At 38.8% G+C, this 72089-nt stretch overlaps 1 protein-coding gene across 1 annotated transcript; it reads left to right on the top strand.

The window, feature by feature from the left end:
* The first annotated feature begins 31705 nt into the window (after positions 1-31705).
* On the top strand, positions 31706-64172 carry BTLA (B and T lymphocyte associated). The gene is made up of 6 exons (XM_004436584.3): positions 31706-32008; positions 47059-47382; positions 53902-53937; positions 55085-55225; positions 56736-56782; positions 59797-64172. The coding sequence occupies exons 1-6, from the start codon at positions 31921-31923 to the stop codon at positions 60070-60072; spliced, it is 912 nt and encodes a 303-aa protein (XP_004436641.2). The 5' UTR covers positions 31706-31920; the 3' UTR covers positions 60073-64172.
* The last annotated feature ends 7917 nt before the right edge of the window (positions 64173-72089 follow it).

Genomic DNA, 72089 nt, shown 5'->3' with positions numbered 1-72089 from the left:
GTTCTTCTGTATCCTCCACTCTGCTTTTGAGTCCCTCTAGTGAATTTTTCATTTCCGGTATTGTATTCTTCATTTCTGATTGACTCTTTTTTATATCTTCCATTTCTTTGTTGACATTCTCACTGAGTTCATCCATTCTTCTCCCCAGATCAGTGAGCATCCTTAACACTCTTAGTTTGAACTCTCTGTCGGGTAGGTTGCTCATTTCTATTTCACTTAGTTCCTTTTCTGGGGTTTTGTCCTGTTCCCTTACTTGGAATGTATTCCTTTGCCTCTTCATTTTGCCTCTTTCCCTGGGCTTGTGTCTATGTATTAGGTAGGTCAGCTACTCTCCTGCTCTTGGATAGATGACCTTATATAAGTAATGCCGTATGAGGCCTACAGTGTGCTTCCCTCAGTTCTTAATGTTTCAGGAGTGACCCTTCTGTGGGCTACATGTGTCCTTCTGTTGTGGCATGTTTGCTCTCCCTGTAGGTGCCCAGAAAGGCTGAGCTATGTTCCTGGCCAGCTGTTATAATGCTAAGCTGCTTGTAGTTGTTGTGGGGCCCTCAGTCTCTTTACCGGGTGTGTGGAGCCCCAGCACAGTTGGATGCAAGGTCTAATAGCACATTCCTATTGCTGTATTTCTATTAAGTGAGTAGGCCCCCAGCGTGACAGGTTGTTAGGCTCAGGGGCTTACAATTGCTATGGCCTCCAGCCTTTTGGTCTCTTGTCAGCTCTCTGATGATTGCAGCTGGGTAGGGCTGGCCTCAGGTTCAGGAGTACCCAATTTTTTCAGGCTTTGGAAGGTGGGGCAAACCCCCTATGTGGGTCTTTGAGAAGCACAAGTCTTCTGCAGTTAACAAGCCCCGCTGCCCACAGGTCTACACACACAGCCAACACAGTCCTGCCCTGTGTGTGTGCCCTGACCTCCTGAAGTGGACCCAGTCTCTCCACGGCAGGAGCCCCACACACTCCAACACTGCCCCACACTCTCCACCCGCTCCTTGTGCACGCCATGCCCCACTGAAGTGGGCCCAGTCACCAGGCTGCAGAGAATCCAGTCACCAATCTATGCAGGCCCACAGGTTGCCTGAAGGCTTGTTGTTGGGTGGGGCCAGTCCCTAGGGTGGGCTGCCTGCCCTGGCTCAGCTCACTTAAATTGGTGCTCTAGTGTGTGGGGCAGACCCTGGGCTAGCAGGCCCCAGGGAGAACTCCAATGGCATCTGCCAGTGTCTGTGTCAGCACGCCCACACCAGGCCACAACAATGGCCACCGCCAATGTCCCAGTCCCTGAAGAGGTCTCACCTCTCACTGAGATGCACTCAGAGCCTATCAGGTGAGTCTCTTTTCCCCAAGGGCTGTGCACCTTTCTTTCTGGTGATTTTAGGTTGCTTTCTGAAATGGGTGAATTTGTGTGTGGGCCCTTTAAAAGCCAGTTTTAATTTCTTTGTGAACCAGCTTTTCTGGGGGTACTCTCCAATGTTTTAGCAGCAGGCAAAGTCAGATATTATGCCACTCATCTCGATTGTGCTGGATCCACAAAATGCCTACAGCAGGAGCGCTCCCCGGCTCAGGGCCCCGCTCCTCCAGGGAGGGCTGCCTACCTTTGGGCTGCTCCTGGGCAGCCATGAAACTGGCGGCTTGTGAAGGCAGCGTTTTTTCTCTCCAGAATGGAATTTCTCCCTCTTCTACCTAAATTAGGATTGTCATTTGTTGCAGGAGTTCCTCTTATCCAGTTTTCAGTTCTCTCTCAGGGGTAATTTTTCCACGAGTAATTGCAGTTGTAAATTGGCTGTGTCCGCGGGAGGAGGTGAGTTCAGAATCTGCTTACACTGCTATCTTGACTTCTCTTTCCTGATCTTGACCCCAAAAATTACTTCTCCCACTTTCTGATATTTTTTATTGTAATGGGGGAAGGAGACAGATAACATTGGAGAGCATTTTTTCTGTTGAGATTCTCACCCCTCCATTTATTGAAGAACAATGATGCATCCTGTTTACTCATTGTTCACATGTAATTATTTGCAGTTTCAATCTCCTAACACCACTCTTAGCTTTCTAAAATGAGGGAAGTGGACTAAAACATTTTTTGTTTTATTGAGGTATAATTGATCAAATTGTAATGGATTTAAAGTGTACAGTGTGATGATATGGTTTATGACTACCTTGTAAAAGGTTTCTCACAGTGGAGTTAACACACCCGTCACCTCACATATTTACTCTTGTGTCTGTGTGTGTGTGTGTGTGTGTGGTGAGAAGGCTTAAGATCTATTCTCTTACCTAAATTTCAATTGTACAATACACTATTATCAACTATAGTCACCATGCTATACGTTAGTTCCTCATACCTTATCTTATAGCTGAAAGTTGATATATACCCTTTCACCAACATCTCCCCATTTCTCCTGGCCCCTGGCAACCACCATTCTACTCTCTATTTCTACGAGCTTGACTTTTTTTTTTTTTAAACATTCTAAACAAGTGATAACATATGGTATTTTTTTTCTTCTATCTGGCTTATTTCACTTGGTGAAATGCTCTATAGATTCATCCGTATTGTCACAAATGACAAGATTTCCTTCTTTTTAAAGGCTGAATAATATTCCATTGTATATATATATATGCGCCACATTTTCTTTATCCATTCATCCTTTGAAGGGTGCTTAGATTGTTTCTGTATCTTGGTTATTGTGAATAATGCTGCAATGAACATGGGAATACAGATACCTGCTTGAGATAATGACTTCATTTCCTTTGGATATATACCCAGAAGTGGGGTTGCTAGATTATTTGGTAGTTCTATTTTTAGTTTCTTGAGGAACCTCCATACTGTTTTCCATAGGGGCTGCACCAGTTTACATTCCCAGCAACCATACACAAGGGTTTCCTTTTCTCCTTATCCTCATCAGCATTTGTTATCTCTTGTCTTTTTGACAATAGTCATCTCAACAGGTGTGAGGTGAAATCTCCTTACGGTTTTGATTTGCGTTTCCCTGATTATTATTGATGTTGAGCACCTTTTCATGTACCTGTTAACCGTTTGGATGTCTTTTTTGGAAAAATGTCTATCCAAGTCATTTGCCCACTTTTTAATTGGATTATGTAGGGTTTTTGCTGTTGAGTTGTATGAGTTCCTTGTGTATTAATCTCTTATTAGATATGTAGTTTGCAAATATTTTCTCCCATTTATAGGTTGCCTTTTAATTTTGTTGATAGTTTCCTTTGCTGTGCAGAAGCTTTTTAATTTGATGTAGTCCCACTTGTTTTTGTGTGTGTGTGTGTGTGTGAGGAAGATCAGCCTTGAGCTAACATCCCTGATAATCCTCCTCTTTTTGCTGAGGAAGACCGGCTCTGAGCTAACATCTATTGCCAATCCTCCTCCGTTTTTGTTCTCCAAAGCCCCAGTAGATAGTTGTATGTCATAGTTGCACATCCTTCTAGTTGCTGTATGTGGGACATGGTCTCAGCATGGCCAGAGAAGCGATGTGTTGGTGAGTGCCTGGGATCCGAACCTGGGCCACCAGTAGCGTAGCATGCGCACTTAACCACTAAACCACAGGGCTGGCCCAGTCCCACTTGGTTATTTTTGCTTTTGTTGCCTTTGCTTTTGGTTCAAATCTAAAAAATTATTGCCAAACCAACATCAGGGACCTTACCTGCTATGTTTTCCTCTAGGTGTTTTATGATTTCAGGTCTTTTGTGCAAGTCTTTAATCCATTTTAGGTGATTTTTCCTTACGGTGTAAGATAGGGGTCCAGTATCATTCTTTTGCAGGTGGATATCCAGTTTCCCCAACACCATTTATTGAGGAGACTATCCTTTCCCCATTGTTTATTCTTGACAATTTTGTCAAAAATTAATTGACCATGTATGCATGGGTTTATTTCTCGGCTCTCTTTTCTGTTCCATTGGTCTGTATGTCTGTTTTTATGGCAATACCATAAATATCATACTATTTTGATTACTATAGCTTTATCATGCAGTTTGAAATCAGGAAGTGCGATGTCTCCAGTTTTGTTCTTCTTGCTCAAGATTGCTTTGGCTATTCAGAGTCTTTTGTGGTTCCATGTGAATTTTTGGATTGTTTTTCCTATTTCTGTGAAAAATGCCATTGGAATTTTGATAGGGATTGCATTGAATCTGTAGATCACTTTGGGTAGCATGGACATTTAAAAAATCTCCTTCTAATCCATGAACATGGAATATATTTTCATTTATTTGTGTCTTTTTCAATTTCTTTCATCAATATTTTATAGTTTTTATGGGTACAGATTTTTCACCTCGTTGGTTAACTTTATTCCTAAATATTTTATTGTTTTTGATGCTATTGTAAATGGAATTGTTTTCTTAATTTCTTTTTCAGATAGTTTATTGTTAGTATATAGAAGAACAACTGGTTTTTGTATATTGATTTTGTATCCTGAAACTTCACTGAATTCGTTTATTCTAGTATATCTAATAGTTTTTTGGTGGAATCTAGGGTTTTCTATATATAATGTGCTATCAGCAAACAGACAATTTAACTTGTTCCTTTACTATTTCCATGCTTTTTTTCTTTTTCTTGCCTAATTACTCTGGCTAGGATTTCCACTACTATGTTGAATAGAAGTGGCAAGAGTGGGCATCCTTGTCTTGCTCCTTATCTTAGAGGAAAAGCTTTCAGCTTTTTTTTTTATTATGATGTTAGCTGTGGGCTTGTCATATATGCTTTTATTATGCTGAGTTACATTCCATCTACACCTAATTTGTTGAGAATTTTTATCATGAAAGGATGTTGAATTTTGTCAATTGCTTTTTCTGCATATATTGGGATGATCATATGATTTTTATCGTTCCTTTTGTTAATGTGCTATGACATATTTATTGATTTGTGTATCTTGAACCATCCTTGCATCCCAGGAATAAATCCCACTTGATCATATTGTCTGATTCTTTTAACGTACTGTTGAATTTTGTTTGTTAATATGTTTTTGAGAATTTTTGCATCTATGTTCATCAGGGATATTGACCTGTAATTTTCCTTTCTTGTAGTGTCCTTGTCTGGCTTTAATATCAGGGTATTGCTGGCCTTGTAAAATGAGTTTGGACGTGTTCCCTTCTCTTCAATTTTTTGGAAGACTGAGCAGGGTTGGTATTAATTCTTCTTTGAATGTGTGGTAGAATTCACTAGTGAAGCCAGATAGCCCTGATTTTTCTTTGTTGGGAGATTTTTGATTACTGACTCAATCTCCTTACTCATTATTGGTCTGTTCACATTTTCTATTTCTTCCTGATTCAGTCTTGGTAGGTTGTATGATTCTAGTAATTTATCTATTTCTTCTAGTTTATCTGATTTGTTGGCACCTAATTGTTCATAGTAGTCTCCTATGATCCTTAGAATTTCTGGGTTATCAGTTGTAATGTTTCCTCTTTTATATCTGATTTTCAGTCTTCTCTCTTTTTTTTTGTCAGTCTAGCTAACAGTTTTTCAATTTTGTTTATAATTTTAGTTTCATTGATCTTTACTGTTGTCTTTCTAGTGTCTATTTCCTTTTTTTTGTGTGTGTGTGTGCTCTGATCTTTGTTATTTCCTTCCTTCTGCTAACTTTGGCGTTAGTTTGTTCTTCTTTTTCTAATTGTTTGAGATGTAAAGTTAGGTTGTTTACTTGTGATCTTATTTCTTTTTTAATGTAGCCATTTATCACTAAAAACTTCCTTCTTGTTACTGCTTCTTCTGCATCTTATAGGTTTTGATATGTTGTGTTTTCATTTTTGTTTGTCTCAAGATACTTTTTAAATTTTGTTCTGATTTCCCTTTGACCCAGTAGTTGTTCAAGAATGTGTTGTTTAATTTCCATGTATTTGTGAATTTTCCAGTTTTCTTGATGTTTATAGATCTAGTTTCATTCCAGGTGGTTGTAAAAGATACTTGGAATGGTTTCAATCTTCTTAAATTTGTTGACTTGTGTTGTTACCTAACATGTGATCTTTCCTGGGGAGTGTGTTCCATGTGCACTTGAGAAGAATGTGTGTTCTTCTGCTGTTGTCTGGAAAGTTCTGTATAAGTCAGTTGGGTCTATTTGGTCTATAGAGTTCAAGTCAGCTGTTTCTTTATTGATTTTCTGGGTGGATGTTCTATCCATTATTGTAAGAAGGACATTGAAGTCCCCTACTATTATTGTATTGCTGTCAATTTCTGCCTTCAGATCTGTCAATGTTTGATTTGCATATTTAGGTGTTCTGATGTTGTGTGTGTTAGGTATTTATAATTTTTATATCTTCCAGTTGAATTGGCCCCTTTATTATTATATAATGACCCTTGTCTCTAGAGACAGTTTTAGACTTAAAGAGTATTTTTTCTGATATCAGTATAGCTACCCCTGCTTTCTTCTGGTTGCCGTTAGCATGAAATATCTTTTTTCATTCCTTCACTTTCAGCCTATGTGTATCTTTAATTCAAAAGTGAATCTCTTATAGACAGTATATTGATGGATATTGTTTGTTTATTCATTTAGCTACTCTGAGCCCTTTTTTGGTGAGTTTAATCCATTTATATTTTAAGTTAATTATTGACTTACATTGCCATTTGTTGTTTTCTGTTTTCTTTCAGTTGTGTTCCTCTCTTCCTCTCTTGCTCTATTCCTTTGTTATTTGATGATTTTTTTTATAGTGATTTGCTTTGTTTTTCCCCTCTTCATCTTTTGTGTATCTATTATAGGTTTTCTTGTTGGTCAGCTTGAGGCTTGCATAAAATATCTTGTAGGTATAACCTTCTATTTTAAATAGATAACTTCACTTTCATACAAAACACTTCTTTTACTCTTCCCACCCTAACACTTTTATACTTGTAGATAGTTAGCTTCCTTTTATATTGTGTATCCATGAACAAATTTTTATCTATTAAGTTTTATATTAGGGTTAAAAATAATTCACACACCGTCTTCACTGTGTTAATCTGTAGATGTCTATATATTTACCTTTATCTGTGAGATTTATGCTTTCACATGCGTTTGTGTTGTTGTTTACCATGTTTTCATTTCATTTGAGCAAGTCATAGCTGAGAGGATACCTCTTGGTGAAGGTCCAGCGTGCATGCACACTTGCTGCAGCAGTGGTGCCAGTGTCTAAGGGGCAGATTCGTGTGCAGTGGTTGCAGAGATAGGGCCTGGGGTGTGTGCATGGTTGCAGAGGAGGGGCATGAGCTCTGGCACTGGGGGCCAGATGATCCAGCAGTGTGCATACATAGCTCTGATTCTGGGGAGGGGTGAGCACTGTGCAGAGGCAGCTCTGGCCCTTGGGGCGAGCATGCAGCTGCTGCTTGAGGCCCAGCAGGGCGTGGGGTAGGAGCAGTGGCTCCTCCAGGAGAGGCAAAGCAGTGTGGACTCCAGGCATCTCCATCAGCTGGTTTCAGCATAGCTGTAGATTGGGGGGTCCTCGGTGGCAAAAGTTTTGGGTGTCCACAGCAGTAATGAGGGCTGCTGAGGTCCTCCTGTTCTCCTTTTCCCCCATAAGGGGTGGTCACACTCATCCCTCTTGGCAATAAGCTGTGCCAGACTAGAGGATGAAGTGACACAGGTACAGTTCCTGGCTTTTCTATGAAATCATCCTTGGTTTTTGTGCTCCACAGGGTTTCTGCAGCTATTTGTCATACTCTGGAGCTCTCCCAGAACTATTTTCATCAGTATGTAGTTGTTTATTCGTTGTTTTTTGGGGGGAGTGGGGGACAAACACTGGATCCTCTTAGTCACCATCCTACTGATGTTACTTGTTTTTATATCTTTTGAGTAAATACTTAGGGGTAGAATTGTTTGGTCATAAGGTAGGTGTATGGATAATTTTATTTAAAACCAGAAAACAGAAAGCCTGCCAGATCTTTTTCTAACATGGTATACTATGTTACTTTCCCACCAAGAGTGCATGAGTGACCTAGTTGCTCCAAAACCTCACCAACATTTAATATTGTCAATCTTTAATTTTAGCCATTCTGGTGGTTGTGGTGTCGATCTTAAGGTTTTAATTTGCATTTCCCTGATGACTAATAATATTGAATATTTTTTCTACATGCTTACTGACCATATATATGTCTTTTTTGCAAAGTGTCTGTTTAGATATTTTGCCTATTTTTATTGGACTGCTTGTTTTTTAATTTTTCGTTTGTAATTCTTCATAGATCCTGTGTACTGGACTTTCACATATATATGTTTTGCAAATATTTGCTTCTAGTCTGTGGCTTGCCTATTCATTTTCTTAAATGTGCCTTTGAGAAATAGACATTTTTAGTTTTGGTGATGTCTAATTTTTCAATTTCTTCTTTTCTGTTGCATTCTGTATCCTGTCAAAGAAACCTTTCTACTCTTAAATCATGAACCTATTTGCTGTTTTACCTCTAAAGGCTTTATATTTTTAGCTATTGTGTTTATGTTTAGGTTTATGTATATGGATGAGATACTGGTCCATGTTCAGTCTCCCCCACCATGCCCAATTTGTTTAAAAGACTTTCCCTTCTCCATTGGATTGCTTTGCTATTTTTGTTGAATATCAAACGATCATAAAAGTGTAGGTCTACTTCTGAACTTTCCCTTCTGTTCCTTCAATCTACTTGTCAATCCATATGCCAACATACCTGATCTTGACTGGTATAGCTTTATAGGAAGACTTGAAATCAGGTAGAGTATGTCCTCCAAATTTTTTCTTCTTCTTCCTAGATTGCTTTGGATATTCTAGGTCCTTTGAGTTTTCATACAAAATTATAAATGAGTTTGTCAATTTATACACAAAAAAATCCTGTTGGAATTTTTATTGGAACTGTTAAATCTATAGTAAATTTGGAGAGAATTTACATCTTAACAAGATTGAGTATTCTAATCCATGAATATGGCATATCTCTTCATTTATTTAGGTCTTCTTCTAGTTATCTCAGCAATATTTTGTAGTTTCCAGTGCAGATGTTTTAAACATGTGAAATTTATTCCTAGACATTTTGATTTTTACACAATTGTAAATGATATTCTTCTATTTCATTATTTGATTGCTGCTAGTATGTAAGAATACAATTGATTTTTTATATTAACCATATTATAATATACCCTTGCTAAATTGACTCATTTCTAGTAGCTATTTGTTGGTTCCTTAGGATTTTCCATGTAAACAATTATGTCATCTGCATATAGAGATAGTTTTACTTTTTCTTTTTAAACATTATGCTTTTATTTCTTTTTCTTCTTTTATTGCAATGACTAGGACCTTCAGTAAAATGTTGAATCGAGATGATATGACTGTGCATCCTTTCCTTGCTCCTGATCTTGTGGCACAAGCATTCAATATTTATCATCAGTTATGTTAGCTATAGGATATATGTAGCCTGTTGGGAGACAGTTCTTCGTGAGTCTCTCATGTTGCTATACATCTTGCAAGAAGATGTACTAACGACCCTGTCGTTTTGGACTTCCTTTTCAAGGATATTTTTATAGCAAAAAGTCTTGGAATATATAGTATCTCCCTCCAGAGCAAAGGGTGGGTTTGTTTACTGTCCAGTATAATAAGGATAATGTCTCCCTCTGGGGCAAAGGTTGAGCAGGTTTGCTTGCAGCCCATTACATTTGTATTTGCTAGGCTCTAGGTTCCTCTTCTGTAATGCAAACCACTGTGTGTACAGGTGACACCTGGCCCTCATTGTGTCACCCTTTGAGAATTGGGGCTTGGGAAAATGGCACAAGAAAATGTTAATATTCTGGCTACTGCTATTGTTATGGGAAATAAACTGTTCTTTATAGCTGACCCAGGAGTCTTGTGTCTTCTGCCAGCACCCATTAAACTATGCCAGGCTGATTTGTTAACTTGCAAGTAGAGTAAAATCTCAACTCTTTACAACTCTTGACAATGACCTTAATCAGATTGTGGAAAGTCCCTTCTCTTCATAATTTGATGAGTTTGTTTTCCAGATCTGATTCTCAGGACTCTCTTCCTCTCCTAAATTGCAAACCATTTAACATAATAAACTTAGAATTTTCAGTGTAAGCAGCGCCATGCTTGTTGCCTCTCTGAATGATGATTACAAATGTACCACCACCACATTAACATATACAAATTCAAATAACTTACTCTTCTTGGCACTGAAAGGACTCTGAAAATAAAAAATATATATACTCCAAGTAGGCTTTGCCTTCTCCAGAAAATAATCTCAGACATTTTTTAAATCATGAATGAGCGTTGAATTTTGTTAAATGTTTTATTTTTTATCTATTGAAATTATCATATACTTTTTCTCCTTTATTTTAATTTTTTGTGAATTACACTGATTTTTATTGTTAAACTAATCTTAATACATCATATTTGGTTATAACGTATTATCCATTTTATATATTGCTGGATTTGATTTACTAGTATTTTGTTAAAGGATATTTTGCATCTATGTTCCTGAGGTATATTGATCTGTAATTTTTCCTCTCTCTCCCCCCTTCTTCCTTTCTCTCTCTCTCTCTGTTTCTTTCTCTCTCTCCTTTCTCTGTATTTTGTAATATTTTTGTCAAGTTTTGATATTCTGGGCACACTGTCCTCATAAAACTAGTTGGGAAAACTTCCTTTCTCTGTTATGTCTGATAGGATTTATGTAAGATTGGTCTTATCTTTTTCCTTAAATATATGGCAGAATCCACTATGCAACCATCTGGGTCTGTACTCTTCTTTCTGGGAAGATTTTGATAACAGATATAATTTCTTTAATATATATAAGCCTATTCAAATTTTCTGTTTCATTTTTTACCTGTGTTAGTTGGTTGTATTTTTCAAAGAATTTGTCCATTCATCTGAGATGTCAAATTTGTTTATATAAAGCTATTCATTATATTTTCTTTATTATCCTTTTAATGTATGTGGCCTCTATGTGGATAACTTCTTTTTCATTTCTTATGTTGGAAATTTGTATTCTTTCTAGCTAGAACTTTATCAATTTTGTTGATCTTTTCAAAGAACGAACTTTTGGTTTTGATAACTTTCTCTGTTGTTTGCTTGGTTTATTTCCTGTATTTCTGCTCTTTATTATTTTCTTCCTTCTACTACTTTGGCTTACTTTGCTCTCCTTTTGTTAGTTTTTGAGCTCCAAACTTAGCCCATTAATTTTGACCTTTCTTCTTTTCTAAAATAGGCATTTAAAACTATAAATTTCTCTCTAAGCATTGCTTTAGCTGCATTCACAAATTTTGGTATGTTATATTTTCATTATCATTCTATTCAAAATAGTTTCTAATTTCTTCTGTGATTTCTTCTTTGACTCATTGACTATTGAAAAGTCTGTGTTTAATTTGCAAATTAGAGAGTTTTTCCAAATATCTTATTGATTTCTAATTCAATTCAATTGTAGTCAAAGTACATACTCTGTATAATTTCAGTCATTTTAAATTGATTGAGGCTTGTTGTATTCCAGCATTTGGACCATCTTAGTGAACACACTATGTGCACTTGAAAAGAATATGTATTCTGCAGTTTCAAGATATACTGCTCTATAAAAATCAAGCAGGTCAAAGTGGTTGATAGTGTTATACAGATCTATCTTTATTAACAATTCAAGTACATAACAAAAATGTCATCATTTCAGACTATGTAGTGTGTATGAAAAGGAAGGAAAAGATGGGAAAAAAAGCACTTTTGTCTGTGAGTTTGAGACTCTAGAACTCTAACTTTTTAAATTTTATTTATTTATTTATTTTTCCTCCCAAAGCCCCAATAGATAGTTGTATGTCATAGCTGCACATCCTTCTAGTTGCTGTACGTGGGACGCGGCCTCAGCATGGCCAGAGAAGCGGTGCGTCGGTGCGCGCCCGGGATCTGAACCCGGGCCGCCAGCAGCGGAGCACGTGCACTTAACCGCTAAGCCACGGGGCCGGCCCTAGAACTCTAACTTTATTATAATTTTACATTAAAGTTGTCTCTGTATAGTTACTAATTATTAGAGCTAATGGTTGGGATAATTATGATTAATTAGCCATGTTTGCTAATAGAAACAACAAAAACTCCATCTTAAAAATTACATAAAGGGAAGGAGTTGTTGCTGACCCAGTGGGAGGAAAATTAGTTAAATTAGGAAAATTAGTTAAAAACAGGAAGAATTAGATCAGATTTGTGGTAGTTTGAGATGCGACTTGATCCGCTGTTCAGTGAGTCTATTGTGTTATGGTAAGTTTGCCAGGCAACCCGTTTTCTAGAGAAGAAAACGAATCTGCCATCACTGAGCTCCCATTGTATGAAAAGCATAGTGCAATTATCTTTACACATGTAGCTTCATTTTCATTGTGCAAGAAACCCTATTAGGTAGACAAAATTATCTCCATTTTTCGAATGAGGAAACTAAGAATAAAGTTGATTAAATTGTAGTTCATGAAATTAGAGAGTGTGGCAGAGACAATGCTTTGTGTTTATCAACATTTAGTTTGATGTTTTTCCTTCCTGGGTATGAGAAATTTACTTCCCATCTCCCTTGTATTTAAGTGGGGCCGTGTGATGGTTCTTATCAATGAGCTACGATATGAAGCAGTGACAAGGCCCTGCACGTGTCTTCAGTCTCTCTCTGCCCCTCATACTGAGATGATGGAACTACAAATAGAAAAAGCCTGAATTGTTGAGTCACTGCTGAATGAGTGTTCCCTGCAGTTGCCTGGATGTCAAGCAGACACTTGAAAAGTGAGGAATCAACTTGTTTTGTTAAACCACTGAGATTTGAAATTTGTTTGTTATTGTATCAAAGCCTAGTCTATTCTGATTAAAATAGAAGAAGCTGGAATTTGAACCCAGATTTGTTAAACTCTGAAAGCCATGGTTTTTGTGCTACCACTTCTGTGTCCCAAAGGCACAGGAATCAGGGTAGATATAGAAGGAGGCATGGCCATCTTTCATTAGCCAGAGTGGTTGGGCTGGATATATATATTAAGAACCTAGTGAGCATTAGTTGACCATATTTGAGACTACACAAAATTGAGCTCTTTATCTTCTCTGTATACTTCTAATGACCAACCACACATCAACTGTACACTGAAAAAAAAATCCATTCTTGCATAGGTCTTTGTTTTTAATACAGATCACCTGACTTGAGTGCATATTGCTGTCAATTTGTTACCTGACCCCCCCGCCCCACATACTGGTTTGCAAAATTTTGAATGTAAATACATATGTGCATTTTTAGGAGCCTAGAAACTATAGGGTTGTGGTGTACAATATGGTAGCCACAGGTGACTATTTAAATTTAAATTTAAATGAATTAAAATTAAACAAATTAAAAATTCAGTTCCTCAGTTACACTAGCCACATTTCAGAGGCTTGGTAGTTGGCTTCTGGCTAGTAGCTTCTGTATTGGACAACGCAGATTAGAGGACATTTCCATTGCTTCAGAAAGTTCAGTTGAACAGTGCTGCAATAGCGCTTTCATCAGTTTTCAAATGAGTCTGACTACAAAAAGGTTAAAAACCATTGAATTTAGTATGGGTGGTTGCCTCAAAGTATATAAAAATAGCTTTGTCCCTAAGAAGTGGGCTAATCCTGTGTTACTGATGACTGTGATGGGTCTGGGGCATGAAATATAAGGATGCAAAGCATAATACCCTGATCCATCAGGTTGTGGTAAAGGGAAGTTAGAGGCTTTCTACTTGGGGGACCTCAGGCACTTTTTTTTGGATGTGTACATGAGAGAAATCAGGGAAGGGCATTGTGTTAGTCTGCTTGGGCTGCCACAATAAAATACCACAGACTGGGTGGTTTAAACAACAGAAATTTAGTTTCTCACAGTCCATGATTAAGATAGTGGCAAATTCTATTTTTGGTGATGAGTCTCTTGTTGGCTTGCAGATGGCTACCTCCTCACTGTGTCCTCACATGAACTTTCCTCTGTGGTGTGCAAGGAGAGTGGGAGAGAGGGGAAGAGAAATCTCTTCCTCTATTTATAAGGACACCAGCCCTATCAGATTAAGGCCTCATCCTTATGACTTCACTTAACCTTTATTACTTCCTTATAGGTCCTATCACCAAATAGAGCCACACTGAGGGTTAGGCCTTTAATGTATGAATTTTGGGAGGGAGGGAGATGCAGTTCAGTCCAAACAGGCATTTTCCAGAGATGTGAATCAATTCCCATAGCAGATGACAGAAAGCTGGCAATTTCTTCATAGAATAAGTTCTAGGGGGTACTGAATACAGAAAAACTTAGTAGTGTCAGCCTGGGATGTTGAAGGCTTTCAAAGGAAATGAGTCATTCTCATTTATTCATTGATTTATTGGAGAAAGTCACTGAGTTTCTACCATATGTGCAGCATTGTGTTTGGCATTAGGAGCATGAAACATTAACAGTCAATGATAAGTACCATTGACCACCTCAAAGTCAGCTGGCAGATATGGAAATGCACACAGACTCAGGTCTGTGCAAGGTGCTGTTTCCGTGGAATGTTGAACTAGTGAGTCATGGATCCTGTTGGGTAAGCTGGAGTCTGTGATTCAGTTAACGTTTTTGTTTTAGATTTCCTGTGGTTTTTGTGTGCTGTGATTAGAGATAATCGGAGATTACTTCAGGATAGTTTTGGAGAAAATCTGGCTCCCTAAAGGCGTGCTTTTCCCTGACTAGCCTTCCAGCCTCAAAACACAGCAATACACCCTTGAAATATTAGAGAGGAGGGGGAAAAGGCTTCCAGGAGAAGAAAACAGTTCTCACTTATGGAAAGAACGATAATTTAGTCAGCCCTTTCAGTGTCAACTAATATTTAAGCACAAAACAATCTAGACTTTCAGGGCAAATTTAATTCCCTTACTTTACAAACAAGGGCATTAAGCCCGGAGAAGTTAAAAGTCGCTCAGACACAGCTCTCATGACAACAGCCAGGAATAGTATCTTGTCTTGGGGTCAGTTCCTCTTAGTGCTACTCAAGCATGTTGGTGTTTACTTTATATCTACCATCAATTATTTCAGAAACTGAAAGTAAGCTCGCAGAAAATTTGACAGCAATTTGATATTGCCACAACCACCAAGCACTTGATCATTTTTTCTAGTAATTAACTTTTACTGGTTTTACAAAAGTATTGATCACAACAAATTGGAAAGAGAAACCTGGCCTTTCGCCACAGTCAGGTTGTGGAGCACCACTCTACGGTGTGCTGTCTCAAATGGTAGCTGGGGAATGGTCAGGTTGATTTCATCCACACCTGCAGGGCAACCTAAGAACTGGGAGACTGGTATGCAGGAGGACAGCGGTAGGGCTCTGCTCTTCTCTCCATCCATTCCTCCTGCCGGCACCAAATGTGAGTCTCTCCCAAGGTCCTGCCATTGGTTCCCTTTTTCTTCTCTACACTCCCTTGAGTTCTCATTTACTCTCACAGAGGCAAACTTATAGACCTGTCACACAAAACTCTCTTTCCAGCCCCGGCCCCTCTCTGTTTCCAGTCTCTCATTTCAATTGTCCTTCTTCTCCTACTCACATTACTTCAAGTTTATAAAGCACAGAATTCCCTCCTCCCCAGTCATAGCTCTTTCCAATCACTCAGGCTCAGCCCCTCAAGTATCCTTACCCTCTTCTATTTTCTCAACTCTCTATCTGATCATTTATCATCATCTTTCATCAAAAGTCCATTTTGATTTTTCCTTCAAAGTATTTCTGGCACCTGTCTCTTCCTTTCTATCCCCACTGCCACCATGGCAGTTCAGTTCTTTAATGATTGCAGTGGTCTTCTCACTGGTCTCTTTGCTTCCATGTGCTCTGCCTTTTAACATATCCTTCACACATCCTAAAATGCTACTTTAGTTGGTAGGACTTTCTCCCATTTAAAAACCTTCAGGAAGTCTCTATTGCAAGATAAATTCCAAACCTTCACTCTAATGATAAAGGCCTCATCCAATGTCCTGGTCCCCATCCGTCTTTCAAGCCTTGTCTCTCACACCTCCATCACATATGTTCTGCTCCAGACAACCGGAATTTCCTATTGCGTTTTAATATGCTCCCTATACTTTCCTATGCTGCATTTCTGTTGAAACTATTTCTTCAAATAACATGTCCTCCTCCTCCTCTCTGCCCACTAAATGCCACTCATCCCTTAAAGACCAGCTCAGAGCTTACTCTTCTCTCTCGCCATCGTCAGAAGTGATATTTCTGCCTACTGATCTACAGAATTTTGATTGTCCCTCCATTGTGGCACTTCTTTCTTATGATTTTGTGTTATAGCTATTTGTACACATGTAAAATCTTTCCTAGGTTATCTGCTTCCTGGGGACAGATCCATCATATTTTATGCATGTAACTAGTATGTTGAATAAAAATGACACATGGGTTACAATAAAAACATAACTTTATTTTTATTCTCCACAATTGCTTCAAACTTGATTCAGTAGCAGTAATCTTCCCCCTGACTCTGGGTAAAGGCTCTGGCAGGACCATGGCTGTTCTGATCTTCCTTGAGTAATAGATTGTCCTAGAATCATCTTGGCAAACACAGTCATAATTCAGTAATCACTATGCTCAATCCAATGCAGAAGACAAAACTCTAGAATTGACATTAAGCTTTCTCTCTTGGCCTTGCTGGGATGGGAAGCCTGCTTTCTTTTCTCTTCCTGCTTGCTTCTTTCCTCATATTTGATGAGTTTTAATAAATTGCAATTATCCATGTAAATGCTCAATCGTCCCATATTTGGCCAATGGGAGCCTTTTCAAGTTGGCTCTGAATCCATTTGATATAAGCCTAGTAATCTATCACAGACTCCTTGCTCTCTTTCTGACAAGATGTTCCGGGTTTACCTTGTATATTTCCTGCCCAGAGTCAAGCGTTTTTCCAAGCAGCCCTGGTTTTTGGTTGTTGTTTTTGTTTGTTTTGTTTTAAGTGGGGAAATGGTGTGTCACGACCACAATTCGAGTGCTAGAGATAGATGCTCATTGCTACTGGGTTGTTGGTTGTTTCTAGGGCCCTTCAGTGGACAGAACCAGGAAAGATCTCCCTCCCTCCCCCTCTCCCTTCCTTCTTCTTGCTGTTCTTCCCTTTTCCCTTCCTTCCCTTTTTTCTTTTCTTTTTTTCTATCCATCTATCTCTCAGCTCTGTGCTTATGTATATACATATCTTAGAATGAAATACTTAATACCTCCAATTAAAATTTGGGAATGCTACAGAGTCTTTGACCTCTATATTGCATCTATACCTCCTTTCTTTCACAGAGACTCAGAGTTCGCAGAGACATAGGGATTGGTAAATTTATATTATCCTGAAATTACTTATTTATTTTATCCCACATTATGCACATAATAGTCTTAGTATAACAATATTTTTTATTTCAGGAAAATTTTTAAATTATATTTATTGTATTTTTCTCTTGCTTTGTTTTCTTCACCAGAGATTTATATTAACTGTGTATTGGATCTTCTTTGCCCACTTTCAATATTGTTACTTTCTCTCAAATCATTTTTACCTGTTCATTTCTTTTGAATTTAAAAACTTATCTCATTTTCACCTTCTATTTTATTAAGGCATTATCTGTTGTGCTGCTTCACTCTTGTGTTCCTTCTTATTTAGTTTTTGTTTCTGAAATATGTTTCTTTATTTTTTTCTAATTCTTTTCTGAATTGTCACCTTATTTAGAGTTTTTCTGATCTAAATTAAGTTGTTCTTTCACATCTTGTGTTATTTAATTTCTTTTAGCTCTTTTAAAATCCGTTCTGTGAACACATCTTTCTGACATGCTTTCATTTTTTGTAGGGAATTTATTCTGTTCTTTATTCTCTTTTCTTATAATAACTTGGTATAGGATTTGACTTCAATACTTTCCTGTTTCTTCATTAGTTTTTCCAAATTTTTAGGAGGCTTTTCAGGAATGATTCAGGGTAGCTTTATGACTTCAGAGAGCACTATTTTCTGATTTTTTTTTCTTTTTATATAATTCAAAAATATTGTGGCTTGCTTTTTGAACTCTCTCTCCCTCCCTCACCTTTATATGAACTTTTGCTTCTTCTTTATCATCCCCATCCTATTCTACTCTGATGCCACTCCTAGTAGTTACTACTCAGTATAGGGCCCTGTCCTGGGAGGGGGCTGTGATGGCTCAGTTTGGAAAGTTCATGGGCCTAGTCTTCTCCTGCCCTCCCACAGCAGGCTCCCTGGATTACCTGCTAATGGGGTGGGCACCTCCCCTCCCAGTTTCAGCTACTATTTCCCATTTGGCCCACTTTGTGCTCCAGTAAGTTCCCTTAGCTATTCTGGGGTTCTCCTATTCTCAGGTCTATCAGATACCCTGTTGCATCCCTCTGCTTCCTTCTGCTCACAGCTGATACCATGCAGATTTACGCCTGTTGTAGTTTGTCCTCATCTGTGATCTGGGGCCAGTTTGTTACCTGGGGGTTTTCATTTATTTGTTTGTTTTGGTATCTTTGTAAATATTATTTACGAGTTTTTGGTGTTGCTATATAGTTGCTCTGTTTTGATGTGGGGATTTGGAAAGACTCAAAAACCGTGCCACTGCCACCCCCATCTTCCCAAAACAAACAATGAACTCTCAAATCATCTTAAGAATATAAAATTTTCTAAAATTTATTGTTTCTCTTACTAAATCTCTTTCAAAGAGAGGAGGTTCCTTTGATTCTTCCAAATTCTCTTTCTGTTTTTTTTAAGTGTTCAAAAATATGGTGGCTTGCTTTTTGAACTCTGTGTCCCTCCTCCACTTTTATATAAACTTTTCTTAAATATAAACAATATCTTTACATGGATATCCTATGATTTTTATCCTCTCTCACCCCCTCCCTTCCTTCCTTCCTTCCTTCCTTCCTATCTTAAACCAAAGTAAAAAATAATGAAAGGGTTCTCTGTGCTTTTAAGTCACTGACTTACAGCCAAGAGGAATTGCAGCAAGAGTGTCTGGGCCCCACCTGTCTCCCTCACTCTCACCACTTGGTGCGCACTGCCCAGCTTCCCGTTGCTGGCACCTGCACTTCTTTGCTGACAGACTTTCCCTGGCCCCCAGAGCCTGCTTGGTTTACCTGAGCACTAGGCTAGAAGTACTAATGCCTCTCTTGGGAGCAGTCTTCAGCTAATGACTGATGAGAGTAGATGTGGAGAGTAGAAAAATGGCCCACCCAAAGATGTGCACGTCCTAATCCCCCAAATCTATGAACGTGTTACCTTACATGGTAAAATTTATTCTTCAGATGTGACTAACTTAATGATCATGAGATGGAAGATTATCATAGATTATTCAGGAGAGCCCAATCTTATCACACCTGTACTTAAAAACGGAAGAAGGAGGTCACAGTCAGAGAGAAACTTGAAAATGCTATGCTGCTGGCTTTGAAGACAGAGGAAGGGGACGCCAGCCAAGAAATGCAGGTGGCCTCTAGAAGCTGAAAAGGCAAGGAAACACATTCTCCCTGAGAGCCTCTGGATACAGCCCTGCTGTCACCTTGATTTTAGCCCAGTATGACCCATTATGGACTCCTGACCTACAGAGCTGTAAGATAATAAATTAGTGTTATTTTAAGCCACTGTGTTTGTGGCAATTTGTTACAGGAGCAATAGGAAACTAATGAAATGGTTTAAAACCCGTCTTCCTCAGTCCTTGAGTGGATGACTCTGAGGCACTTGTTCAATGTTGGCTCTCAGAGTTCCCAGAATGGGGAGAAGGTGCCTTATCTACAAGAGCAACTTCCTAGAAAACAAATCACTTATTAGCTTCCTTCCCTTTCCTGTCTAACTTTTTCACTCCCCTACTGTGTTGGGAACACCTCCAAATAAACTGCTTGCACTCGAGTCTTTGAATTGGGATTCGCTTCAGGGGGAACCAAATCTAAAACAGAAGTTGAAACGGCTTTGGTGAGAGACTGATGTAGGTAGTTGTTCAAATTCTTCAAGTTTGGATTGCAGGAGAAGAGAGTTTTATATTTATCATAAATTTTTATCAGTTACAAGATGCAGTGATGCAGGGGCCTCGGGAAGTGGAGTGGAAGCCTGACACTCAGGTGGTCACAAAACATTGTCGCCATCTTTGTTACAGAGCCTTTTTTGGGGGATATGTTCATTTGTGGTTCTTCGGTACTTAGAGTAAGACTCTGCATTGTGAGTGTCCAGAAGTGACTCCTAGGGCTTCCACTGCCACCAGGGACTGTGAATCTGAGCAGGAAGTTTGAGGCAGACACTGCAGGTTGGCTCACTCTACACTAGGGTTTCTCAACCTTGGCACCATTGACATTTTGGGCTGGATAATTCTGTGTTGTGAAGTGTGTCCTGTGCATTGTAGGATATTTAGCAGCATCCTTGGCATCTACCCACTAGATGCTATTATTATTCCCACCCCAGTTGTGATGACCAAACATGTCTCCAGACATTGTCAAATATCCCTAAGGGGCAAAGTCACTCCTCAGTGAGATCCACTCCTCTATGTATCTCTGACTCCCTTTTATCCTGCTTTCCAGTACTCTGGAGGTAGGCAAGCTGAAGACCACATTCCCCAGACTCCTTTGTAGTGAGAATTCTGCGTGTGAGACTTGGAACGTGGAAGTGAACATCATGAGGCAGCGCCCATGTGACTCTTCTAACAAGTACTATCATGGAGGTTTTTGTTTTGCTTAGTTTCTAGAACAGTAGTGGCAAAGTTCTGGTCTCTGGCTTCACAGATATTGAGCACAGTGGCAACAGTGTGATTTCGTTATAACAACCCTACTGGATAACTGGATATTTCTCCTTGCTGTATTTCTTCTCACTACGTAGCACCTGAGTTGATTTCCTGATGCTTCAAGACATTTGAAATGAATCCTTTTCTAATTAAACTAGCTCTAGATGAATCTGTTATCTGCAATGCAGTCATTTTTACCAGGACTGTGTGCAAGGAGTGTTACAACCTAAATTGTGGCTTTGGCTTCATGAAGGAAGTAGGGAGGAAGATACTAAGGATTTAGATTTTGTAGACTGAAAAGCTCGTGATCCTAGTTGTATGATGTCAAGCAATCCTCTGAGGGCAGACCCATGCCGGCTAAGCCTGTAACATTAACCCAAATGTTAGGAAAATTTCAAAATGTTAGTGTGTGTCTGCAGATTCTCACTGCTTTCAGCAAAGTCCTGCAAGATACAGATCAATTCAAATTAGATGTGGAAGGAAATAGTACTTGGCTAAGAGAAGCCGTGGCCTGTGGCCTGTGGCCTGCAATTTAAGCAGACTGAGCCTTCAGCAATTTGGAATCTTGCAGAGTTAAAAAATTCAACTGTGGTATTTACCCAAATGGGTTGAAAACTTATGCCCACAGAAAAACCTGCACATTGATGTTTATAGCAGCTTTATTCATAATTTCCAAAACGTGGAAGTAGCTAAGATATCCTTCAGTAGGTGAATGGATAAATGAAACTGGGGTACATTCCAGTAATAATGGAATATTATTCAACGTTAAAAAGAAATGAGTGGGGCTGGCCCAGTGGCATAGAGGTTAAGCTTGTGCACCCTTCTTCGGCGGCCCAGGGTTCACAGGTATGGATCCTGGGCGCAGACCGACACACCACTTGTCAAGTCATGCTGTGGTGGCATCCCATATAAAGTAGAGGAAGATGGAACCCAGGGCCAGTCTTCCTCAGCGAAAAAGAGGAGGATTGGCAACGGATGTTAGCTGAGGACAAATCTTCCTCACAAAATAAAAAAGAAATGAGCAATCAAGCCATGGAAATATGTGGAGGACCTTAAATGCATGTTAGACTAAATGAAAGAAGCCAGTCTGAAAAGGCTACATAGTGTATGATTCCAGCTATATGACATTCTGGAAAAGGCAAAATTATGGCCACAGTGGTTGCCAGGGGTTAGAGGGGAGGGAGGGAGGGAGGGATGCATACACATGGGCCATGAAACTACTCTGTATGATACTATAACAGTGAATAAATGTCGTTATACATTTGTCAAAACCCATAGAAGGTACAAGACAAAGAGTGAACCTTAATGTAAACTATGGACTTTTCATGATAATGATCTGTCAATGTTGGTGCATCTATTGTTACAAAGGTACTACTCTGGTGTAGGATGTTGACGGTGAGAGAGGCTGTGCTTGTATGGGGGAAGGGAGTATATGGGAACTCTCTGTACTTTCCACTCCATTTTGCTGTGAACTCTAAAACTGCTCTAAAAAATAAAGTCTATTTTGAAAAATCAACTGCTTCCTTACCCCAACAGTGGTGACTGTAAAACTGTAGCCTTAGAAAGAGATAAGGATCTGACCTCAAGTTTTTTCAAACAAATCCCTTAACAGTTCTTTGCCTGATAGTGGGAGCTAGCTAAGTGATAAAGATCAGATTAAGAATAATCTTCCCATCCAATCCTCTTTCAAATAGTCTTGGGATAGCTCTCATTAAATGGGAGCTGGAGGATGGGCACAGCATCGTGGCCACTAGTTAAGTCTTCTGGCTTAAAAAATCCATCACTATACAAGCTCCTTAACTGTAGTTATTTGTGCAGGAAACTTACTGAAAAATAATAGAAAAAAATTCTACTAGATTTTTGAGGGAACCTCAATACTAGCTTATAATAGCCTGTGACTGTTAAACACCAACATTGTACCTGGACCCCAACTTGCACAAACAGGAAGTAAAATATGAAGCTGTGCATCCCCCTAAGTCATTCTCTCCAATTCCCACCTCAACTGTGGTCATAAAGGAAAAAGGACCAGTGTAGTAAAAGCTATGGTGCACCATCCAGATCCCCTTCAGGACTGAAGGACTTATTTCTCCAGCTGGCGGGAGTGTCTCTGGCTAAGGGTCCTCAGCTGTCAGTCTTGTCTGGAAATTGCTGAAGAGAAGTACTTCACCGAAGGACATACCACCTTGAGACAGCCTACATCCAATGACCGGTCAATACGCGGACGTAAAGTCCCAATCTTCTTAGCCAAACTTGAAACTACTCTAAGAGGACAACCCAGTTTCAGACCTCCCTGTGGTTGGCTGAGGCCTTTGCTGAGACTGCATCGCAGCTGGTGTCTCCCTCTGCTCAATCCTGCTTGCTTCTCTGCCTCTAAACTCAATGATCCCTAGAGCACTCTCTCATAAATTTCCTACATGCTAATCTCTGCCTCAGAGTCTGCTTCCATGGGAATTTAATCTTCATAAAGTAGGAAGAAACTGCAGAGAGCAAAGGCTGGGGCAGTTGCATTAATGAAGGCACTTGTCCGCTGTTGCAGCAGGGCACCCTCATTCTCGACCAGTGGCTACTTATATTTTCTTTATATCCTTCTCTGAATAGAAAGTGTGTGTGTGTGTGTGTGTGTGCCTCTTTTTCCTAAAAATTGGAAAGAAATCATGTCGACATTTTTGTCCTTGGCTTAAAGTAGCCTTCTATATAATATGGAGCATTGATGCACCATGGCCTAGAAAAGATATGCAGAAATTTATGCTATTTTTATCAAAATGGACCAAATATTATCCAATTAAAATTGATTACTGTCACAAAATAATTTGAACTATGAATACTATGTTCTTTCTTCATTTTGAGAGACCACTTGTTCTAAAAGTGGAACTCTTTTATGTTATGTTTTATTGTTGCAAGTAACACTTAACTCAACAATCAAAAATTGCTTCTGAAATTTTTTTAAACACTATTATGGACATGTTGGGAGCATATAGCATGCCTTTTAGTTAATAGTTCATGGAACCATGAGGAGTTACGTGCAAATCTGATGGGGGAGGATATGTGTCTTCCAAATATCTTGACTTTGCTAGCAAGGTGAGACCATGGTATTGTCCCATTTGGAGAGGAGAGTGTGTTCTTCATGGATATTTAGGTGGCCAAAGTGGTGGATGTGGTAGAGACAGCTTTGGCCCTTCTTTGATAGTAATGGAACCTACAAATTTAGTTGGGTATTTTTTCTACCTGAATAGAAGATTTTATTTCCAGTCTTCCTTGCAGGAAGGTGTGCTCATATGACAAAGTCATGGTTAGTGTGTTGTTAGTAAAAGTTTGGTGTTGGATTTCCAGAAGGTCTCCTTAAAGAGTCTCACTCATCCCCAAGGGCTGCCCCTTTTGCCCTTCTGCCTCTGTCTTCAAGCCTACAACTCAGACATGATGACTGGAGCTGACATCATCTATCCTGGACTGTGGATCCAGATGATGGATGTCAGAATTAAAATAGTGAAGCAAAAAGACAGAAGGAGACAGGGTTGCTCCTGAATGAGGAGCCACAATATCAGCCTTCTCTTTCCTATCTCTAAACTTCTTTTGCATGTAAAAGAAATAATCTTCTATTTTATTTAAGCCATCACTATTTTGGATTTTTCCACTATACACAGCTGAATTTAATCCAAACGGATATAGAATTCAAGGGACATACTTCTAAAATAGCCCTTTGATCTGTCATCATTCTTCCAAGGGAAGGTTAAGAATGTGCTGCCTGGTATTCTCCATCGTTACCACGTACACTGAGCTTCACAGGAGATTAATTAGGCCAGAGAACTTCACAACTTCTTGTGGTCCAGCCTCGTCCACACTATTTCTTTCTTTTTGTGTGTGTGTGAGGAAGACTAGCCCTGAGCTAACATCCAATGCCAATCCTCCTCTTTTTTGCTGAGAAAGACTGGCCCTGGGCTAACATCCGTGCCCATCTTCCTCTACTTTACATGGGACGCCGCCACAGCATGCCTTGCCAAGCGGTGCATCGGTGCCCTCCCAGGATCCCAACCAGCGAACCCCAGGCCACCGCAGCACAGCGCGCGCACTTAACTGCTTGTGCCACCGGGCCAGCCCCCACACTATTGCTAAAAGAAATTCCATGAAAATTTTATAGTGATGCAAGTTCTCACTTGTATTAGTATAAAATATTTGCTAGACATTAAACACTTTGACATTTACTGGGAGTTTGTGCGATGGAGAGCTAAATAACATCACTTGTTACTTTTCTATTGCCATTGTAACAGGTTACAACAACCTAAGTTTCTTCTAGAGATCAGAAGTCCAAAACGAGTCTTATGAAGGTAAAATCAACATGTCAGCAGAGCTAGTTCTTTCTGGTGGCTCCAGCAGGAGAATCTGTTCCTTGTCTCTTCCAGCTTCTAGAGGCTGCTGGCAGTCGTTGGCTTGTGGCCACATCACTTTAATCTCTGCTTCTATTGTCACATTGCCTTCTCCTCCAACTCTGACTCCTTCTGTGTCCCTCTTATACGGATGATTGCGATTACATCAGGCCCAATTGGATAATCCAATATAATATCTCCATCTCAAGATCTCTAATTTAATCAAATGTGTAAGGTAACTTTTGTCACATAAGGTAGCAGGTGCTCCAGGGTTCCAAGGTTTAGGATGTGGATACATTTGGGAGGCTGTTATTCAGCCTACCACACTCACCTAGATGTCTTAATGAGAAATCATTCAAAAAAGGTCTTTTCTAATCTAAAAACAACAGAAATTGTTAGTTTAAAAACAGAAATTGTTAGATATGGTTACTTTAAAAAACGCAACTTCTGTAAATCAAAAACTACTATTAAAATGTTAAAAGACAAAAACAAGCTGTTTGCTGAAAATATAGCAGGCAAGGTGATAAGAGTTTAATGTATTCAATATATACACTGTTAAATTTAAAAAAATAGTAAGAAAACAACTAAGACTCCAATATCTTGAAAAGCAGTTAATTGTGCATGAATAACAGTTCACAAATGATAAAACCCCCCAAAATCTGTTCATCCTCCTTCAGCATAAAAATCCAGAATAAATTTAATGTTTTACTTTTAAAATTATGATGATCACAACAAGGTACTACTAACGGTGAGGGTGTGGTTAACCAGATCTGGATACTCTCACAACTTGTGTCCAGAAATGTTGGTCTTTCTTGGAAGTTATGTAGTACTGGATATTAAGACTGCTAAAAATGTTCATATCTTCAATCCAGTAATTCCACTTTTGGGAAATCATCCAAAATACAGCAGAGCAAAAATGTTCATCTTTATGTGAAAAAATGGAAAACTCTAAATGTCCTATAATAGGAAAATGGCTAAATAAATAATGCTATAATTATAAGATGGAATATTATTCAGCTATTTAAAGATATGTAGCTTGAGAGTATTTTTTCTAAATCTCTTGGAGGAATGCCTATTTGACAAGGGCGGGGAGAGCAGTCCCACAAGGCAGCCAAGCAGAATCCTGAAAGTCTGCTCAAAGGTGGTGAGAACGTGCCTCCCCCAGACCTGAGATTTGTGAGTCCCGTTTTAAACCATTATGTTGCACAATTTAGATATATAGTTATTTGAGTTGATTAACACTGACTCCAATCAGCATTAAAGGGATAAACAGGACCAAGATTCAGTCAACTACCATTGGCACGGCTCTACCAGATGTTAAAATATGAAATACCGCGCTTCTGAACTGGTTGGTGAATGGCAACTAGGTGCTGTCCTAGCCCTCGAGTGCCCGCTGATTCTCTGGCCTCCTGGGACCCTTCCTTGGAACTCCACATTTGGATCTCCTCATTATTGAGCAACTAAAATGACTGGTACAGTTGGGACCTCCAGGAAGCTGCTCCAGCTCTGTGGCCAGCATATGGCCTGACTGGTACTATACTGGTTACTAAATGTATATATATATTTTATTTCAGGACAAACTTCTCCCAAGTTCTTTCTTAGATCTTTCTCTAAAATAAAGTTAACTCCATTTTGTTTTGCTTTGAATTACTATTTATTTCATTTTCATGTTCTTTTCCTCATAAAGCCATATAAATAAGGAGAGGATTCTACACTAAGACATGTGTGAGTGGATCCTGTGCACTGGGGCTCTGAAAAAGCCTTTCACTTTATTTGGTCCAACTCCCACTACGCTCTTAGCTACTTTCACTTTTATAGTTAAAACAATGTGGATTTTGCATGTTTCTGCCTGTTTTCTATGCCTGCGTTTTCACTATTTTTCCCATTGATTTGGTTGATCTTCACAGTTTCTCCCAAAATGACTAATTTAATCCTGAAATTTCTATTAACTAGCTTTCATGCCTTCCTACCTTCTACAAAACAGATTCCTCCTATGAAGAATATTATTCATTGAACAAGGGGTAATTGAAAGCAAAATAAAAAGTTGTATATTCAATATTGTCATAACTATGCAAAATTAATGTGTTAGACTGGGTTCTCCACAAAGCATACTCTAAAACAGGATGAAATGTGCAAAGATTAGATTAGGGGAAATGTCTGTGAGAAAAAAATGGGGAGATAGTAGAGCTGGGAGAATGATTAGACCACAAAGCAAGCTTGATCCCAAGTGACTGAAAGCAGGAAGCAGGCTGGGAGGAAGCATGCTAGACTGCTGTGTACTCTAAGGAAGGTTTGGCAAGGCTGTAGGGAGTCCTTAAGCCAAAGACTCCTCAGTCATTAGAGGAGTGTTGTGTCTCCCAGAAATGGACCTGCCTTGGTATTTCTGTTGTGCTAAGTCACTGTCTGGGAAGCACCAGCCTCATGGCACAAATGAATGGTGAATTTCAGAGAGCAGAACCTGAGGCTCCTGGTCAATTACACCCCTTGTAGTTGGGAATCTACAAGGTATGTCACTCTTCTTTTCCATATACCCCCCTAGTCCTTCCAGGAAGAACAAGTTCATGGCTTCAGATCCTAACATTTTGCTGAGGTCTGAAGCTGCAGGCACATCAAAGCAAGTGCACATCCACAAAAGTAAAAGATAAAACAATTTGCAAAGCAATGAGGCATGCTTAAGTTGGTTTCATGAGGAAATCAATGAGGTAAACACACACAGTGACACAAAAATATACGCATGTACAAATATAGTACACACTGGTGCAGAGGATATAAGGGAAGTCAACTCTCTCTGTCCACGCTTCAAAGATACAAATAAATAAGACATAGGGATTCTGTACTTTTCTGAGTGGGAGGAAAGAAAAGAAAATGCATTTATCAGGATCCCTGTTTTGTGCCAGGCACTGTGGTACGTAGTTTCATGTATGTTAACTTAAAATATATAGTACTATTTATATCCCTTATTGAATACTAATAACAACCTTCCAGGAAGGTAGTAATGAAATTCAAAGAGGTAATAGATTTAAAGTTAAGTAACATGTCTAGGATCACACATCTGGGTAAATAGTAGAACCAGAATATATTTCAAGCCTGCCAGTAGAGAAATAAGGGGAAAAGGGCATTCTTGGGAATTCTCTGTATATATGTTTTTTATTGCAAAGAATTTTTTTTCCTAAAGCATATTTAGTCTTCTAACTTCTGCAGCTGAGGGTATTTTTATACTATCTTTTTGGATCAGTCCAATCCACCTCACAGTATGGGACCAATTCTCTCACCAAAGGGAAACTTTAAGGACCCAAGGCAAGGAGCTCAATATCAAGTCAGCATCCTCATCCATCTCAGGTGTGGTGCCATGCCAATGACTGTGATTCTTTTCGGTACCCCAGTTTCAATAGGTGGTCCCCACCTTGGTTAGCTACCCAGCCCTCCAGTCTTGTTGTGACTGCACAACGGCTTTGACTTCTTTGAGTCTTTTAGAAGATTAGAGCCTTTTCCCTGAGGGACAGTCCCGATGGCTGGGGCCTTTTTTAGATGTCCTATCCTCAGGCCTCTAATTCATTCTGCACTTTACTTCTGAAGCCTCCCTGCATGGCTGATCCATCCTTGTGAATCTTTTTGGAATTCAGACCATCTTTAATCTGTTACATTTCTCTGTTAATCAAAGCTTTGTTACGACACTTACTTCAGAGTCTTGATCTCAGTGCAACAATGACTCCTATTAGCAAATAAACATTTTCAACTTGCTCCACCATCATTATTTTTTGGCTTATTAATTCAGGGCTTCCTGGTGTCCATCTTGTCCAAAAGAAAGCCTTTGTTTCAAGCATAATTGTAGAAGCAATTTACTGATCACTGCATGCATTATCTCAGTTAACCAACATAGATAAATATTATTACCACTTGTTTTCTACAGCACAGGAAATTGAGTGTGGAGCAGATTTGGTTCTCTGGAAGCAGACACTGAGATAGATTATGGATCAACACCTGTGAAAGGAAGGGGGTAGAAGCAAGACTGGGCAGAGGAAGGAGTCAAACTGTGATATAAGCCTGACATAACCTTGGTTGACTCAACTAGGAGCTCTGGGTCAAGTATTGCCCATCAGCACCCCATGCGAGGCAGAAATGGCCAGCCCTTGACACACTTCCCTTGCTCCATCACTGGATGCAGGCTGTCAAGGAAAAGCACGATCTTGGACAAGGTGAGTTTCAACTGAGCAGACAGAGAAGGAATTTACACCTGGAAGCTATCTGCTAACTGCATTCTCCATAGCTAAGAGCAAAGCTGTCCTTGAAGGGGGATCTGAGTGGCGCATCTCTGTGTCTACCACAGACTCTAAGAATCTAGGAAACCTATGAAAGATTCTACAGCTTGTAAGTGCCAAAGATTTGATACCAAGTTTTTGTGACTCAAAAGTCAACCCTCCCCACCAATTCATAATTGGTTTCCAAATAGCCATTCGAACCAGCTGTATCAGAATTACCTTGGGGGATTTCTTTAAAATAGGGATGTTTGACCCAATCTTGTGACATTCTCATTCAATGGATGTGGATGTGATCCAGGAATCCCATCCAGTTTATAAAAAGTTCCCAGGCTGATTCTAAAGTACAGTCATACACAGAAACCTTTGGTCTCTATAACATGGATGGGGGGAGGACACCAAGTAGAAGAATGGAAAGGTTGTAGACACTGGACTGCATGTGTGGCAGAAGTTATACAGTGTTTGTGGGGTGTTAAAAAATTCAGAACCAAGATTCATTCCTCTGGGCTGACGTTGTTTAATGTAAGTGGCAAGACCCCCCCAGGACACTTCATCTTGATTTGTAATTGCTGTTCCTCTGATCACTCTGGACTGAAAATACTGGAGGAAGTGCAGCTGCTTCATGATTCGTGAAAGCAACTGAGTCTGTAAGTGAATGGAAGAAGTTGCCCTCTGAGTAGCTCCTAAGATGTTTGCAAAAGAATTTGAAGATGCCAAATTCTATTTTGCTTTTTGTCTTTCACCATAAAATTGGAGATAGGTTCATGTTTTTAAAATTGTTTCTAAAATACCATACGATCACTTTTAAGAATGTAGTAAATTCTTTAAATTTACACATTTATATAAAGAGTATAATTTTCTGATCAAATAGTACATGATTATAACGGGACAAGGGTCAAGATAGAAGCTTAATTCTAGAAGAGGTATAGATTTGAAGGAAAATTCGTTGCTGAGCTAACAAACTTCTGAGCCAGGCTTCTTTCAATTCTTATTTACTAGAATAAAAACAGGAGTCAGATTCTGAGGGAGGATTTGTCTACAGTGCTGCTCTCAGGACTCCCACTGTCGCAGAATAAAGGGCCAGTTATGCTGATAAAAGTAACAAAATAGATATCTTTTTAAAAATACATTAGATGTTACATAAGGTTTTTTTCTAGATTTTATCTAATTAGCATGGGCTTTTTTATATGAGAAAATCTTTAAAACAGTGAATCATAAGGGTTTTATGCTGAGATAAAGTTTATATGACTTGTCTCTGGTTTGGGACAATATCCTGAGATCCTTGGCTTATGGTTTATGGCTTTTGACCTCTGGAACTACTTTAAAGGGACAATGAGCCTTGCGTCAGCTGCCACGGGATGTTTGCACTCTACCTGGAGCACGGGAAAGAAAGTTGTATAAATGCTGCATAAATATTTGACAGGATGTTTACTTGATAATAATGGAAGTTCTAAGAAGCTATGTATAGTTACTCTATGTTAGCGCTGTGGTGTTTGAAATGCATAAATATTTAAGTTCCAACACTAAGGGTTGATATGAGGAAATTATAGTATGGGTTGTTTGAGCTCTTTAAACTCAGGAAGAGTGGCTCATTCATCTTTTTGCCTCCAACCATTGCACAACGTCTATTTGAATCAATGAATACTTAATTGTTTTTTAACCTTAGGTATTTAAAACTGTTGAAGTTTGGCCTTGGAAGAAAATCACCAACCTCTGAGAGAAAGACTTACAAAACAACTTCTGTCAATGACCACAGATATCACAAATTTCGATTTCTCATTTGGAATCTTAAATGTGCAAAGTTAGTTAGCTTCTATGATTAGAAGCTAAGCTATTTATTAAAAGTAGCCTTGGAGAAAACAGTCCCACGTCGACCCTGAGCTATCTGATCTTGAACTTTTCCATTTCTTCCTTTATTGTTTCTATTCTATTTAATCCAGATAATAACCACATGAAGAATGTTGAAAACGGAAGTTTCCTTTAACTGCTATTCAAGATGTCATTCAGCTCGGAACTTTATTATTTAGAGAGAACATATAGCCAATACTAACGATGATCTTGTTCCACTGATATTTATCTACAGATTAAAGACACTTGCCCTTCCCTCATCTGTTGAGGAAGTGCTTCCTGTCACTCATATTCTCCATAACCTCAGACAAATCTCCACTGGTTTAATGACAATAAGCATTCATCTTACTGTGACATGATATTTGGGAAGAAAAATCTAAAATCTTTTACATAAAAGAAGTTTCGTAATCACAAGCTATGAGAAGGGAGAAAATGTATACTTACCATAGGTACTTTTTACCGTGAATTTCCTGACCTTGATTTGATTAAAATCTCAACCTAAAGATTGCAACAATAAAGATTTCTTTAGAGTTTAATTGCTCATTTCACTGAACTTTGAATGAGAAAAACCTCAGTGTGGGGCAAAAAAGGTGGTAAGCGGAAGGAGAAGTTAAGGACTGAGCTGCTTTGCAGATCAGAACACTTGAAAGTGAACAGCCAATGCGACAAGAAAGAAAACCACAGAGCAGAGTACCACGTAGTCTTTCTGTTCACTTTGTTTCAGAAACTCTTCAGGCTCTTCCTACTGTCCTCTCCCACCTCCTCTCTTCTCTATTTCACAGATGTCGCTGAGGCAGGTGACCTGATCCAAACCTGAAGAATTCAGGGGAGGAAGGGAAGCCTTCTGCTTGAGAAGATTTTCCATCCTTGATATACACAGGAAATGAAGACATCACCTGCCATGCTTGGAATTGGGAAATTGTTTTGGGTCCTCTTCCTGATCCCACATTTGGGCATCTGGAGTATCGACGGTAAGGCAGCTACTCAGATTACGTCTTGTTTTATTTCTCAGGGGGTGTAGGAGGCAATGTTTCCCTCTTTTGATCTCAGTAGGATGTAGTGTTTAGGTCAAGAGGATAACGGTAGATGAAACCAAGTAGTTAGATTTTTTCACTGAAGACGTTATAGGACATAAACCAAATTAGAACATGGTATTCAAATTATGGCTTGGCTGATTTTCTTAAAAAACATGTTCTGATGATAAGAAAAGAGAATTGGGTGGATATTATAAATAGTAAAGTACAAATTTATCACGACTACTAGCAAAAATACTCTGGATGCCGTACTGGTGGTGAATAAATAGCTTATTCTTTCCAAACTGAGGCTAGCAGAGTGTTGTAGTGCTCAGTTGTGTAGGCTAGGTGTTGGATAACTGGGGTTATAGCTGACTCCATGGTTACTCTTTAATAATGTCGCTAAGTAAAATCTCACGACTTGCTTCAGTGGGGTGTGTGCTTTGAGAATACTGAATGAGAAAATGCTGAGAAATACAGGATTGGAGCATTCCGCCATTGCTTCTATTATATTGAAAGAGAATGGTCCCTACTTGGGTGCCATTTGACGCAGAAAACAGCATGGATTCTGGATAGATGACGTTTGGCCACTTCTACAAAGATTTTATGCAGACAAAAAAGCAATTTCTTCCTTCTGGTGAGTTCACTTGCTCCCTTACATTGACACAGGGGCCTGCTTATCGTCAAGGGGGAAGGACTGCAAATAGCCAGCAGAAATTTCTGATTTTCCTCAGGTCTGGTTTCAAATACCCTGTCTTGTGATCCCCACAAGGACACATAGTCGTATCAGTTTGTGTGCTATGGATTTAAATCAGAAAATATGGTCGCTGAAATCCTATAGAATGTCATCTTCAATTCTAGAAGTGTGTGGTTTTAAATTTGTCTTCGTGATGCCAAGACAGCACACAACTAGATACAAAGTAAAAATTCCCTCAATCCTCTAAGCATTTTTATGTTTGCAGGTATTTGGTATTTCGTTGCTTAGGTGCTTAGATGGCTAACTGGATTTTTCACTTTCCATCAGATGCCTACAATCACACAGCTACAATTGGAGTCAGATATTATTAAACAGAATTCATACCAACTTGAAGAATATATAGACTATTCTCTGTGAAGTGAAGTAAAAGAATTTTCAGTGCTATATCACACTGGGAATGGGGTAGACCTTCTATTCCCCCTCCCAGAGTGCTTACAAAAATTGACTCGGGTGTTAGGATTGGGTTCATTTACTGGCTCTGCTGCTTTCTGTGTGATCCTTGTTTATTATCCTTAGTTTTCTCATTTGTAACAGAGAGATAATAATTGTACCTAAATTATGGGCCTATTGTGAAGACGATAAATGTAGTAACACGGGTAAAGTGCTTGGCAGAGTAAGTGCATATACTGAAAGTTTGATAAGTGTTAATGGTATTTTTGCCAATATTCTTTTCACCAAGCAACTTCCACAAAATTCAATTAAATGAGAAGTAAGTTTTAGCCTTATCATTTAAAATAGTTGAGTTGTTAAACAAAACAAAATGAATAAATCAAATAAATTGTGCAATATATTTAGCCCAAAATATCAAATTATTTGGAAAATGAAAATTCCTTTGTCCAAGGGAAGCCTTGGACAAAGTACTGGCCAGGTATCTTAGATAGTGGTTGATGGCTTGCCACACTACTTGCATTAAATTAAGGATACAGGTTGAGATAAATGTTTGGTGAGATTTGTTCTCCCAGACAGAGCTGATGGCTCTATCCCGTAAAACCACATTAATTTTAATCTTTATATCTTGGGGATTTTCTATGATTTACTCAATTATTGCATCATTTACACTGGCAAAGTTTCAAAATAGTTAAAAGAAAATTTTCCTGCCCCTCTTCAAAGCAATGTGAGGTCTGTGTGCCTCTTTTCAGGAATGAGGCTGCATCCATAATAAGGTTGGGAAAAATGTAATTTCTACAAACTCCCTGTTCCAGGTCCTTCTTTACAATGAAATTATGCTTGCTTGCTTTTTGTGTTTCTCAAAAAAATTAGAGGGAACTCTGCCCCTCAATATCTAGCCTAAGATTTCTGTCCTGAAGAAAGTAATAGAAGTGTCAGCACCTTCCCTTCGTGGACAGATGGACAGGCTATGCTGACAAGAACTAGGCTGCAGGAAGAGACACCCCTACCCAGTCGTCAATGAGCAGCTCCAGTTGTGAGGCTCTGGACCACTTGTTCATTTGAGGATCAACCGAGGAGTCCACCTTCCATCAGGCGGGAGCACTGCAGTTAATGTCTGGATATTGCCTGGCACTATATATGATCCGGAATGAAGGCAGTAGGAAATCTTTGATGGATCACTGCTTATTGTGATAAAAAATAATCCTAATATGGTCTAGTACCAGAGGACACTTAGAGTTTGGCTCCCTGGAGAACACAGTAGTTAGAGCCAAGTGTCCATTTGGGTTTTGTCTGTGTCCTCTTTCCCCTTTATTGCGATGGTTCAGCGTGGTCCATGGATCCACACCCCACCTCCCATGCAGATTGTGTTGCTCCACCCCAAACTGGCCACATCCTTGGGTCAGAGCACAAACATTAGGCCAGAAAGTGCTTTGCATCTGTCTATCATTCTGTGAAGTTCTAGTTTGTAGCACAATGTCTTTATCAGGCTTGTTTCTATGGCTCTAGCTATTTATTTCTATTGAAATGTGCGCATGGTATTCTAGAGATAGAGCTCTCTTTGTCTTTGCCAAATGCTTGTGCATTGTTATTACGAAAATGCCTGCCACAAAATATGACCCCCTTTTGTGTTAATATCTCGGAATACATTCTGCAGCTGCATGATTTCCTGGATTAAGGTGTGAAAAGACTAACCCCTGCGCTGATAATAACCTTGAATAGACTTTCCTTGCACTGAGAAGCTCTTCAATTAATTGCTGCTTCCTCTGTCCTGCTATCAAAATTTCCTCTATTGTAATGTTGAAGTCAAATGTTGTTTATTTTGCTTCACTGGGACTTTCCTACTTAATTTCCACTATTTGTGAGTTTCACCTTTACTTAGAATTCAGAATTGTTGAAAGAAAAATGTTCACAGGCATCTGTAATCAGATCCAAAAATGAAATCAACCTTTTGCTTTGTTTCTTGGAGAGGCAGTCGTGGGGTGGTTAGGATCAGAGACTCCACAGCCAGACTGCCAGAGATCACTATCCCATCTCTGCCATTTACTGGTTGTGTGACTGTTACCTCTCTGGTTCAGTTTCCTCATCTAAACAATGAGGACATAGTGATATCGACTTTATAGGGTTATTGTATTAAGTGAATTAATTCTTTAAAGCACTTAAAAGAGTGCCTGACACATTAAGTTCTGTGTAAGTTTAGCTAATAATGTTTTTTTTTCCTTTTAGTCCAAAATTTAATTTGCTTAATAATTCCCTTAAAACAGTATTGGGAGACCATCTTTCCTTTGGGGTTGACAAAAGTAGTCTACAAATAACTCTTGATATCATTATCTGCTATCATCCCCAGTCACCAAGAAATGATGATACTTTGGGAATCATGCCGTTTGAGTTATTGTGTCAGCGAATTGTTGTATCATATGCAATTTGCTTCACTTTTCTAATGTTCTCCATCCCCTTACCTCAAAATAAGCTCAATATTATTCACCTTTCTAGTATCCTGTCTTGGTTATAGGCTCTGATTTACATGCTTATCTCTATAGAAGAAATTGTGTGCGCATGTCTCTGTGTAGACATGCAGAGGTATCGTTTTAGTATGCTCAGAATCTAAGCATGTAGCATTTCAGGTTCCCTTTAAACAGAGTCCAGGAGCGTGTTAGAAGGGCCTTCTAGGCCAGTCATAAGGAAACATCAAGTTTAGCTGGTGGAGCTCTCTAACTTCTCTTTTTCTCCTTCCTGATGGCCGTCTTTATCTAATGAGCACAACCTGGAACTCACATACGTCACAAACAGCCCATTGTCCAGAAGTGGCTATCAGGAAGGCTGGGGCATTTAGGTTCTAGCTGGTGGTAATGGCCCCGTTTAATTTTCTTTTACGATAGTAGAAGAGGAGAATTAATATTGGGGGACAATTGGCAGTTTCTACCCACATAGATATTGTTAATTATCTTCTACAGCTTTGAAAATGCTGGTGAACTTCAGCGTGATCTCTGTAGTAGAATGTATTAGGAAGGCAAAGAAGTATCTATGAAAGAGGTGGGGATGGACTTTCTCTGTGTCTTTCCAATAACACATAACTTACACTTTACTGTGAGCATCATAAGTAACCACTCTATCACTGAAGGCAATATTTAGAAATACCCATGTTGGTTTCTGATTAAATGCCTAATGCTCTCTTTGATCCACAGCTTGTAAGAGATGCTCTAGGCTTTTACTGCCCTACTTTTCTTCCTGAAGGCACTGTGACCAAGGTGGAGGGCCTAGCATGTCTGAAGGACAGGGCCCACCTGTAGCAGGCAGTCAAAGTCTCCTCTGGCCAGAACTAGTCTCTAAATTGTCAACACAGATCATCGTTCTTTAGGGCTCATTAAACTGGCTAAAAACTTTTGCTATTCTAGGGAGATAATTACACATTGGCCAGTGAACACCCCAATGGATGCTCATCCTTGTCACATAGGGTGGGCAGGACTCTGAAGGAATGGAACACATGTGAATTCTCTGGCCTGGGGAGACAAATGCAGTGACCAATAGGGTAGAACTGCAAGGGGACATTTGTCACTTGGTAGAAATATAATTAAAAACTACTGAGAGAAAGCTTGGAAAAGTATCCAAAGACAAAGATTTTTTTATTTCCCAGTTTTGACCAAGGCCAGCCTTGCTGGTTAGTATAATTCTATAGGAATTCATCTCTCAGATAAAAGGACATTTTTCTATGAGATGTATTGCCTTTTCTCTATTATATTTGTTTGCCTGATGTACACACCAGTCATTATGCATCACTGCTGATCCCTGAATGCAGCTGGGAATAACTGTTCAGAGCAGAGGGACTTGGGGCAGACTTTCTGGGTTTCCATCTTGTCTCTGCCACCTACAGGCATTTCTCAATTGCTGTGTCACTTCCCTAAATTCATCCTATCTAAGAAATAATAACACCTGGCATTTACTGTTGTTTATTATAAGCCAAGCATAGTGCTAAGAACTCTTCCTATATGTTCCATTTACTTTCACAATCACCCTGCCAGCCAGATAAGAGCTTTTGCTTTGGAGTTAGCCATGCCTGGGTTCACATCCTGGTCCTGGTTCTGCCTCCCACTGGCTGGTGATGTTGAGCAAGTGGCTTAGCTTGTCTAATACTTGGTTTCCCCAACTTAAAAATAAAGATGATAGAGTCAGTCACGGTTGCCTAGTGGTTAAGTTCCATGTGCTCTGCTTTGGTGGCCCAGGTTCAGCTCCCAGGTGTGGACCTACACCACTTGTCGCTCAGTGACCAGGCTGTGGCAGTGGCTCACATACAACATAGAAGAAGATTGGCAACAGGTGTTAGCTCAGGGCGACTCTTCCTCAGCAAAAATAAATAAATAAATAAAGATAATAATTGTAACTAACCTCGTAAAATTGTGAAGATCAAATGAAACAATATATGTATGGTACCTAAAAGTAAATAGCACATAATAAGAACTCAAAAAATATTAGTCATATCCTGTAATTTCTTCCGGTCAGGAGGATCTAGAATGGATCTATAGCACTTGGATAATGCGAGATGCGGTGTACCTGTGAGCAAGTGGCAATGAATGTGAAGCAGTGATTCTGGAGGTGATCTCCCAAATGTGACAAACTACCCATGTGCTATCTGACCTGATGATCGCTAAAGCTCTTGGCTTGTCCTGTTCTTTAATACCTCGAAGAGAGGAAATGGCACAGGTGTTTTGTAAGCTTTGCTACTTGTGAGACAAAACTATGGCAAACACTAGAATGACTGTTTCAAGGCAAAACAATTTCAGAATTATCCCAAACTTAGATAAAACCAAGAGATATATGGTTTAAAGTCTTAAATTGCTCAATATAACTAGATTGAAAAGATAGTCTTCAAATTTTCCCTCCAAATAGTCATATCACACTGTGAGAAATTCCAGCCCTAGAATAAACTGCTTCAAAGTGTGCTAAATAAGTACTACATGAAAACGAACTTAAAGAACAGTTTCACATGCCATTAAAAGGAGATTTTTAAAGAGGAAATAGTAATAGAAAATGATTGTGACAATTCTCTCAATTTTCTTGTTTCGTGGTCTTTGTTTTTTAAGTGAAGGGAGTAAATATGGATTCATACCATGTGTATGCTTGGTGTGAAGTTAATTCTTTCCAGTTCTGTTTTTGCTAAAGGAACTTTACATTACATGAGTGTCTCTGTGTGTGTGTGTGTGTGTGTGTATGTTTGTGTGTATGTGTGCATGTGTGTGTGTGTTTAGACAGGGAAGAGATGCTTAACCCTGTCTAAAGACCAATATCAGACAATATCCACAGAGAAGAAGAAAAACTTAAACTATTATCTCACACTGCTTCTATGTCTGTGATCTGTATTACATTTCATGTTGTCTGTCAGGTAGAGGTATGTGAATATCTTTCATCTCACAGTAGGGACTAAGGCACAGTCAGTTTTCATTGTACCCCTGAAATCAAGTCACAGGGTTTTCTTTAAACTAACAATGGTCACCTTTTGCAATAGAAGCTCTGATTTTAACATATATATGTGTGCATCAAATTTCCCCAGGAATTCCTAGCACCTCTGGGAATATCTGTCTTGTGTAGTGGGTTTGTTTACCACAGAGTTAGAGTAATAAGTTTAATCAATACTACATAATATGACATTAAATTAGTGGCGTCTGTATGAGTTGGAACTCCCCCACCCTCATCTCCTGTCACCACATTTCTGATTTTTTGAGTCTACGCCAGCTAGCTTATGATGGGAAGTGTGCCGTGTGGGCTCCTGCTGCTGTGCGTGTGATTCCCTAAGGCTGTGCAGATGGATGTCCTTCCAGGATCTTTGATGTGTGATTACATGGATGCTGTTGCTGTGCACGGATTGGCCCTGGCTATGCTCAAGTCACTGCCTCATGGGACCACTAAACCGGCACCAATTTGCAAGGGAAGAGGCACTTGTGTCCCTTCTTGCTGGTCATCATATCTCCCCTGCCCTTCATCATGCCAGCCCTGTGAAGTAAGACTCATTACACCATCAGCATCCTTGGAGGCCTGTTTTCCCCCTGAGTCTGAAGATTCTCTCCTTCTGTAGCCTCCCCACCACGTGTCTGAAGTTTTTGTTTGTTGTTTGTCTACCATAGTATCTTCTAATAGAAGCTGAAATCCAGGTTCACGTCGCAGAAAATTATTGGTATATCGTACCTTTCATAATCATTTTAGTTTTTCAGAAATTATTTGTTTACACTTTTATGTTCAACTCTAACTCTGTCTAGCTCAAGTTAAGGCATTCTACATTCATTAGTCATTCATTTCTTTCAGAGACTGTAACTAACCATTTTGAACTTTTCATAAATATGGAAAGATTTTTCAGTGGAGAGTGAGTCTCAGTTGGGATTTTCCTCATGGTAATAGTTATAAACAAGGCATATGCTCTTTAAAATATGAAATAATTAGGGCTGGCCCAGTGGTGTAGCAGTTAAGTTTGCATGTTCCACTTCGGCGGCCCGGGGTTTGCCGGTTTGGATCCTGGGCGTGGACCTACTCACTGCTCATTAAGCCATGCTGGCGTCCCACATAGAAGAGCTACAACTCTACAGCTATGATATACAACTATGTACTGAGGCTTTGGGGAGGAAAAAAAAAAAGAGGAAGATTGGCAACAGATGTTAGCACAGGGCCGGTTGTCCTCAAAAAAAATGAAATAATTGTATTTTATCTAAGATTCATAAACACAAACCCCTTTTTTTAAGAGCTAATAGCTTTCACAAGTTACCTACCCTCTTCAGCTCCTGATGGTATTTATACCTGCAGCTACCCTTGCTCAGCTGGAAGGTGCTAGATTGTGTAGTTGTTTGTGGCTGGCATGCCTTTCTGATTGACTGATCTGAGTGTCTGGGTGACCATGGAGTGTCGCTTGTTAAATTTTTTATTTTTTTTTGGTGAGAGAGATTCGCTCTGAACTAACATCTGTTGCCAATCTTCTTCTTCTTCTTTTTTTTTTGCTTGAGGAAGATTAGCCCTGAGCTAACGTCTGTGCCATTCTTCCTCTATTTTGTATGTGGGTCTCCACCACAGCATGGTGGACAAGTGGTGTAGGTCTGCACCTGGGATCTGAACTCATGAACTGGGGCCACGATAGTGGAGCATGCCAGACCTAACCACTGTGCCACGGGGCCGGCCCCTAAATATTTTGAATATCACACCTGAGTGGACATAAATCAGGCCTTCCCACACTGCATACTTGTGAGGTCTAGTTTTTCTTTAGTGGTTATAACTTAACCACTACCGGGTATGTTGAGGATGCATACATTCTTCATCTCAGTGCCTGTTAGCCCATCTCTCTAAGAACTAGGCTGTGTCTGCTCTGTGCCCTCAGTGCACAGAGAGCATTAGTCAGAGTTGTGAACAGGACATTTTTCTCTTCATGTAGCTCTTTCTGTTTGGTCTCAGAGTGCTTCATACCTTCTCACTTTCATACCTTTTCTAAGGCTATCTCCTTCTGCAGAGATATGTATCATCCCATCAAGAAGGTCATAGACCAGATAGAAATACAGATGCACAAACAAATATTTAATTGTAATAGAATGACGCATGTCACATAAAATAGCACGGGACATTCGCCAGGGGGAATATCAAGAGGACTTGGGTTGCTGAAGCATGGGGGTGGAGTAAGTTTGCATAAGAAGGCAGGGGCTAAATGCCATTTGATGAAGTCTGGACATTTTCCTGCAGGCATTAAAGAGTCTCTGCAGGGTTTTAGGAAAAAAGTCTTGCAATTAGATTTTCATTTTAAGAATGCAAACTGTGATAGTGACGTGGAGAATGGATTGGGGTGGGGGGAGGGGAGCAAGGCCACGTTTGGAATGTAGAAGACTAGTTGGTAGGCTGACAATAATCCACGTGAAATAGAATGAGTCCAAATTAAGGCAGTGGCATGGAAACAAATTTGAAAGATATTTTGGATGCTGAATGAACTTGGTGACTGATGGAACGGGGCAGTAAAGGGGAAAGAGACCAAGCTGGCTCCCAGGTTCTGCCCCCTGTGATTAGGTAGATGACGGTATTACACTGTGATCATGGGAGGAGAACTAGGTTTGCCCCAGGGTGGGGTTTGGGACAGAGAAGATTGAACCTCCTCCATGAAGCCTGTACTGATTGACCCAGCCAGAAGGGCCCTCTCCCTTTTGGAGATTTGAAAGCTCTGAGAGATTGCATCTTATCCAAGATAATCAAAGAAAAATCTGATGGGAAAATTGAAGAGCAATGTAAGCCTCTTTCTGCATCCCCTTTGCACTAGAAACTGTCACATTACCAGCCATGGACAGTGGGATGTCCACACTCCAGGATGTGGACATTAAGGAAGTACATTGTCTGTACAGAATTTAAAAGCAATTAAACGTTGGTCTACTTTTAATTATCACCACGTACCAGCAATTCTGAACAATATCAGTGATAACATACTCCTCCTCCTAAAAATATTTTTGGTCTAAGTTCTAAAAAATTACTACGGTTAGTGCTGCGTTTTAATAATACGTATGTAGGATTCAAATTTGCACATTTTTCAGTACTTCCCCTTTGATAAATGTCGCATTCTGTATGAAACTTAACTCAGAAAACTTCCTAGTTTTAGAGTTGGCCCTGAACACATACAAATTCAGCTGCATATGTTCCATTTCAGAGCAAATTCATACTGTTCAGAATCACTCGAGCTTGTCCCAGGCAGTTAGTGCCCCCTGTCCCTGTGGTCGTACATGTTCCTGCATTTAAACAATAGATTTTAAAAAAACATCACCACCACAGTGCTTGTAGAAACAAAGAAACAGAATGTGAGCAGTTTTATTGCTTTCATTCTATGCAATCATTTTGAATATTTACTTGTTCAAAATTTAGAACAGTGCAACAGTATCAACTGCGAGGTGTAATTTTTTATTGATTAGTATCTTTGCAATCGAAATAGAAATACATTCTTCTCTTTAAAGTGTTAATTGTTTTAAAATTGAAGAATGAATCCAGAGAATAAAATTTACATCAGTGGCACAACTTAGTAGTTGCCTAAATTGTATCTTTTGTATAATTTCAGTTTTAATAAAATTTACTTGTTGGTTACTAGAAAATTATTTATGTAAATTAGTATTTCAGACTTTAACTAAAGGATCATAGTTCATACTGTTCAGGTAGATATAAAAATTATTAAATAAATAGCTGTGAATTTTTCCTTTTTTTTTTTTTTAACTTACATGGGTTTATATATGGAGTTCAATGAAAGAAAATATCCACAGTCTGTGTTTCTTTTCTGGCCATTTTATTGCTTGTATCACTTCATGGTTATTTCTGAAAATATTTTTCTGTATAAAGAAGAGAGTTGTTAAAAATGATGTAGTCTGGGCACCAAATATGCTAGGTACATCCTGACTGTGAAATATACATATGGTAATAATACAGTAGTGATTTTCATAAGCATTTTTAAAATGAGAGACTTCCTAAACCTACAGTCAGTGACTTAAAAAGGGATGCTTCATTGTATGAGAGCCTGGGGATGGTGGACGTTTCATCCTTTTACTGCACGTATTTATTTAATTATTTTTAGCATTAAAATTCCCTACCGTTAGATATGAATGTTTAAGAAAAACAACAGGAACAATAACAGCAGGGACAACAATAACTAATGTAGGCTGATAAGTCCCAGCCAAAAGCAAGTGTGATCTTCATCCCTCTTCAAAAAGTGTTTATTTGGCAAGACAAATCCCTTGGGGACAGCTTTGGCTGTCCTGAGTGTCATGAGATGGATATACATAATTTAGGATAAGCAACAAATTGTCAACTTACTTGTCAGATGGAAAATTAGAATTGTGCCATTTAGCTGAGTGCATCATTCCTGCACTCTAAACATTAGTTTTAGTCTGAGGGAGATGGTAAGTGTTAATAACTTCTTTGTACAAAGAGAGGGTACTCTTGATGACTTTTAATGCCTGCTGGCAAGCCTGCATTCATCTATTCATTCCTCTGTTCAAGAAAAATTCCTAGTGGCCGGCCCCGTGGCTTAGTGGTTAAGCGCGCGAGCTCCACTGCTGGCAGCCCGGGTTCGGATCCCGGGCACGCACCGCTTCTCCAGCCATGCTGAGGCCGCGTCACACATACAGCAACTGGAAGGATGTGCGGCTATGACATACAACTATCTACTGGGACTTTGGGGGAAAAAATAAATAAATAAAATCTTTAAAAAAAGAAAAATTCCTATGCCAGTGAATGTGACAGTCAATGATCCTCACCCCGCTGATAGGAATATGCGAGAACCACAGTGATGTTTCTATAATCCTATCGCAAGTCAGTGATGTGGCCAGGACTAACAGCTAGCTTTCTTCTCCACTCCTAACCCATTTTGTGCACTTCTCCCAGGCATATAGTCATAAAATGCTGAAACTAGAAGGGATGCTCAGTTGTGCTATTAGCATTGCGTAACAGCTCAATGGCTAAATGAAAAGGTATCACATTGTAATAGTGAGACTCAGAAGTGGTTTTATAGTGTCGGTCACACACTGAGGGAAGTTTCTTGTGTAAGAAACTGAGGGCCAGTGAGACTGGGTGGCTATCTCAACATCACACAACGAGCTAGCATTTGAACAATCGTGTTCAAATGAATATTCTCATTTTCAGCTATTTACATGAACTTTATAAATATCCCCAAAGAATCAGGCTCTGTTTTCTCATGGAGAAGCAAAGCTTAAATTTCTCCCACCTAATACTTATTCATTTATTCTGAAACAACCAGTGGTCTCCATGTCACTATTTCAGAAAACCATGATCCATGTGTGTATCAATTCCCTAATCTGCCATGAGATGCCTGGCCTCTCTGCATTTGATCTTCTATTACCTCAGTCTTAAAATACCTTCCCTGTCCCATTCACTGCTCTGATTATCAAAAAGCTACTCATTCATTAATGTTCAGCTCAAATATATCCTTTCCATTAAGACTTGCACCAACAGTCTCAGCTGAAGTTAATCTTCTGCAAACCCAAGCAGAGTTTGCACCTATTTCTAGCGTTATTTCCTTCTCCCATTTGTCAAGCATCTTTATTTCCCATTAGAAGGCAAGTCCCTTGAAAGGAGGCATCTTGTCTTATTTATTCCTAACAACTGGCGTACAAGATCCCTCTGAGCCTTGCTTTAGGTTCAGATAAACTTGAAGAAAAAAAGAGTGGTAGATAGTAAATTTATTCCAGAAAAGTGGACTTGTTAGTTAATTTTGTCTCACCAATTTAATGGTAAGCTCCCTGAGGGCAAGAAGGTCTTTGTCTGTAATGATCTTGTTGTTTTTCACAATGCTGGCACAGAGTTATAGGCTCTATAAACTATGATTGACTTATCCAAGTAAGTGAAAGTGAAGTTAGGAGGCTAAGGTAGTCTACTAACTTTTGGTAGAAAAATGGACTTCTGGAAACCAGAGTTTCACTTGGCCTATCCAACTCCAATCTTACTGCTTTTTTTGTGATTAGTCTAACCACATCCAGGTGTCATATTGTTAGGCACTTCCTTTTGGTAAGTTACCTCATCCTTTCTCTTCAATTTTTTGAAAACCTCATCCTCATAACTTGGCTTTTCATTTGCTTTCATTTTTATTCCGAATCTTCAGATGCAACTGAGTTAGGAAGTCTTAAAGTGAACTTGTTTGAGATCTCAAAGCAGTTATAAATATATAAATACACAGAGATTCTAAAAGTTTTCTGCAAGTCTCTTGTCTCCATCTAATTCCTGAAGACTCAATCAGGTTATAATTATTCTGAGCAGGGATTGATGAGATGTAAGCAGAAATTATAGTGAGAGGTTTATTGGGTGTTAGGAAATAGTTAAAAATGAGAATATTCATGCTGGCAAGGATGCAGAAATCAAGTGGAACATTATAAGTAGAGCAGTGTGTGGAATACAGGGCTAAAAGTGGTCTCCTGGTTTAACATCTGACTAGCCCTTAGCCCTCTTTGCCTTTAAGAGCGAGTTTTGTCTATAATCTCAATTATGCTTATGTCATTATAACCTATGATACTATGAATCTATTAAGAAGACTGCTTGAAGATTATTGAAAGAAATGAATGAAGGGGATTGCTTGGATATATTGCTGAAAGAGCAGATCAAAATAGAGGAAAACAGAGCCAAGAAAGAACTATAAGGATGTACGAAAAGAAACTTAAAGAGAAAACATTCTTAAGACTATGTGCTTAGCCTTAACTCTACTGGAAAAATAAAAAGATATAAATCACTACAAAGTCTTTAACTAAGGGGAATCTTGGTCTATTTTAGTTATTTTGTTTTCCCAGTTCCTGAGTAGAATATTCCATGATTTATATACACTCATGATGTAACTGATGCAAAAAGGTTAAGTGGTTGTCAAAATGGCGCCATTTCTCATGCTCACGTGCATGAGTCTCAAAAGAGGCAATACAGACCAGCAATTATCAGAGAGTGAATAAATCCACATAAATGTACATTCCAAGTAACTGAAGTTTTCTCCTTTGGAGGCCAAAACATTTTTTGAAGTATAACCATTTCTGATGAAATTCTTTGTAAAACATATTGAACACTTCCTTGTTTTTAAAAGTGGATGATATTAAACATAATTTAAAGTTTTATTGTTGATTCAATCTTATCATTATGAATGTAGATATTACTCTGTATAACACGCTTATGCCCTCTGGGCTAATTAGGAAGAGATAATGGAATTGTAAAAATTATGTCCAAAAAATGAGATAAAATTTGGATCTTGCGATACTTATTTTGTTTGCTTTTTCATGTATCTTGGTTCTCAGTTATACTCCAGATGTTGAGGTTACCAGGTACATACATTCATGATAAGTTAACAGTAACAGAACTTATTCAATAATATAGAGAATTAAATTTTTTTCTATGCTGCACATTTTATATACAAAGATAATTACTAACTGGAGGTGCGCAGAAGATAATAGAAAAATCTGTTTCCAGGAAAATCTCTCCCTACCAAAGCAAAGAAAGGCGTATTTCCTGTATGTTGGGCCAGTAGGCAGAACTTCAAGAACTGGTGGATTGCTGCTTCTCCTCCCACTGGGAAAACATAAAAAATTCATGTTATCTCAGAACATCTTATCTTCAGACAGTTATCTTGAGTTGCCTGTCTCCCGTGGAAAAAGTCATGGAAAAAATTGCAAGGCAATGTTAAAGCCATTGAAAAACAAGTAAAGAAAAATTTTAATGCCAAGTATTATAGGGAAATAGTTGTTTACAAAATTTCTCTCTCTCACTTATTGGAATATACCAGAGCTAGTAATAGAAAATGTGATTACTACTCAAGAAACATTACAGAGGAATGGTTAATGAATTATAGAGTAATGGACTCTAGTACACGTTTAAATCTTGATTCTCCTAATTATTAGTGTATAACTTTAGGCAAATTCTTTATTATTTCAGTTTTCTTATCTGTAAAAAAGCATTCATAATAACACATTTTTTTGTTGTGAGGATTAAATGAGTTAAAATATTTAATATGCTTTACACAACCCCTGGAATGTAATAAGTAATTAAAAACAAATTGTTATTATTATTTGCTACCTATTGGGCTAGTTGCAGAATAATAAAATAAACTGAATAAAAATAAAACAAAATATAATTTTATAATAAAAATATCAGTAATGTTTTGGAAATTGAGGAAATTATTGAACAATTGGGGAAATTATTTATTTTAGTTTTTTCCAACAAATATTTATTTTGTGCCACTATGTGCTAGATATTCTGTTAGCAAGGGTTAATTACTGAAAAATGTTATTTGGGAAAATTATAGAATCATGCTTGAAAAATCTTTGTTGAAGTGGCAAATATCTGTTCCTTCTAGGTCAGATTTGATTTTAATTTTGTTTTCATCTTTCAGGGGAAAAACCATGTGATGTACAGCTTTACATTAAGAGATATTCCATACACACTGTGTCAGCAGGGAATCCATTGCAACTGGAATGTCCTGTAAAATACTGTGCGAACAGACCTAACGTGACCTGGTGCAAGCTCGAAGGACAAAGCTGTTCATATCTTGGGAATACACCTCAGAGACACACGAGTTGGGAAGTAAGGAACAATAGTTCCATTTTTGTTCTTCATTTTGATCAAGTGCTTGTTAGTGACAATGGATCATACCGCTGTTCTGTGAATATTCCATCTGGACTCATTGCAAGCCACTCAGTAACCATTAATGTGACAGGTGAGTTCTCAACACCAAGACTATCTAATGTTTTTCTCACTATGTTTCAAGGAAAAAGAGGACCCAGATTCTCAAGTGATTACGTTAGACACTGAACTCATAAAACATCAGAACGCTGCCATACCACACAGACTGTGATGTATGTGCACATATGTGTGTGTGTGTAAGTGTTTTAGGGGTGAGTGAATTAGAAAGGAGTAGAGAAAAATATAATAAAAGTTATTGTTCTTGCCTTTATGGGGTATACAATTTATTTGATAAGCCCAAAAGTAGACCACTGAAATGTGGAAAAAATTACAAAGTGAATACCAATAGTAGTAGACAGCTTTCTATTCTGTTTTTGTTTTCTTTTCTTTTTTCTTCCATTTTTATGTCTTTGACTTTTACTGAAAATAATTCCTTGAAGTTATGTTCGTGGAGCTCAGACAATTATACACTTGTTAATAGTTCACAGCTTGCACAGAAGGCAAACAGCACACAAATAACCTGACTCCCTGATGAGTTTTGGGAATATTCATAGCGTTAGCTGCCTCACCAGTCCCCCTCCAGAGGCCCTCAATAGGCTCAAACAGCAGAGGAAGGACCGACTGAGGTTTAGCTAGGCAAAACCAAGCCGAATGCAACATGGAAAAAAAAGAGAGAGAAGTAGAGGAGAGTAAAAAAATATTTGGTTTATGAAAATCCCACAGCAAACATCATACTCAATGGTGCAAGATTGAAAGCTTTCCCCCTAAGAACAAGAACAAGACAAGGATATATGCTTTTGCCACTTCTGTTCAACATTGAACTGGAAGTTCTAGCCAGAGCAATTAGGCAAGAAAAAAGAAATAAGAGGCATCCAAAATGACAAGGAAGAAGTAAAATTATCTCTAGTCACAGATGACATGATCTTATATATAGAAAATCCTTAAAAATCCACAAAAATTATTAGAACTAATAAATGAATTCAACAAAGTTGTTATATGGTCAACAGAAAAATCAGTGTTTTTTTTTTTTTTTTGTGAGGAAGATCAGCCCTGAGCTAACATCCTATGCCAATCCTCCTCTTTTTTGCTGAGGAAGATTGACCCTGGGCTAACATCCATGCCCATCTTCCTCTACTTTATATGGGACGTGCCACAGCATGGCTTGACAAGCGGTGCATCTGTGCGAGTCCGGGATCCAAACCTGCGAATCCTGGGCTGCAGAAGCAGAGCGTGTGCACTTAACTGCTGCACCACCGGGCCGGCCCCTCAGTGGTATTTCTATATGTTAGCAATGAACAATCTCAAAAGTAAATTAAGAAAATAATTCAATTTATAATAGCATCAAAAAAGAATAAAATACTTAAGAATAAATTTAACCTAAGAGCTGCAAGACTTGTAGACTGAACAAAACATGGCTGAAACAAATTAAGGAAAACGTAAATAAATAGAAAGACATCTTGTGTTCATGGATTGGAAGATTTAATATTGTTAACATGGCAATATTTCCCAAAGTGATTTACAGATTCAATACAATCCCCATCAAAATCCCACCAACATTTTTTTCAGAAATGGAAAAGCTGACCCTAAAATTCATATGGAACTGCAACAGACCCAGAAGGGCCAAAAAATCTTGAAAAAGAAGAACCATGTTGGAGGACCCAACACTTCCCTATTTCAAAACTTACTACAAAACTACAATAATCGAAACTGTGGTATCGGCATCAGGATAAATATACAGATCAATAGAATAGAATTGAGAATCCAGAATAAATCCATACATCCTTGGTCAATTGATTTTTAACAAGAGTGTCAAGACCATTCAATGGGAAAAGAATAATTTCTTCAATAAATGGTGCTGGGACAATTGGATATCCACATGCAAAAAAATGATTTGGACCTCTACCTCACACAATATACAAAAAAATAAGTAAAAATGGATCAGATATTTAAATATAAGAGATAAAACTATAAAATCTATGTTTATGTAAAACTATAATACTATGTTTCCTTAGAAGAAAACATAGGAGTAAATCTTCATGATCTTAGGTTTGTCAATGGTTTCTTAGATATGATATCAAAAGCATAAGCAACAAAAGAAAAAAATAGATAAATTGTACTTCATCGAAGTTAAAAACTTTTGAGAATCAAAGGACACTACCAAGACAGTAAAATGACAACCCACAGAATGTGAGAAAATATTTGCAAATCACATGTCTGATAAGGAACTAGTACCCAGAATACATCAAGAATTCTTACAACTCGATAACAAACAGACAAGCAACCAATTAAAAAAAGGGGAAAAGATTTGAATAGACATTTATTCAAAGAAGATACAAATGGCCAATAAGCACATGAAAAATGCTCCATGTCAATAGTTATTAGGGAAATGTAAATCAAAACCATAAGATACCACTTCCCATCCACTAGAATTTCTTAAAAATGGAAAATAACAAGTGCTGGCAAGGATGTGGACAAATCAAAACCCTCACACATTGCCAGTAGGAATGTAAAAGGGTGCAACTGCTTTGGAAAACAGTTTGACAGTTCTTGAAAAGGTTAAGCATAGTTGCTCCAGACCCAGTAATTCCATTCCTAGGTAAATACCGCAAGTGAAATGAAAATATATATCCACACAAAAACTTGTACATGAATGTTTATAGCAGCACTATTTACAGCAGCCAAAAAATGGAAACAACCCAAATGTCCATCAACTGATACACTGATAAAGGAAATGTGGTATATCCACACAATGGAATATTATTCAGCCGTAAAAAGGAATGAGGTACTAATACATGCTACAACATAGATGAACCTCAGAAACGTTGTTCTAAGTAAAAGAAGCCAGACACAAAAGATCACATATTGTATGATTCTGTTTATATGAAACACCCAGAAAAGGAAAATTCATAGAGATTGAAAGTGATTAACAGTTAACAGGGGCTGGGGGAAAGGGAGACTAGCAAGTGACTACTTAATGGGTACAGGGTATCTTTCTGGAGTGATGAAAATGTTCTGACACTAGACAGTGGTGATGGTTGCACAACACTGTGAATGTCTTAAATACCACTGAATTGTACACTTTAAATTATTAAAATAGTAATTTTCACGTTATATGTATTTTACCACAACAAAAAATATATTTGGATCATAAAAGATCACCTTTTAACTATAAGAAATGAGGTGGAGTTTCTTTTGTGGCTTGTAAACTGACCTCGAAGGTTATTACAAAAGAGAAATATCAAAGAAGTTTGGGGCAGTGGTAGCATGTCTGAATCTATATGCAGCCTCATATCATTACTCCTATGTACACCATTTACTTGAATGCAAACATTTTGTGTTTCTTAGAAACTAATTTATTATTTTATACTCACACTTTGGAGTCAGTTTTTAAACTCTCTTCAAGTAGCCCCATGAAGGAACCCATTTAAATCCCTTTAAAATGCTTTAAATCACTTTAAAATCTCTGAAAGCAGCCCCCTGAGGGAATGCTCAGTACTCCAGTGCTAGCTGCAAACCTCTGCTATGAGGCACAGAAATCTAGAAGGGATTTATGGCAGAGTTGGAGACTCTGCTTTTGCAAATTTGAGGTCAAACTCAATGCTATTGCCTATAACCATCCGTGCACTGACTTATAAAGCTCTCTAGAATAGAGGCTCTGTCTTAAACAGCTTTGCTTCTCTACAAATAGATGGCATAGTGTCTAGCACATAGTGGATGCTCAATAAATATTTCTTTGTAAATGAATTAAAGAACACAATCTATGCAAAGTGAAAAAGTTGCCTTTAACAATCTGGAGAAGCCCATATTGAGCATGTATGGAATGAATGCTTTCTGGAGAGAATTGCAAGATTAATTCACATAATGAGATAGAATACTGATTTTTTTAAGTATTATTTCTTTTAACTGGAAAAATAAATGATAAAAATAAGCAAAACCTACAAAACATTACTTCCAGGATGATATTAGTTATCCTATTAAATATAAAATAATTAAGTGCCCTTCAATAATTTATATAATGTACATTAATATAATGTATAATAAAATTAAATGCAGTGGCATTGAGTCCACCTCCCTTGGAAGACAATTCTTCTTGTGTAATTTAGTCTTTCTTCATGGGAACCAAACCGCTTCTGTACAAGAGGGAGGAATTTAGCTGGGATCAGAGGCACGGTAATAATCACTTATGACACAGAAGATTGCCAGGAGTATTATGGTTTCTCTTCTGTTACATATTTGGGTTCTTCCATGACGACTACAGATGGTTGCAGAGTTTATAAAGTTTGCATAAAAGTGCACGTTCTTGTGATCAAGTCAGGGCTGGAATTAGGATTAACCATGTTTCCTTTGGGGAGGAGGGGGCCTAACTTCAAGGGAAAGGGAACCGGTGTTCCCTCTTAAGCCTGTGCCCTGAGGGAATGTGCTTATTAGGATCTGAACGGAACAGAGTGTGAGAGGGAAAGTCTAAGAGCTCCGTGGGAGACATTAAGGGCCTTTGAAGTTTTCCTTTGAAGATTTCTACTTTCCTAATTTTATACTCTCACATCTTTGTTATCACTTTGTTAGTCAATGCTCCTGCCTCCCATTGGGAATTCCCCAGGACTTGGCTTTGGCCTTCTACTCTTGTCTGTCAAAGGCCTTCCACTCTGTGATTTGTTCCCTCCTACATCTTCTATGAGCATCTTAGACCTTCATTATCTCCTTCTATACATTCCAATTAATTGTATGGACGCCTTGTTTTTAGTGTTTTGCCATTTTGGTCCATTTCAGCCAAAAACCTTCCTAATACACTTAACATGCCTAATAAACTTCTTTCATAATGTCATTCTTTTATTGGGTCTCCTGCAGAACCTCCTCAGTGCTTATAATATTGGTCTCCTATTTGTTAACCAGCATTCAAGGCCTTCCACAGTCCATCTTCACCTGGCTTTCTGGATTGTTTCCGGATTCTGGATAGAACTCCTCAACTCCAGCTTAACAGCCCTACTTGCCATTGCCAAACCTCCAGCATGGTCCTTCCTGTGTTGCTCTTACCCCTTGTAGGGCACTCATTCATATGCCTTCACCTATCAAAATTCCACCTCTCCTGTCAAGCCCAGCTCATTTTGCAAGTTCTTAATGAAGACTTCCATGTTAACCCTAGCAAGAAGTGACATCTCTTTTCTATCAATTTTTATACCATTTAAGGTCTCTGCCTCTCATTCATCACTTACTGTAGTAGTGTGTGAAAATGTCTTTATGAAGGATTATAACATCCTGGCAAGCAGGAACTGTGTCATATTTCCTGGTCATTGCTTTTTCCTTCACAAAATTCAAATGAGTTATTTCAGAAGTGGCTTTGAACTAGGTGTGGATTTTCCTTTCATGAAGTGATGAAAACAAACATAACAAGGGAAGGGTCAAAGAAAACTTCTTTTTCCTTCTGTACCTGGGAGTACTCAGTGAACCGAATGTGAGGTGAGGAGAAAAATATACTCCTAAATTATGGACAGTGCTTTCCGTAAATCAGTTTTGGAGGTGTGATTAAAAAATATTTCATTTTCTCCCCTTGAAATATCTTTCACAGGGCATATTGGAAATTTTTCTGTTTTGTATCTGACTCTCCTTCACTTTTTTTTTTTTTTTAAAGATTTTATTTATTCATTTTTTTCCCCCCAAAGCCCCAGCAGATAGTTGTATGTCATAGGTTCACATCCTTCTAGTTGCTGTACGTGGGACTCGGCCCCGCGCTGGACGGAGAAGTGGTGCCTTGGGGCGCGCCCGGGATCCGAACCCGGGCCGCCAGCATCAGAGCGCGCGCACTTAACCGCCAAGCCACAGAGCCGGCCCTCCTTCACTTTTTTATGTTCAAGAATTTATCCATGTAAGAACAGAGCTGTAACAGAGTGGGGGCTTGGATGCTGTTGGGAAAGCAATATTCTCCCAGAATGAAGAAAAGCACTTTGCAAAGCAAAGTCCCAGGGGAAAAGCTGACAGAGCTGGGAACAGTCACTGGAACATACATTGGCCTGCAACTCGGTCCTCCCCAACCTGCGCTTGGTCAGTCCCTGATTAGGAACTTCACAAAGGCAGGTGGTCATCATCTTAGCAGGAAAGTGGGGGCGGTATGAATGGGCAGGGAGTGAGAGGCACAATCTTTGTTTCCGCATGTCATTTAAAGCATCCTTTCCTCCTGGCCTTTCACATTCAATTGGAGCACCTGCTGAACGTGCGTCTCATTCCAAGTGCCGGAAGGTGTCATACAGGCTGTATTATGTCCTTGTACTCAAAGAATGGGGAAGAGGGAATGAAAGCAGACAGATAAAGGTTGTGTTGTAATTATATGCTCTTTCTCTGAGCCTCAAAATAAACCCAGGATATATGTTGTGTCCATCATCTTGAGGTGATGATCTACAAATTATGCAAATTGCCTTTGAGCTGGATTGTTGGATTCTCGGTTAGTGTGCAAAGGCAGGCGATCTCTCAGAGACTGGCTCTGATTTTGGACATACCTGAGTATATACCTTCATTATCTCCACAACCAATTTCAATTCTTTACCTTATTTTTCTATTTCAGAATGGACTCAAAATAGTTCAGAGCATCCTCTAATAAGTAAGTATCAAACTAGTCAAATAAAATTAAGGGCACTAGATTGTTTGCTGACTGGAGAAGTAATAAAAGTTGGATGTTCTTAATTAGGTGGATTTGTTTGTATCACGTTGTCAGTTGTGGGAACCTTACCACAGCATACCCCTCCCCCAGACAGCTGTGTCTGTCATTCCTGACAATGACTTAGCTGCCCCTCCAACATAAGCAACAGCTGCAGCATGAATAATGCAACATTTGTTACCGCTCTGAATTACCAAACCCCTTTACGCCTGGCTCCTGTAGCTCCTAACCACCTTTACCCTAAAACCAAGCGTATGGAGAAGTGAATATATATATGTTCATATATTTCTAAATAAAGATTTCTTGCATTAAAAAAATTAATGCAAGTATAAAATTAAAGATGTGGTGCTTTCTAATATTTTCTGTTCTGTTATCTTTCATTTTTTTCAACGTTATTTGAGACCTATTAAATTGTTTCATGACCCACTAATAACTTTCAACCTACCATGGACAAACAGTGCCTTAATGCACATAAACATTGATCAATAATAATGAGCACCACCTGTATGCCCAGCAAAGCATATCTTGAGATACTAAAGTTATTTGGAGATCTCAAAAGTATTTGGTATTTGGAGATACCAAAGAGTTATGAGACAACAAAAAAGCATTGTGTTAAAGGAATTTTAATTTAGTAGCAGAAACATGTTGACTTGAGTCCCAGTTGCCACTCACTAAGCTGTCTGATTTTGGGCAAATCTTGGAACAATAATACCCTTCTCAAGGCAGGGGACTGGATAAAAATAACGGCTTCCTTACTTTTCTTAAGTGGTAAATAAGAGAGTTAAATAAAAAAATGTAAGTGAAAGGCCTTGGTAAAGTGCTTTCTGAGAGCTGTTATGGATATTGTTTTACAGAATAAAGAATTTTTGCAAAAGATAAATTATAACCCAGAGCCACCCACATATGCTCAGGAAGAAAGCAAGAGATGGTTGAGAGTGCTGAGGCCTGGGGTTCTTGGGGAAGGCCTGGAAGGGAAATGGAAGCATCAGCTAGAGGTCTCCTTCATTCAAGTTCTGACAATGCGGAGCATTTTGCCAATCCTAATATATTTCAAATTTCCTAATGTCTTTAGAATTGACTAACATTTCAGATACAACCAGTGTCTCAGGACCACCCTTCGTGGAAGAGATCGTGGACAGACGATGGATCCTCTATGGTTTTCTTCCTTTGGGGGCATTGCCTTTGCTCATTACCTGTTTCTACCTGGTCTGCTGCCTGAGAAGGCACCAAGGTGGGTTCCATCTTCCCTCTGCTGTTCTGGGCCACACATTTGGGGTTAAATTACTAGGGATGATAGATTTTTAGTCTGTTCCTATTGTTTTCTTTCCCAATATTGTGCGACAAACCATGGATAATGATTTCCTGGGGGGTAACTCATCCTTCTACCACAAAGCCAAATGGATTAATTCAGGTCCCCTCTAGTCAAGGTGAGGCATGCTCACCACAGCATAGTGCTCCAGCCAAGGGTTGTGGTAAGAAGGGCACGTTGCTGGGACTTACTCATTCTAATTGTGTCAATCAGGTGTGCTTGACAAGAAGCTCTTCTAAACTTGAACGGTATTGAAAGGGAGGTGGAAATAATCTCAGATCAACATGTCTGATTTGAGTTAGTCTGTCTCATCCTCTTTTTCACAGCCACACCACATCATGCCAGTCGTACACACCCTTGTTTAAATGAAGACTCAATGTGCCCGGAGGAAACTCATACGTCTGTACTTTCTGTTGCCATCACAAACACACGCTTTAACCGAACCCTCACCCAACAATAACGCATTTGAAAAATGTGGGTTTGGCTATGATGGGAGAGGTGTGATATTTTGAAAACAATTCCTTTCTGCTTTTGTAAGAATCCCCTCACTGTCATGAGCGAACACTTAAACACAGTAAGAGAGAGATGTATGGAGAATTCTGACCTAGCTCTGGTCTAAATCACCTCAGTTCTCTGTTTTTTTCTTCTTCTCTGCCATCTTCTCCCATCCCTTTTCCCACAATAGCAGCCACAGTGTAGCTATAAAAACTAAGCTAGACAGAGCAACCCTTGTTTTTGCCCCAAGAGAAAACTTTGTCTGGGCAAAAGTGCTTCTGGTTTTTTGTGGTGAGGACTTCCAGACCTTCTCAGAATACTGAGGGAACATTCTGTAACCCCAACTCCACATCTGCAACTCCAAGGCTCTTTCCATGGTCCCTCTCCACGTTTTACCACCTTTCTTAAGGCTGCTGGAACTTCTCTCAGAACTTCAGAGAAAGAGGCAGGAATAATACTTTGATTCACCACATCCAAAGTGAACTGGCAGTAGGAGATCCTGGCTATGTAGGTGATAGCACAGCAGTTTGTCTAGCACTGAGTATAGAATGTCCCCAGAACAAGGATTTCCAGCCTTTTTAAAATGATGTGCTGGATTCTGCCCCTTCTTGGATGTGCTGTAGGTCTCTCTGGAGTGAGACGTGAAGAACCAGTGAATAGAATGGGCAGCATAATTCTCGCAAACTGAGGTGTATGTGCCATGCTAGTCATAGCAAATAGACAAGACGAAACTAATAACAACGCTGTCTCTCTCATGCAAGTGGGTGAGCGTGGGCGAGGAGGCATCCCACCTCTGCTCTAGGGACTGAATTTCAACCAAGCAATCTGATTTCATAACCCATATTCTTACCACAACTCTAAGCTACAGGAAATTGGGGAAGAATTTTGTGTTTTTCTTTACTCCTTTTGGTTTCTTATTTTTCTTTTTGAATTCCAGGGAAACAAAAGGAGCCTTCTGATACAACAGGAGGGGAAATTAACCTGGTATGTTCAATGTATCTGTTAGAACAAATGCAATCTGTGTTACACCATGTCAATATTTATATATTTTTTAATTTAATGAGTCTATGTAACACTCACCATGTGCCAGGCACTGTTCTAAGTGCTGCATTTCTTGACTTACTTTAAAAATGTGTTTATTTTACATTCACCTCCATTTGCAACAAAGATTCTTCAGGATTAACAATAAGTGGTCCATGGGTGTCATGGGTGGCAGTGTAGATTCTAAGCAGAAAATTCAGAGACTGAATCATATAACCTTGGCTCTACTCTTGGCCTGTTATGTGACCAGGTTATTCATCTATTTTCACAAAAATATCTTAAAGTGTTTCAAGAAGAGAGTTGGGAGTTAATGAGAGAATAAGCTATAAATAACCTCGTAATACAAGGTGTGATTTCTTCATAGATCACACTAGCAGATGAAGAGGCAGGATCACAGGTCCAGTTACTACACAAAGTCCCTTGGAATGTGTGTGGGCTCATCAAGGAAGAGACCTCCCAGACAAAGGAAAGGGCGTTTTGGAGACAGTGCCAAGTTTTCCTACAAGTTCTTGAAATATAAACTTAGGCCTTTCTTTTGGGTTTAATGTTGCGTAAATATTGGAACTCAAAAAAGAATGCAAGATGAGGCAACATATTTCTGAAAAAGATTTTATGAAGCTCTTTCATTAAAAACAAATAGTTGTAAACGAGGTACTGCAAAGGAACTTGGTGTGTGTGTGTGGGTGTTTCAATAAGGAAGAATAGAGATCAAGTTGCAGTAACCTTCTTGAAAGTTCCAGAAATGCCAGAGGCAGATACAGCCAATAATTCTGCAAATAATATTAAATGGCATTCAGCATTCACCGCCAGGTTGCCTAATTTTAAATCAAACCAAATCCATTCAACTTGATAAACTTGTATTAAGTTTTTAGTAAGAATCAGTAGGCATCACTGCATTAGGTGCTAAGGTTTTGTTTCCTCAAGCAGGGAAATGTTCTTAAATATTATTTCCTTTCTTTCTATAGTGAAAAACAACAAACTACATTCTGTTATGATCAGGCCTGAGAGCTTTGAAACCATTTAAAACAATAATTTAAATAATTTACTGTGCAAGCAAAGCCAAGGTTGGTTAAAATATAACCATATTTCTTCCTGTGTAAGCTGGACAAATTATTTATGATTTGAAGTTGAATTCAAGAGGGATTTTTCTGTGTGTGCAATTATTTGAGAATTTTGTTTTAAGATGTTCACGTTTTTCACAGGAATTCACAGTTTTGCCTTCATTTGAATTGTCAAACATTTCAGAAAATAATCAGAGATGACATATTAGATATTTGAGACCAAAGATTTCTTAAGAAGGAACTTGTATGGAAACCAGTGGAAAAGAAATCCAAAGCAGAGAAAGGAACTGGTAAAAACATGGCAGGTACATATAAAAGCCAAAGTTCCCAACTTATTCCAGAATAGCCCTTCAAGGGTATAAAAGTGCTCATATACTAAAAACCAGTATACTAAAAACCAGTGAATTGTATATATCTTTTAAAAAGTGCTTTGTAAACTGTAAAGTGCCAAACAAATGTAAAGTAGGATAGTGCCTCGGTGTCTGTCATCTGTACCCACCACAGCATGGTGCACTAGCCATGTGGCACTCACTCACTTTGACGAGATGCCACAGGATAGGTTCACCCACAGAACACCATGTTTTCCTTCACTCCGTTCATTCTAAGAATGTTTTCCATGGAAACGAGCCATTTTTGGGGATGGGAGCCAGGAACTTGAGTTAACAGACTTATCTAGATTGAAAAGTATGACAGGGACCTTGTTGATATATTGAGGATTTATGGCTATGTGTTAGGTCACATGACAGTCTTCTTCACTGCTCCTCCAGAGACATTAATCAGGCCCCTTCAAGTGGAAGTGGGGGCACTTTCCATCTGAGTCAAGAGCCTGGGAAGGTTAAAGCAATCCCTGCCTCTTTCAATTATCCAGCCTTAGTGTTATTTCCTGGGCAGTCAACTCATTGGAGAGAGGCAGTGTACTCTGCAGTTAATACCTAGTTTCTCAGGATAGAACCAGATGTGCTTGTGTGGTAGAACTCTGCCAAGGAGGTGTGATAGATGTACTACTGCACACATCACAGTGAGGATGACAAAGGACCAGATAAAGCATGTAGACTATCAAAGACTGTGGACCTGATACCTTAAAGGAGTTAGACTTAACTTCAAGAACATAAATTGACTGGCAAAATTGGGATTAAAAAATTTCAAATAACAACCCTTAGCACTAAAGTGATATCTTCATTTTTATCAGGTGGATCCCTTGTTTAGCTTGGAATGGCTAACAAATAACTAAAAAGAGTGAAAAACATCAAGACTCATTTTATTTTTACTTTCCATAAATTCACCTCTTTCTCAGAAGCGTTAAGATATTTGACTCTCTTTGGAAATATAAGAATTTTCTTGTGATAGAAATAACAGTTGGAATATTTTAGAACTTTTTCTAAGCTTTGGCTGCCCCTTCCTCAAAACTGACAGCAATTTTCCAATTCCAGGTTTCAAATCATAATAACACATCTTGGATAACTCATAATATTTATTCTTTCTGCCCCTTAGAGGGTATCTGTTCTGCTTTATCTTTAATTGTTTTATTTTAAACAATATTAATACTATCCATTATATTATAAGCTGCTTCAAGTTCTTGTGGAATATTTTATGCTTTTCTCATTAATTTGGGCTGTGTTTTTGATCCTGAAGAGGGATTGAAAAGTGTGATCTCAAAAGTGACTAATAATACAGCACAAAATAACATTCAGGAGGAACATGGTGGTCTTTAGCCTTCTATCCTTTAATCAGTAAGAATCTGCTAAAAAAGTACATGTCAAAATCATATGCGAGGAGGAGTAGATTATTTCTCTTGCTGTGCAATGACTCGGTTTAGCCTACACTCATAGTTCACTAACAGATATGCGCTATTACATCTTTAAGTGGGACTTAAAACACTCTTTTCTTCTCTTATAGGTTGATGTTCCCCAGCCCTTTAGGAGCGAACACACTGAAGTGGGCACCAGGCAAAACTCCCAAACACTGCAATCAGAAACTGGAATTTATGATAATGACCCCTGGTTCAGAGTCCAGGAAGAGCCTGGGGTTTATTCTAACCCGTGTCTGGAGGAAAACAAACAGGGCATTGTTTATGCTTCCCTGAACCATTCCATCATTGGAATGAACCCAAGACAGGCAAGAAATGTGAATGAAGCACCTACAGAATATGCAGCTATATGCGTGAGGAGTTAAATTTGGTCCTGCTCTCCACCCAGTAACCATCAGCGTGGCAGCACCATTGTCTGAGCCCACAGTGTCAAAGAATATTCCTTGACCTGAGAAGTTTCACTTTAAGAAGGTTCATGTTGGTGCTTGGGTCTTAAGGGTCCATAGGACAAATGACTAAAATTTCTCCCAGAAACTTCTTTGGGAGGCTTTTATACTATAGTCTTAAACAACAAAATCTTCTCTCCAAAACTGAGTGATATCCTGAGTAGCAGAGTAGTAGAACATTTAAACTTAGCTACATTTTACCCAATATACAAACTCAATATTTTCTTTGGAGCTATCAGAGACACATGTAGGGAAGTGAAGTTTGTGTTATCTGGGTCAGTTCACTACACTCTCTTGAAAAAGAAAGAATGTCCCAATTAACTAACTAGCCATAAATATAGTAATGGTAGTATGTTTATTTCTAGTCAATCTTCCATAATAAGAAATTTTCTTCTGTCACTCTAATACCGGGGTTTCTTAAATGTAAAGGGGAAATAACTTTAGATCTGATGATATTAGAAAAGAATGGAAAGGATAAATGGTGCAATAAATATGTGGAATACACCAACTGGATGTGAGGTAGATGTTCCCCATATCTGACAAACAAATGCCTATATCTATCCTATTAGATTGCTAAGCAAATATAGATAGTAGTGGAGCAATTAACGTATGGTGCACTTATAAACAAAATGGTGACTCAGTGTTTGGGTCACATAGACTAATGTATATGAATGTGACATAATGCTGCTGAATTATTATACTCGTAGGTGTCAGAATAAATGCAAAAATCAGTGAGAATAGTTAGTGTCAGGCAACGGAAGGTTGATGGCTTAAACTGTTTCATGGTTAACCTGATAGCAAACTAAAGGCACAATTAATGGAATGGAGAAAGTCCGGAATATTTAATTGGCCAGTATGGGTCATCATACTTTCATTCACCACATCTGTACCTTGCTGTTCTTCTTACTAAGGAATCAGAGAAAATCATACATAGTGAAGTAGTACAGTTTGGTAAGCATTCCTTTAAAAATATTAAGGTTGCAGCCACTTATGAGTATAGCGAGAAGAGATGGCTTCAGATTTTCTGAATTTCCAGTGTACTTGAGTCTATTCCAAAAACAGCCTACAACTTTTTTCAACAGCTTGAGGCTATTAGCGTTCTCGGGTGCTGCTACAAAATAATGCAATAGACTTCACACAGAGTGGATAGCGAAGGTTAGGGCCCATTTGAACAAATATGCGAGCTCCTGCACAAATGTATGTGGGGTGTGTGTGTGTGTGGGTTAGTATATGGAAGGATGGGTAGGTGACTTACAGAAATGGCAAAAGAGAAACTGACAAGTTGACATTCCATTTCAGCTTGCTAAAGAAGCTCAAAATACTAGAGTAAATGAATCATTAAGGAAAATATATGAAAATATTGTATGAAATTACGGAGACGGGAGTATGACATCCCATAGAAATTGTCGTCCCAAAAGATAAATTTTGAGATTTTGCGGCAGAGCTTTTCTTGTGTAGCATTGGCATTAAGATTTGGCCCCTTAGACTGGGGCTGTGAGTGCTGTTTTAGAGTCACTGTTATCTAGTGAGTGTGATATCGTTACACCTAGAGTTTTGAGTAACCAATTCTACGTAGGCTCTTTTAGCCAAGCTGCATTTATGGGTAACTTAGATACAAAAGATGTATTAGAATAGCTTCTTGTGGTATTCTTAAAAATAGAAACAGGAAGGACGGGGAGGATCCATTTTGCTGTCCTTATCAGATAAACACACAAAGCTGAACAGTTCCTTCAGAATTTTCTTGAATTTAAAAAAACAAGAAAATTTTCTGTCTATTGTTTAGAATATTCTTTGTTTTCTTTTTTTGTGAGGAAGATCAGCCCTGAGCTAACATCCATGCTAATCCTCCTCTTTTTGCTGAGGAAGACCGGCTCTGAGCTAACATCTATTGCCAATCCTCCTCCTTTTCTTCCCCAAAGCCCCAGTAGATAGTTGTATGTCATAGTTGCACATCCTTCTAGTTGCTGCATGTGGGACACGGCCTCAGCATGGCAGGAGAAGTGGTGCGTCGGTGTGCGCCCGGGATCCGAACCCGGGCCACCAGCAGCGGAGCTCGCGCGCTTAACTGCTAAGCCATGGGGCCGGCCCTAGAATATTCTTAACATGTCTTATAGTAAATACAATGTTGATAATGATTCACCTCTGTAAATGATTTATATATATATATTTGTACCATGCTGCCAAAATCACAAATCATTTATGTTTTTATTCCTTCTTAAAAAAAGGTGTCCGGATTATATATGTATTTCCCAAATAAATCTATTTCGGTATTATTTATGTGGTTTATTTCACTAATGAAATGTATGAAAAAGAATATGTAGATAATTTAATGATTTTCCATGGATTTTAAGATTGTTGATTGTTCCTAATAGGAAGGTAAAGTTATTAGAACTTATTTAGAATCAATTTGGTATTGGCTTTTGTAGCAAAAAATGCATGGACATGAAATAGAAGAGTGATTCTCAAACCTTATGGCACATAAAAACAGCCTGAAAAGCTTGCTAGATTACCAACCTACAGATTATCAACTCCCAGCACTAAGGAGTTCTAATTCAGGAGACCTGGGATATAGCTCTATAATCTTCACTGTTAAAAGACACTCCCACCCCCGATAATTTTGATATGGGTTTTCCAATGTAGAGGCTACTTTGGTATATGTGGTTTATTCAGTTTTGCCCACCAATCAAGACTTTCTAGCCCCCAGAATAGATTCTCTAGACTGAGCATATCTCTATCTATCTATCTATCTATCTATCTATCTATCTATCTATCTATACTTTTTTAAAGAGCAGTTTTAGATTCAGCAAAGTTGAGTGCAAGGTACAAAGAGTTTCCATTTACCCCGTCCCCCCACACACACACAGCCTCCCCCATCATCAACATCCTGCACCAGGATGGTACATTTGTTACAATCAATGAACCAACATTCACACATCATTATCAACCAAAGCCTATAGTTTACATTAGGGTTTACCCTTGGTGTTGTAATTCTGTGAGTTTTGACAAACATATAGTGACATGTATGATTTATCACAGTAACCTACAGAATAGTTTCACTACTCTAAAAAATCTCCTGTGCTCCATCTATTCATCCTTCCCTCCTTCCCAAGTCCTGGCAACAACTGATCCTTTTACTGTCTCCATAGTTTTGCCTTTTCCAGAATATCATATAGTTGGAACTATACAGTATGTAGCCTTTTCCAATTAGCTTCTTTCACTTAATAATATGCATTTAAGGTTCTTCCATGTCTTTTTGTGGCTTGATAGCTCATTTGTTTTTAGTACTGAATAATATGCCATTGTATGGACATATCACAGTTTATCCAATCACCTACTGAAGGACATCTTCCTTGTTTCCAAATGTTGGCAATTATGAATAAAAGTGCATAATCATCCATGTACAGGTTTTTGTTAGACATCAGTTTTCAACTCATTTGAGCAAATACCAAGGAACATGATTGCAGGATCGTATGGTAAGAGTGTGTTTAGTTTTGTAAGAAACTGCCAAAGTATCTTCCAAAGTGGCTGTACCATTTTTCATTCCCACCAGCAATGAATGAGAGTTCCTTTTGCTCCACATCCTCATCAACATTTAGTGTTGTCAGTGCTCTGTATTTTATCCATTCTAATAGGTATGTAAGGGTATCTCATTGTCCTAATTTGCAATTTCCTAATGACATATGATGTTGATCATCTTTTCATATACTTGCCATCTTGTGTATCTTCTCGGTGAGATGTCTCTTTAGATCTTTTGCCAATTTTTAAATCGAGTTGTTTTTTTTCTTATTGTTAAGTTTTAAGAGTTCTCTGTGTAGTTTGGGTAACAATCCTTTATCAAATATGTCTTTTGCAAATGTTTTCTCCCATCTGTGGCTTGTCTTCCTATTCTGCTAATGGTCATATCATTATGTTAACGGTCATATCAGCACGTATTTGTTATTATGTTTGCTGCTACATTAGATTGTGGGCTTCTTATGGGTGAGGATTATGTCACACTCCTCTTTAGTTTCTTAGCCCAATGCTTGGCACACAGTAGAAGTAAAGAATGTTTAAAGAATGAATGACTGTGTCTGTGAAGTGAGTTATCTACTCCTTTGTTACTCAAAGGATGGCCCTCAAATCAGTAACATGGGCATCCACGGGAGTTGTTAGAAATGTAGAATCTCAGGCTTTACCTACTAAATAAGAATCTGCATTTTCATAAGATCCCTCAAGTGATTTGTGAAGCTTATGATCCGTTTAGCCTTTATGAACTCGTATCTCCCCACCCGGAGTCAGGTGTGGCAGGAAGCCAAGTCACATTCATAAGACAGACTCATTTGGAAAGTCCTATTTTAGGTAGAAACAGGAAGGGCCTCACCACCCAGCCCAGAAAGTAAAAATGGCAAGTGTAAAAGAAAACATTACTGCTTTATAGAATGTTTGTGCTGAACTTGAGAACACAGGAACTGAAAATTCTGTGCTAGAAATCAAGTTACAGGTTCAAAAGCAAGTTCTGGGGGATTATCTTTAAAATCAGGCCCTATTCTGAAGCTAGTCAGGGTAAACATTCCATGAAAATCACTTTATCTGCAAACAACCTACGACCACATGCTAGGCACCCAGGTTTGTTAGGTTCTAAGGTGACATGGTTGTGAGATTCCCTTCCTGCCTATCACTGCTTGCAGTACAGATGAAGAGGTAGAAACTAAACCAAAAATTACAACCCCCTGATTGAATTCTATCTTAGAGATAGGTGCAAAGTGCTGTGGAAACACCATAACTGTAAGTTCCTTGCGTGTAAGGACAATGTCTTATTCTCTTTAGTAGAATCGTGTTCCTAGTTCTACTAAAGGAGTTTTTGAGGGAATCTAATGAATCACAGTCCTCTGTGTCTACAAGTTCTTAACCAATTGAAAAATAAAGGAGTCAAGTTGGGGGAAATATTAACATTAACAGGAAAGGTTAATTGGCAAGCATGTCTTGGGTCCAAAGACAAAATAAGTTTCCTACCAATTCCTCCACCTAAATCCTACCTGACTTTGGGTCCCATTTATAGGAAGAGTTAGGTCAAAAGAGAGGTACCCAACCAGGCATGTGGGAGATGTCAGTCTGCCTCAAATCTCTCAAGTGAGAGCCAGGGATGTGAGGACAGCGTCCTTTGCCTTTAATGCAATGGCTCCTTCCTGGGGTTAATGTGGTTAAAAGGGTGAGAGGCTGTTGTTGTGCAACCTAGGGGGCTTCCTGGGTGTAATCTGAAACCAGCTTCCCTTACTCAGAGGGCAGAGGGAGACGGAGGAAAGAGTCAGGCCACCACAGGTTGGTAGGTGGCAGGTTTAATAAGCAAGAGAACTTACTTATGAGGCTTATCTTGGGCACCACAAGCTAAGTAGATTTCCACACCTGCCTGCCAGAATCTTAAAAGTTTATATATGGGACTTACCTGGGTTCAGTCACACATACAGTCCAGATAGTCTCATCACCACATTACTATCTCAAGACTGTATCTTTGGGGCAGCTTCTGGGAGTGGATAAGTCAAGCAAAATTTACATTCCAAGGGCAGGGGAAGAGGTGAGGAACCTCCAATTGCCTGGGTCCAGTTGGTGGGTCAACTAGCAGTCACATCTTTTTGATGACCTCCTCCAACACTTTAGCACTTGTGACCGGCTCTTAGAATCTTATCCACCACCCTTTTCAATCTTGTACACTCCCCTTTTTGTAATGTGCCCGGAGCAGTCAGCAAAGGGTATTACTAGCATGGAGGTTGCTCATTAGGCAGATATCTGGCTGCATTTGGAGGCAGATGCCACAGCAACAATAGAGACACATGTAAGAGAAAACAGATTAAGAATGATTTCCAAAATTAGTGACTACTTTTTTCACCAAGAGCCCCGTGATCCAAACCACTGATCTATCAAGTCCCCTAGGCTGGGAGTTAAATCACTTAGGGCATTCACTTGTGTTTTTATGTGATTTAATAAAGATAATACATTAGCAGACTCATCAGGTATGGATACACAACAATCTGGATAATGGCATGGGTGCCTCCTTGTGAGACAGTGATAATGCCTAAGGCCAGCCTATTTTGGAGGACAGCTTTTCTCACTAGAGACATTTCAGTGTTCGGTAAGGACAAGCTTTGTTGGCTATCATTTAAGCGTGCTGGGTGAATTTAATAAGGGCTTCTATGTGTGCTATGACGTCCCGCAGGCCAATGGAGGGAAAAAGACAGTGGCTGAATGATAATACCAGTGGAAAACAGAATGTGCCCATCTGGCTTTGAGGAGATGGAGGTTGGCAGCTTTAACAACTTGACCTGGTTGTGCATGCCATACATGTTGGCTGGGGAGGCAACACTGGCAGATGTTAGGAGATGGACTGGGGGTGGAATATACCAGACCAGGACCCCCACCTTTTCCCCTCTTTCAATGTGCGTGTTCCATTCCAGGTATAGTGCGTTTCCACAGGTCTGGTTTGCAGCAAGACAATGAGATTCTAGTGGAGATTGAGTAGTTCCCCTTCACTCAGGGGTGTGAATTAACTCACCCATCTTGCCAGGACATCCCACTGCAAATTCCAATAGATAATTCCTTTTCCAGGTGTGATGGGGCTTGGTGTTTTCAGCAGCACAGCCGTTGATCCACGGTGAAAGTTGGAGCAATGGCTGTTTCCCGAGACTTCTATATCCTTATGGTATTGAGTACCTCGGCTGGGGTCCCCAGACTGATATATGGAGAAACAGGCCCTACTGGTTGATCATTCAAATGCATTAAAGCCTGGGATAGTACTTTAGTCCACCCAGCCAAGGTGATTTTACTTGTTAGTAATTTAATTTTCTGCTTTCTTTTTTCTTCTTCTTCTTTTTTTTTTTTGTGAGGAAGATCAGCCCTGAGCTAATATCCGTGCTAATCCTCCTCTTTTTGCTGAGGAAGACTGGCTCTGAGCTAACATCTATTGCCAATCCTCCTCCTTTTTTTCCCCCCCAAAGCCCCAGCAGATAGTTGTATGTCATAGTTGCACATCCTGCTAGTTGCTGTATGTGGGACGCAGCCTCAGCATGGCTGGAGAAGCGGTGCGTCGGTGCGCGCCCAGGATACAAACCCAGGCCGCCAGTAGCGGAGCGCGCGCACTAAACCGCTAAGCCATGGGGCCGGCCCTAATTTTCTGCTTTAACATTCCATTTTTCGTTTCTACCAACCCTGCTGCTTGCAAGTTATAGGAGAGATGGAACCTCCATTCAGTGTTACCTTCTTTTGCCCAGTCTTGCACATCATGACCTTTGAAATATGATCCCCAATCACTGCCTATTTGATGAGAATATACATACATGGTACTCAGCTTCTCTCATTCCCTAATGGTGGCAGCCTGGTTTGCACAATGACAAGAGAAAGCTTGGGTTAAGCCAGACCTGGTGTCTACATAAACCAAGGCATATTTAGAACCCCATTTGGAGGGAGGGGGCCAATATAATCAATTTGCCAATTCCTTGCTGGTTGGGAACTCCAGTGGATGACCCCAGGCTCCTTTGGCAATTGTCTTGGATGTTGTTTAGAACATACAAGACATGCTGTTACTGCATTAACCAAGTCACTGTATTTCAAGGGCAATTGACCATCCTTGGCAATACACCATCCCTCTGGGCGCTACAGTGACCGCTCTTCCTATGCACCCAATCTGCTGTATCTACTGGAGGGTTAGTTGCTAGGGCTCGTACCTGGGTTAGGGTGTCAGCTTTCTGATAGCCAGGGAGTGTCAGTGCCTTATGAGCTGGGACATGAAAGACAGTGAGGACTTCCTCAAGCCCTTGCAGGCAGACTCAAAAAATGTCTTTCCACACACCCTGACCCCACAGGGGCTTATTCATGATCATCCACCCCTCGGCTTCTTATTGTCCAAGCCGTAGGGTTAATCCCTTTAGAACAGCTCAACTGTCAGTGCAAAGGGTTAACAGCCAGGGCTCATGAGCCATCACCAGCCAAACAGCTCTGAGTTCAGCCCACTGGCTGCTGTGGCTTGTTTCCGTTTCCATTCAGACAGTGTCAGTATTGGGCTGAATAGCAACTGCAGTCCATGTAGGTGAGTTACCTTGACCAGATCCGTCTGTATGCCAGGCATCAGTGGGAATTTCCCCAACTCCCCATCTACAGGCCACAGGCTCCACCACAGGAATAGGGGCGGGGGTATCTGGAGGATCTACATACTCTAAAGGGCCTAGTATCCCCGCATTTCTAGAGACAGTAGGCTGGTAGACAGGATACTGCTCTGCTACAAATAGGCATGCCGCTTAGTCAAAGCAGGAGTTTGAGCTATGGCAGAGGTGGGTTGATGGAACATATTCTCAATCTACCCCTTGATAGGAAGGGAAGTTCTTACTATGATATGCTGTTCCTTTGTGAGAGGCTTCACCTGGAGGAGCACTGTGGACACTGCTAGGAGCTATTTCTCTATGGGGATATATCAGGTTTCTACCTCCTTCCAGAGCTGGGACCAAAATCCTAGGAGTACTCTCTCCTTTTGTTGTCTCTGCCACAGTGCCCAACCCATAACTTCCAGAGTCACAGACACATCTAACTCAAATGTAGCCCTACTTGGGAGATGCCCAGAGCTTTAATCTGCTTCACTAGCATTTTCGCCTTCTCAGGCAAGGTGGCTTGCTGCTCTGGTCCCCAGTCCCACACGTGCCCCTTCTTTACAAGGCGGTATAAGGGACAGAGCACTGTGCCAGGTGGGGAATAAATGTCCTCTAAAACCCCAAAATCTCCACAAAGGCTTCCATCTCTTTCATGTTCTTAGAGGTTGGGTAAGCTTGCCCTTTATCAATCACAGCTTTGAGACAATGCACGTGTTACACAACCAAATAATTCCCAAAAACTTTATGGCAGTGCCTGGGCTTTGAGTTTTCTATGGGTTCATAGGCAAACACTCAATAAATGGTAGATTATGGTAGATGTCTGTTATTATAAACATTATTTTATTATTGTCAAGACTTCATCAAGAGTCATGAAAGGTAAAGTATTATGGAGTGATTATTAACACCTGGTTATAAACCATAGGAAGCCCTAAAGCATAGGACTTTAAAAATAACACACAAAAAACTCAAAAAACATCACTACCGCTACCTCCAAACCTATTAGTACTTTTATTAGTCTGGCATTATTTGCAATAGGTTGATTTAGGAGAGCTGAGATTTTGTAACAATTTTGTTTCTTGTTTTGTAATTTCCATTTACTCTTTGTAATTTTGTTTCTGATACTCTTTGCTGTTTAAGGTTTCTAAATTCTATGCAGTTAAAATTAATTTTTTCTTTAAAAAATATTACATAGAATTTAAACCTAGTTGTACGTGTTATATACCATTACAAAGTCCTCATCATTATGCATATTATCTCCAATGTAATTATTTAATAACTAAGTATCAAGAAACAAGCAAACCATTCAACATAAGATCCTTCTCCTCAATTCCATAATGAAAAGTGGCATCTGGTTTGTTCTTCAGGGACTTATTTAAAATTTCCCATTTTTCCTCTTAACTACAACATAACAATGGACTAATGACAATCAGTTCATGATCACACTTAATGGCAGTGGCTTAATTTGATATATTTAAAATTAGGATGGGCAATCTCAACCATGGCCTTTTCATGGCTTTAACACAGTTCAACATCTGTAGGACTTTAATTAAACATTTTTTATTAGCAACATTTGGTGTAAGATGTTATTTAATTAATGCCTAATGGCACATGATTTTTATGTATGTTTCTTCCAATAATACACATGCACACATACCATTATTCATGTGCATATGTAATATACATAGGCATGCAAATACAAATGTAATAATCTTGGATACACGTTTTCACTGAATGTTACATGTGCATGTACACATGTAACACATATACATTCACATACACAGGTGATACATACACTCATAACTATATATACACTTATAATAAGAAACAAGTAGACAATTACAAGTTGAAATACTAGTATATTTTAATACAAATTAATATTTAAAACTTAATTACCTTTAACTGGATTTAACATCTTTAATTTAAAATAGCATTCACAAATTTTTTTAAAAAGGCTTAATAAGACACATATTCTTGACACTTTAATATTAGAATTTACATCCCAAATATGACAACTAGTTGCTAGCACTTAATAATATAAGGAGTGATATAAGTGTTTAATATAATATTTTTTTCTTATGGCAATTATTCAAATTTCATCATTAAATTTTTTTTCTAATTCAAAAGCTTCAATTTTTTTTCCAAAACACTTTTAAACGTGTAAAGACTAAATATTTTATTATGTCATTGTTGCCATACCACTTAAAGTCCTGAAAAGCCCTCATAAGAGATATTTTCTGTAATTAAAAAAAAATGAGTTAATATAGCTTAATCTGAAACTAGGTGCTGAAAATGCTATTTTATATCTATAAACATAGAAGCCTGGTCTTGGCCCTTTTATTAATAATGTTATGACTTTTCAGTGTCCATCACCTTTAAAAATACCCTTGGGTTTACGAAAGGTCAAATGGAGCTGGCCTCATGCCCTCTTTGAAGTGGTTCACCACACTTGACTCAACCACATCCCCACAGGGTACCGCAGTGACGGAAATTAGGCAACAAACGAAAATTTGACCAAGTTATACCAAATAAGGACTTGGTAAATTTTGGGCCAGGCACCAGAATCATATGATAAATTTTAATTAACAGATCTAGTCTACTAATACTAAGAATATCAACAAACATGTTTACGATATATGAATAATGAAAAGACATTAATTATTGTCATTGCTCTACAGGAGTTTGTGTAATGTAGCTACAAATCTATAAATACTTAAAACACCATTCCACCATTTCCAGTGGTATGTATGGCTTAACATTTTTTGAGAGATGAGATTTTGTGGTTTTATATAATAGGAGCAACATTTCTAACATACACTTAAATAATTAAGTATAATTAAATTATAATTAAATTCATATAATTAAAATTCATATATATATGAATTCATAGATATATTCCATTTTGGTTTGGAAGTTATTTAATATTGACATTTTGAGGATTTCATATGCATCAACCTATTATTGAGATTATATTCTTCTAGTTTAATAGAGCTATGATGTCATCATGATTAATTTTGTGTGGACTTGACTGGGCCGTGGGGTGTGTAGATATTTCGTCAAACATTATTCGGGGTGTTTCTTTGAGGGTGTTTTTGGATGAGATTAACATTTAAATTGATAGGTTAAGTAAAGCAGATTGGCCTCCCTAATGCAGGTGGGCCTCATCCAATCAGTTGAGGGCCTGAATAGAACAAACATGATGATCCTCTCTTGAATTCTTCCTAATGGCCTTCAGATTGTGACATTGGCTTTTTTTCCTATGTTCAGACTCGGAACTGAATATTGGCTCTTCCTGGTTCTCAAACCTGCCAGCCTTCGTACTAGAACTACACCATTGGCTCTCCTGTTTCTCAGGCCTTCAGATGCAGACTGGAACTGAACTATCAGTTCTCTTGGGTCTCTAGCTTGCTGACTCACCTTGCAGATCTGGGACTTACCAACCTCCAGAATCGTGTGAGCCAATTCCTTATAAAAATCTCTATCTATATGTCTAGATTCTATCTATTATATCATATATAATAAATATTAAGTATATTATATGTAATATACATCATACATAATATCTTATTCGTCTATTTCTCTGGAGAACTCTATTAATTACACAACAAACTTGCAATTAATTATTTTCAGGTTAATTCAGAAAAAGAATAAACTTACAAGTAGTATCACTATCACTCATGAACTATTAGCCTCAATATTAGTCCTTATTGTATTCTGACTATCACAGTTAAATGCATATACAGAAGAAAACACTGAATGTAGATTTGATTAGGATCTACATAACATTTATTTCCAACAATTTTTTTCCTAATACCTATCACCTTTCTG

The sequence above is a fragment of the Ceratotherium simum genome, chromosome 15, assembly GCF_057802395.1.
Source record: "Ceratotherium simum simum isolate JZ-2026a chromosome 15, ASM5780239v1, whole genome shotgun sequence".
Lineage (NCBI taxonomy): Eukaryota > Metazoa > Chordata > Mammalia > Perissodactyla > Rhinocerotidae > Ceratotherium > Ceratotherium simum.
Note: the sequence above shows the minus strand (reverse complement) of the source record. Positions and strands in the feature narration are given on the sequence as shown.

Coding starts and splice junctions, on each gene's coding strand:
- BTLA (XM_004436584.3), top strand. CDS start 31,921: ATGAAGACATCACCTGCCATGCTTGGAATTGGGAAATTGTTTTGGGTC. Junction 32,009..47,058: donor GGGCATCTGGAGTATCGACG/GTAAGGCAGCTA, acceptor TTCATCTTTCAG/GGGAAAAACCATGTGATGTA. Junction 56,783..59,796: donor CAGGAGGGGAAATTAACCTG/GTATGTTCAATG, acceptor CTTCTCTTATAG/GTTGATGTTCCCCAGCCCTT.